Raw genomic sequence first — 72,089 nt, 5'->3', positions numbered from 1 at the left:
ACACGCGGGGCGGCGAGCGAGCTCCCTCCCACATCCCATCGCCGCTCGCTTCGGCAGGCCGGCCGTGCTCCGCGCTGGTGTCTGCAAGCCTTGCGCACCCGGGGGATCTCCCCCCGAGAGCGCAAGGCTTGCGGGCGGCAGCTGGCAGCACGGAGCACGGGGCGCCCTTCGGAGGACGCCCCATGCTCCGCGCTGGTGTTGGCCAGCCTTGCGCACCCGGGGGATCTCCCCCCGAGAGCGCAAGGCTTGCGGGCGGCAGCCGGCAGCACGGAGCACGGGGCGCCCTTCGGAGGACGCCCCATGCTCCGCGCTCGTGTTGGCAAGCCTTGCGCACCCGGTGGGCGCGTGGGGCGCCCTGAAACAGAGGGTTCCCCATGCTGCGGACTGTAGCCTGCCGCCCGATGCGCGGGACGCCCTGAAGCAGAGCGCCCCTCGCGCCAGGCAGACATGGGCCAGCCCCACAAGCTCGGGGGACAGCGGGGAGGCGCAGCACCGCCATCCCACTGTTCCCCGACCTGGTTTTGGGGGGGGAAATAAAGGAAAAAAAATTTCCTTTATTCCCCCCCCCCCAAAAAAAGTAGGTGCGTCCTATGGGACGGAGCGTCCTAAAAATACGGTACTTACTATTTCATAATAAAGTAATTATAAAATACCGGTACTTTCTTTGTGTTTATTTGATGCCTATGAAAGAGAGTTACTTTATATATAGTCAATATAGGCACAGAGTTAATTTTTTAAACATTTTCTAATGGTGGTGTGCCTCGAGATTTTTTTCATGAAACAAGTGTGCCTTTGCCCCAAAAAGGTTGGGAAACACTGCTGTAAACTGTTCCTTTATACTTTGAGAAGATTTCTTTTCCTTTTAAAAGGTTATTTATGTATGTATGAAATATATAAGCTTAAATGTTGAGAGATCTTTCATTGATGATGCATGAGAATGTGAACTTAAGATCCTTGACATCTGTTAAAGATAAAAATTTAAAACCATTAACGATCTGTTTTGGAGGGCAATAGGGCAAGGAGGGCAAGAGGTGAGCTGGTAATTAAGGTTCCTTGTTGAGATAAATGTAAGATAAATGATTACTTATTTGTCATTTATAGATAGAAGAATATATAGCTTTTGTCTCCCATAAAAGGCAAAAGGAAATGGGTGTATCTTTTGTGATTGGTTCTAGCAAACAGCCAATGGGAATTTCAACCAGGCTGATTGGACAGAGGCAGCCAAAGGAGGAGCAAGGAGGCTGGGCTGAGGGAATATAAGTGCTGGCCATAATGGCAGGAGGCCAGGCCAGAGCTTGGTAACCATATACCACTGTGCCTCTCATTTATTTGTCTGACAAATAAATTATTATTTTAATTTCTCTATTGCTGCGTTGAATATTTCATTCCAGCTAAGCGTTAACCACAAGCAGGGTGCTACAGAATGGCTGCAGAACAGCAGTGAGATCCCTCAGGGTCACTGAAGTACCAATGTTGCAACTACGTAGAAAGCCTTTTGGATCTCATTTGTGTCTGTGGCCCTCCAGGCACTGCTGGACTCCAGCTCCCATAATCCCTCACCATTGACCATGCTGCCTGGGCCTGATGGAGCCCAAAAGCACCATGAACAGAAGCTTTGACAAAAATGCAACTGAAGGAAGACTTCACAGGTTGTCAGTGACTCTGTATCCCCCCTGAGCACATCAGTCTATATTGCAATTTGCTATAGAGGGTGGGGAAAGGGCTTCTCTTCTTAAAGGGGAAAATGTTTTCTATCAAGAGACAATCAGCTCAAGGGTGAATTGCTCAGAAGAGTAATGACCATTACTCCAGACACACATAGTCTGGGTTGAATTCCTTTGGGTGCCTTTTATATCTCTGAAATATAAAATGTCTTGCTGATACGAGGACGTATTTTTTAAAATCTGCATTTAAGAATTCTTCTTAACACGCAGCGCGTCAGGGCAGCTAGATCTCCACAGCAATTGCTACACAGTCCCAATATTTTCTGCTGCCGTTGCATGACTAATTTAATACAGCAGAAAACAAATTAAGTCCGCAAGCGACACGTATTAGCTGGATGCTGATAATTTAAAGCCAGCAGTAAGCCATAAATTCAAAAATGAAATAAAAATGCCAACTGCTTCACCAAACTGATAGGCTAGGCTAGCTCCCCATCATCATCACACAAATGTGAGAATTCATTTACAGTTACTTTCAGTTTCTCCTTTTTTTTTACCCCGTTCTTAAGTTCAGTTTTCCACATTTCAGGATCAGGTTGCATTTTTTCTCTCTCTTTAAAATGTCCTCATGAAAATTCATCCGCATTTTAGTTCAGATTCGACTGCAGTTGAGGGAATACCACTTCAAAAAGCTCATCACCATTTTAAAAAAATCACCTCATGGAAGGCAGCTAACAAGCACAGGGGAAAAAAGGGTATAGCCCAGACCTTTGTTTGGCTGTGCTGCTATTCTATTTACACTCTATTTACAATCTATGTAGAAGAGTGTTGAAACATAATTCAGCGTTTGCTTTGTAAGATGTGATTCCTCCCCTCAACATCAAACAAGGCTAGAATAAATAACATATTCTGCACACTTTGCTTTTTCCCGCTCCCTCTTTCTTTTTTAAAAAGCACAATTTATCCTGAGCTTTGAAATTCAGTGTAGCTCATTTGTGAAAATCACAAAATCAATACTATACAAACATCTTCTCTTAAAAGATAGTCTTTGTCCCAAAGGTTGTATTCTCTTTTTTTGCTGACAAGTGGGCCCCTGCTTCTGTTTCCTTATGATATGGTATATAATATTTAGAAGAGCTTTTGCATGGTTTGTTTAACTACTGGCTGACATGATCTGAACTGACTTTAGCTGTTGCTTAGTTGATAGTTTTTGAAATAGCTCCAAAGAGTGACTTGCGATTTTTTCTAGCAGCAGCAAGCAAATTTTATGTACCTGGAGATAAACACACATGCCCTCATAGTTATAAGGCATTACAATAGTATTTTGTTGTGTTGAAAGCTGAAGCAACCTGTGTCAGGTGGTGGGAGACAGGGGTGAAAGCAGAAACTAATGTCTGCATTAAGTTGGGGTTGCCAAAGTGGCACTTGAGGGCTCCAATATGCTTGCCAGTATTCTTAGGGTGCTCCTGAAACATTGCGGTAAAAATCTCCTAAAAACTCTACAAGTCTTGCTTGATTTAACTCACGCTTAGGTATCAAGAGTAAACAACATCGATTTATCAGGCTTCAATCCTAGCCTTATATACCTGGGAATAAGACCCATTGAATTCAATAAGATTTCTTTCTGGGTAGAAATGATTAGGACTGTACTATAAATTTATCAAAATTTAGTTGAACTTCATATCTAAAGTACAGTCTTGCGTAGGTTTTCCTGTATTTGAAAAGTAATGTAGCAATGGAAAGTAAGATTTATAACACCCAGCCAAACTTGATTATCCCAGAGAGAGGTGGCGGTTTCTATGGCAATGAACAGAAATTATGGAAGGCATCGTGTGTGGGTGGTAGGGAAAAACAGTTTTAAGTCCATTTCAAAGTGGCTAGTTTCTTCAGTGATTGATGGAAGGATGGCAAAATAGCATCGCTGAACCACAGGGCATGAATGGAAAGATAAGTGAACTAGAGAACAGGATGTCAAATAAATAATGGATGTATTGGGGTGACTTGAAAAATGACCAAATCCTTTTTCCCTCAGGTAAATAGGAGAGCTATTTAGGGCCTTAGAAAGCACTGCAAATAACAAGGCCAGTGAAAGTGATGGTATTCCAGCTGAACTACTTAAAATTTTAAAAGATGATGCTGTTAACGTGCTACACTCAATATGCCAGCAAGTTTGGAAAACTCAGCAGTGGCCAGAGGATTGGAGAAGATCAGTCTACATCCCAATCCCAAAGAAGGGCAGTGCCAAAGAATGCTCCAGCTACCGCACAATTGCACTTATTTCACACGCTAGCAAGGTTATGCTTAAAATTCTACAAGGAAGGCTCAAGCAGTATGTGGACCGAGAACTCCCAGAAGTGCAAGCTGGATTTAGAAGAGGCAGAGGAACCAGAGACCAAATTGCAAACATGCGCTGGATTATGGAGAAAGCTAGAGAGTTCCAGAAAGACATCTACTTCTGCTTCATTGACTATGCAAAAGCCTTTGACCACAGCAAACTATGGCAAGTTCTTAAAGAAATGGGAGTGCCTGATCACCTCATCTGTCTCCTGAGAAATCTCTATGTGGGACAAGAAGCTACAGAACTGGATATGGAACAACTGATTGGTTCAAAATTGGGAAAGGAGTACGGCAAGGCTGTATATTGTCCCCCTGCTTATTTAACTTATATGCAGAATTCATCATACGAAAGGCTGGGCTGGATGAATCCCAAGCCGGAATTAAGATCGCCGGAAGAAATATCAACAACCTCAGATATGCAGATGACACAACCTTGATGGCAGAAAGTGAGGAGGAATTAAAGAACCTTTTAATGAGGGTGAAAGAGGAGAGCGCAAAATATGGTCTGAAGCTCAACATCAAAAAAACGAAGATCATGGCCACTGGGCCCATCACCTCCTGGCAAATAGAAGGGGAAGAAATGGAGGCAGTGAGAGATTTTACTTTCTTGGGCTCCATGATCACTGCAGATGGTGACAGCAGTCACGAAATTAAAAGACGACTGCTCCTTGGGAGAAAGGCAATGGCAAACCTAGACAGCATCTTAAAAAGCAGAGACATCACCCTGCCAACAAAGGTCCGTATAGTTAAAGCCATGGTTTTCCCAGTAGTGATGTATGGAAGTGAGAGCTGGACCATAAAGAAGGCAGATCGCCGAAGAATTGATGCTTTTGAATTATGGTGCTGGAGGAGACTCTTGAGAGTCCCATGGACTGCAAGAAGATCAAACGCATCCATTCTTAAGGAAATTAGCCCTGAGTGCTCACTGGAAGGACAGATCGTGAAGCTGAGGCTCCAATACTTTGGGCACCTCACGAGAAGAGAAGACTCCCTGGAAAAGACCCTGATGTTGGGAAAGATGGAGGGCACAAGGAGAAGGGGACAACAGAGGACGAGATGGTTGGACAGTGTTCTCGAAGCTACAAACATGAGACTGACCAAACTGCAGGAGACAGTGGAAGACAGAAGTGCCTGGCTTGTTCTGGTCCATGGGGTCTCGAAGAGTCGGACACGACTAAACGACTAAACAACAAAATAGGAGAGCTGAACTACACACATACACACATGTGCATAAATACATAACTTTATTTGTATGCCACCTTTCCTCAGTTCAAATCATGGTCGAGGTGGCTTACAGCTTGGGAAAAATGCATAACTACAACATGAAAGTAGTCATAAGCAGTAAATAAAACATTTTAAAATACACAACCAAACTGAAAAAAAAAATCCACATAAATCACAAGATCTAACACAAAGATACAAGCCCCCCAAATCAACAACACAAAAAACCCCCACCCCACAACAAAACCTCGCAAACAACACCCCAACCTGAGAGTCCATTCAGCAGCCTCAGCTTTTGCATACCCTCCAACATATATCCGGTGAAAATAGGGACGTCCCATTCCATAATGATAATTTTACTATTTATGCCCCACACATCTTACTTGGGTTGCCCCAGCCACTCTGGGCAGCATCCAACCTATATAAAAACATAATAAAACGTTAAATGTTAAAAAAAACCCTTCCCTATACAAGATTGCCTTCAGACGACTCGGGAGTCAGGTTATGCCATACCCATCAACATTTCTCCAATGGAAATAGGGACATCTTAAGGAAAATCGGGACATTCTGGGGTCAAATCATAAACAATGCCCCTGACTCTGAGGCATTATGGGAAATTCAAAAGGAGGCTAGTCACAGCAGCCCAGTGCTGTTTGGAGTGCTGCCTCCGCAGGGCCAAGTGACAGAGGCCCCCATTCGCCCCCTGGAAGGGCTCTTTGCCTGGAGTTACTTGTTTATTCGTTTATTTATTAAATTTGTATACTGCCCTATACCCACAGGTCTCAGGGTAAAATCACAGAAGCATAAAATCACAATATACAAATCGCAAAATACATTATTAAAATAAAAATAAGAACAAGAACAACCAAATGATCCATCCCTGGACAGGCAGCCCTGTTCAGGGAAGTTTTTTATCTGTGATATTTTACTGTATTTTTGGTTTCTATGGAAGCCGCCCAGAGTGGCTGGGGAAACCCAGCCAGATGGGTGGGGTACAAATAATAAATTATTATTATTATTATTATCCCTCTTCAAAGTGGAGCTAGCCCTGTCTCTCTCTCTCTCTCTCTCTCTCTCTCTCTCTCTCTCTCTCTCTCACACACACACACACACACACACACACACACACACACAAACACACACACACACAAACTATACTGTGGTACCTCAGGTTAAGAACTTAATTTGTTCTGGAGGTCTGTTCTTAACCTGAAACTGTTCTTAACCTGAAGCACCACTTTAGCTAATGGGGCCTCCTGCTGCCACCACGTGATTTCTGTTCTCATCCTGAGGTAAAGTTCTTAACCCGAGGTACTATTTCTGGCTTAGTGGAGTCTGTAACCTGAAGTGCATGTAACCTGAAGTGTATGTAACCCGAGGTACCACTGTAAAGGGCCTGACTTAGAGTAGCTGCTATGCTAACTGCTCCTCTGAAACTGTGACTAGTTAAGCTGTGCTTCCCATGACCTGATCTCATCTCTTCTGAAGAGAGCAGGCAAGAGAGGAACCCAGCTAAAAAGTGGGTTCAGATTGCATGGGCCCCAGCTGGCAGACGTCTGAGGAAATATGCACCTGCCCCACCCCCTTTTTTGTGTAGAAGAAGAAGAACAAGAACAACAACAAGAAGAGGAGGAGTTTGGATTTGATATCCGGCTTTATCACTACCCAAAGGAGTCTCAAAGCGGCTAACATTCTCCTTTCCCTTCCTCCCCCACAACAAACACTCTGTGAGGTGAGTGGGGCTGAGAGACTTCAAAGAAGTGTGACTAGCCCAAGGTCACCCAGCAGCTGCATGTGGAGGAGAGGTGACGCGAACCCGGTTCCCCAGATTAGAAGCCATGTTCACAACACGCTCACAAAGTTCCTTGGCGAAGATTGCCATATTCAGAGTTTTAATTTAGGAAGAAAATTCCAATTGTAGAAACATAAAAAGCCGCCTCCCCGTGCAAATTGTGCATGGAATTGCATTACTCTCACTGCCTCTGACCATCTCCATGGCAACAAACCAAATCATTGGTATTGGACTACCTGAACATGACAAACACCTCAATACACGAGGTATTTTTTTTTATGATAACAGCAAACTTTAGAAATCTATTTAGTATTAAATCTAACAATATTCATAAATTGTCAGAAACGCCACAATGATGCTTGGAGTCCTTTTTATGCAGCCTGGAAAGATGTAATTTTAGGCAGTGTTGTAAAAGTAATGTTAACAAAATGGAATCTGTAACCTGAATGCATACCAAGAGTGGCTGCAAGAATAAAAATAAAGCATCTTTTATCCCAGGATAATTTTAAATATTAATTCAAAAAGAAAAACCACCCTGAGAATGTACTATTCACTTTAAATAGTTCAGTGTAGGCTGCTTGTGTGGATGCACTCTAAAAGGAAAAAAGGACTAATACACAGGTAACTCGCAACTTATGCGAGTACGCACAACCTATGTACGTAGAACTGTCCACAAAAGTCCTGCTCCAAGCACAATTCGTAGGCCAGGTGGAAAGTTCAAAGAATGAAGTCAAGCGACAGAGCAGGACTTTAGACAGTGTCTTGTTTCCAGCACAGTTAGAAGAGCAGCAAGGATAAAAGAGAAGGATCTCTGAGATCTTGGAGTGTGGAACAAGGCAAAGTCCCAGGATGGATAGCAGTGTCCTTCCCTAGCAAGCGTAGATAGTGCTCCAACAAAAATTTGGAGCTCATAAAAGTGAGCCATCCTGTTAGTGTGGCAAACTCTCCTCCTGGAAGCCTTCAAAGATATGAAAGAGGCCCTCCCTGATTTCTCAGGCATTGGCTGTTGCATTGCTGAGGAGTTCTATGCTCTCCTGAGGATTTCAGAATAGTGTAGAAGAAGAGCCAAGTAATTGCTTCAGACCATGGAGGCAGTGGAAGGACTGGCTCTTGAGGGTTCTGCGCAAGGGGCTTCTGGTGCTAATGGGACGCCCCTCTCTCACACTATCTGTTACCTCCTTGGAGGCACCTGCCTCATCTAGGGATCTTGAGGGGTCTACCCACAGGGCCATGGCACCACGTTCATGCTAACAACAGATGCATGCATATCGGGGGCGAGGCCAGCATGTGTAGATCTGCTACCACCTCATGGGCCAGGAGTCAGCTTCGCCTGTTGAATGGCAGCCTAAAGGGGGAACAAGCACTGCTGAGAACCAGCTGGCTTCAGCCTTCTCAAGCAGAGCTTCGAGCAGCAGTCAGATGCTGGAAACAACACTTGTAGTTCCTGGCCCCGACCTTGCTGCTTCCTGCTCTTCTTGACCCTTGACCCCATGATCATCGGATTCCCTGACACACAGATTGCGGCTCGCCAGACCCTAGGACTGGACCTGACTTTGGATGCTGACTCTGCCTCCAGCCAAGTACTCCTCAGAGACTCTTCTGGTTGGCTTGGCCTCCCACTCTAAGGAGCTCTGCACGTTGTTGCTCGGCAACAAGACTGTGATGCACACGTTCTGTAAATGCATAAGAAGAGCTGGATCAGAGCAAGGGCCCATCTATTCCAGTGTCCTGTTCTCACAGTGGGTAACCAGATGTCCATGAAAAGCCAATAAACAGAACATAAGCACTAAAGCACCCTCCCCAACACATGGAGTGGTGCTAGCATGTGAAACCCCGTTCTGAGGCATTTGTTTGGGAGCAGATAATGTGATTTAAAAATAATAATAATGGTGGACTGAACACACACCTGCCTTCCAGCTGAGAGAAAGGTGAATGCAAATGTGACAAATAAGTAAATGATTGTAGCAATTCTTTAATCTATTTTCCCACCCATCTTATATAGTCAGCAATCTGTCCCCCCGCCCAACGTATCTCCGCCCATGCTGAAACCCTGCATTGTTGCTAGGTAACTTGTTGCTAGGTTACAAAAGCTCTTTCTGTAATCCTGCCCAGGTTTTTGATGGTTCAGTCATTAGTTTCCACATTTACTGTAAAACATAAGCAAAAGCACCCCAAGCCCTGATACACTTAATTTAATTTTTACATTTCAGGATTTTTGGGCCAATGAGAAAATATATGTTAATATTTCAGTGTTGTGTTTTTGACTGGCTTTGCTGCTTCATGAGGTGAGAAAGTGGCTTTTGTATTAGTATGTATGTCCTTTTTCTTTGTTTGGGCACCGCAGCATCTAAGTGTGAAATCCCTTGTGCATGAGTTCTTCACTAGCAATTTCAGCCCCTCTCTGAGGCCCTTGAGGTTTCTAAGTGAGGAATAGAATATTACCAGCAGATACCATCATATGTCCACATTTACAGGCCAATATTGTGATGCGGGTGATACTGTGGTCTAAACCACAAAGCCTAGGGCTTGCTGATTGGAAGGTCAGCGGTTTGAATCCCCGTGACGGGGTGAACTCCCGTTGCTCGGTTCCTGCTCCTGACAACCTAGTAGTTCGAAAGCACATCAAAGTGCAAGTAGAGAAATAGGTACCGCTCTGGCGGGAAGGTAAACAGCGTTTCCGTGCACTGCTCTGGTTCACCAGAAGCGGCTTAGTCATGCTGGCCACATGACCCGGAAGCTGTACACCGGCTCCCTCGGCCCCACAACCCCACAGTCATCCGCGACTGGACCTAACGGTCATGGGTCCCTTTACCAATTGTGTTGATGAACGCATTAAGCAAATATAATTTGGTGAGACTAATTTCTTAGTACTTGCATAGATAATATACAAATCAGGACTGCATCTGGACAGCCACTCACCACCTCACAACACAATGTATTTTTAAAAATGAAAAGTCTACTTAAATCTAAAAGAAGGGAAAAAAAGAAAGAAAAATCTAAAAGAAGAAAAAAAAGACTTGATAGCTGTTGTGGGGAAAACACCCTCGAGGAAACGTTTTGGGAGACTGGTGCTCCCAGTTGCATTATAAATGAAACCTTACATCAAAATATATATTGTATAGGAGTCATCACTTATTCGTATCCTGTCAAGTCTGAGTCATCACAGTATGAATAAAATTCATTATTGGTTTAATGGACCAGGGGCATGAAAGTATGTTTAAAATTTACCAGGGAAACACTATTTTTCCATCCTCTTAATCAATGTTTAGGACAGTTTCCTGGAGGTCTAAGAGGTTCTTGAGGAATTGTCATGTCAGGAAATGTGGAATGGCTTCACATCTCTCCTCACGGTTGTGCTTCTGCCTATTACATTTTCCCAGCATGCAAAGCACACAGTTGTATACCCAAGACATAGTTCTCCAAGATAAACCTTTGCTGTTGGAGATGGATGTGGTTACCTGCTGTGATTACTGAAAGTGCCTTTGGTATCACAGTGCATGCAACAGACTACCTTGCTCAGGCTGATGTCATTTGTATCAGAGGTATAAATGTCTTTTACAGAGCACAGTCCTCTATGTGAAGGACTGAACCATCCAAATTCAGGGGCCTTGAAATTTCCTACTTGGATGAAGTAGGTACACAGATCACCTGATCACAGTCTTCCCCACTATGGTGAGGTGTATTTCTATTTAAATTATAGCAATTATTTCTAAATTTGCATCTAAATTAGCTGATGCAAATTTTATGCAAATCTGAATACTTTTTTTGTCTAGTCTAGACAAACTCTAGAAGCTAGGAGGATCAAGAGGAGTGAAAGCCTATCATTTATTTGTGAACTTCCTAACAATAGCACAATGTTCTGTAAGCATTAAACAAGTTACAGTAGCTAACTATCACAATATAATTTGGTGAATGTTCGTTCAAAGTACAGTAAATTATAGAGAAGAACAAAATATTGTTGGACTTGGAAGACACCAAACAATTTAGAGACTGGGAACAGATATTTAAGGAAGGGAGGTTGACGTATACCTATTATTATCCCTTGCAAATAATATAAATCACTGGTGAGAACATAGACATGTTTAGGAGTGGGAGAGAGATGGACAGAAAACTGAATGAAGCAGCTGTATGTTCTCACGTTTGCCAAAAAGCTGATTTGACTTCAAAGATAACTATTCCCATGAAGCATTCTCAATACTTAACCGACTCTAATTGTGAGTACTTTGGATTAACATTTAGTGGTTTGTCCTCATAATGTGCTAGGAGCAATGATGATAGACTTTCTGATAATTTACAAAGATACTGAGAGTTCATTCAGCCAAGCAAGGCTTGCGTATTACTCTTTCCTGCGTTTGATGAAATACACACTTTTAAATGTAAAAAGAAGGTTGCATTCAGACAGTACTTTATTCCATATTTCCTTACCTGACAATTTCCATATGATCTTTCTTTAAAAAAAAATTGAATGATTTTATGTTACGAAAAACATTACAACCATACTACCACAAAATATAACTGAGAAATAAAAATTACATACATCAATATTTTGTTTGTTATTTGTTATTTACCATCTTATTTCCTCCCAGATTCCATACAAAACACACAACCGCACAACAACAACAACAACAATAATAATAATAATGAAAATAAATATTTTCCTCCTTTTATCTTACAAAATCTTTTCTTCAATTTTGACTTCCTGTCAGGTCCCTTTGCACATGTTTTATCTTACAGTTGAATGTACACAAAACAGTAAACCTTTCTATATAGATTTTCCAATACATTCAGAAAACATAATAAATCCTTAATTGTTGTCCACCTCCTTTTACTTCCTTTATCACTCAAACGCTAGCACGGAGTCAAAACTATTATTGTATTTTTGAACATATCTTCTATAACCATCCCATTTTCCCGCAAATTTTTGCTTTGAGCTTCCTCTGAGTTTGCTAGTCAATTGAGCCATCTCCACAAATTCCTGTAATTTAATTTGCCAATCTATTATTTTTGGAGCCTCCTGATATCTCCATCCCTTGGCAATGAGTATTCGAGCTGCTGCAGTTGCATACAAGAATATCTCTCTTGAATTTTTTGGGATCTCTTTGTCTAAAATACTTAATAGAAATGCCTCCGGTTTTTAAGTAAAAGTTAACACCATCATGTTTTTTAATTCATCGTATATTTCCCCCCCAAAAGTCTTAATCTTTTCACATGTCCACCACATGTGGAGCATGTCACCGTTATTTCCTCCACATCTCCAACAAGCATTCGCCAAATTTTTATACATTCTTGATAATCTGGAAGGAGTGAGGTACCACCTATGGGCCATTTTCATCATGTTGTCTCTTATGCTATAGCTGGCTGTAAATTTGAAATTTACATTTCATAAGTTTTCCCGATCTTTTAGCATAATTTCCATAGGATCTTTCACCCAACATCAAACTACTTCTTGAAAACTAGCTGAAATTTGGCACTCCTTTCCATGTCATTTGCTCCCAGAAAAAAAGATCCATCTGCAACACTGTTAATTGAGAAAATCATGGGAGTTTTGTAGTTCCACATTATGAATTTTGGGGTGGTATTTCAGCACACAATTCCTTCCAGCCATTTAAAATTTAACACAATATGACTGTACATTGATCGAAATGCCACAGTTTCATAACACAACAGGTAAGGCAGTGTAAAAGGAATGTGAGAATCCAGGATATATGTGTTAGCATTGTTATCAGGAGAACTAACACAATCACCCTCACATCTGAATGCATCCTAAGGAAGATCTTTATTCTGGGTTCTATAACTGAGCAACAGCAGAAAACAAGGGCTATTATTGTCCCGTGGCCAGCTTTTGGGCTTCCCATAGGCACCTAGTTGGCCACAGGCCCTAGGCTAGGTGGGTTTTTGGTCTGATATAGCAGAGCTCTTCCTTTGTTCTTCTGAAACATTCATCCCACCCATCATCCCTAGCTAGCAAGACCAGTGGTCAGGAATGATGGGAGTTGCAGTCCAATAACAGCTGGAGACCCATGTTTGATGTGATGATGTCTGATGTGATGCCCTTAGACACTTTTATCTGAACTTCATGGGATTTGTAAAAGCTAGTTCCCATTTCTGATGAGGAGGGTTTTCCTGTCACTGGTAGGATGTAAAATGTAATTCCATGTAATTTACAGATTAGAGGATGACATATAGGCAGATCAGGTTAAGAGTCTTCATACGATACCATTTAAACTAACTAATTCACAGATAAGAGCAGCAACAGGTACAACTCATTCACAGGTAAGAGCAGCAAAAGGCACAAATAACAGCATGTTCTTCCAATAGAGGTTCTGCTCTAGAAATCACAGCTGTCCTCTTGCTGCTTGAAATACAAGGTCAAAATCAGAAGGTTATCACTTTTGAGCAATATAAACGGAAGCCTGTTTCATCGCAGAAAATGCTTTTCGGTTTATAATGGCATCATCTCCTTGTCTCCTTTAATATCCTTTTGTACATGTTCACACCAGCCTTTTCCTTAACACAACATCATGTTTCACAGATTTGCTTTGTGTATCAGGTTCAAACATCTTTTCTCAGGAGTCATTCATCTGATAATGGCTGGGAAAGAATTGAATGCTATGTTTTGGCAAGTGACATAGAAGATGAGGCATATTTATACTTCAGAATACAAATATGTTCTTCACGTGCGAGGATTCAGACTTGAAATTTAGTTGGCAAATGGCTTTAGTTGGCAAATTTAGTTGGCAAAATCAATATATGCAACATTACAGCAAACTGCCTTGCCTTTTGTGCTGTCAAAATGTCATTATTAATATGTCAGACTATCTTGTCTCTGCAGGTGCCCCAGAGTAGTTGTTCAATTTAATTATTTGTTCAGTGAATGTACTGGATAAATCCTCTACTGACCACTGGTAATGAGCTGCTACAATCTTATTTTTTCTATTGCCAACCATTGGGCTTTACTTGATGTTTTTGATAAAGCAGTTAAGATGTAATCTTGGCATCAATGCGATTGATGAAGACTGAGATATAAATTGAAGGAATGAATGCAAAAATAAATAAATTTCCCTGATCATATCAAGCTTTTTCTACTGACTGAGCTCTAGGATTTAAACCCTTTGAGAAGGCATCACAGGTTTAGTGTTGATAGGTGTAATTAACCACGTAGCCTTTCAGGTTTCCATACCTGTTTGAGTCTGGATGTGTGGGGACTACTATATTCTGTGTTCCTTCACTAATTTCAAGTGCTGCAATCTTCCCTCTCTATTTCCTAGAGTTATTGGATTGGTGGGTTACATTATTTCATGGTAAGCAATGGAATGAAGTCTGCAGTTAATAGAAAACTGGGGGTGGGGTGAGAATGAGAAAGTGATCTACGTGTTTGCAGTTTCAACACACATTTGTTTCCTTTTATGCTAGTCTGCTCTTTCATTTGAATTTATCACAATTTTTAACAATGGGAGGAATTCATTCTCTCAGGAAATCTTTCTCTCAGGGCAAGCATTTCAGCTTGCCAGACTTAAAAAAAACCCAACTCTCTTTTCCCCCCTGGGCTGAGTTCTCCTGATCCCCACAGAGCTAATTTAGGGGCGTCAGGGGGAAAGCCCTATTGCATTAGTAGAAGTCTTTGGGCACACTTCCACTAGCAGCGCTTGTTAGCTGAATCCATCCCAATGAATTCCCTACAATAATATCTGAAAGTGTTTTGCATACAGTTGTTGTTGTTTAGTCGTTTAGTCGTGTCCGACTCTTTATGACCCCATGGACCAGAGCACACCAGGCACTCCTGTCTTCCACTGCCTCCCGCAGTTTGGTCAAGCTCATGCTGGTAGCTTCGAGAACACCAGCCAACCATCTCGTCCTCTGTCGTCCCCTTCTCCTTGTGCCCTCCATCTTTCCCAACATCAGGGTCTTTTCCAGGGAGTCTTCTCTTCTCATGAGGTGGCCAAAGTATTGGAGCCTCAGCTTCAGGATCTGTCCTTCCAGTGAGCACTCAGGGCTGATTTCCTTCAGAATGGATAGGTTTGATCTTCTTGCAGTCCATGGGACTCTCAAGAGTCTCCTCCAGCACCATAATTCAAAAGCATCAATTCTTCGGCGATCAGCCTTCTTTATGGTCCAGCTCTCACTTCCATACATCACTACTGGGAAAACCATAGCTTTTACTATACGGACCTTTGTTGGCAAGGTGATGTGTCTACTTTTTAAGATGCTGTCTAGGTTTGCATACAGTACTATCACTTTAAACGAAAGGTGCACTATGTGGACAGAAAGGCAATTCTGATCCTGAAAGGAGGGTGGGCTTTTCAATTGTCATTGATTACAGATAATTCTGTTCCAGAGGGCTTTCCAACTCTCAAGAGAGCACACTGGGGTGCAATAGGAAGGGGAAAGGAAGAAACAACTCAGAGAGTATTTGTAAGTGTTGGTCATTTTCACACTCAAAATGACATTTGGTCAATTGGCCAGTAACACATCACCATCTATTACCAAAAGCTCCAATTTATTAAAACTGTTAGGAGCAAGAGAGTGGGTATGCAAATGAGTTAGTGCACTGCTGTTATGGAACAATGAAATTTAATACTAAACATTTAATATTCATAACTGACAAGGTTATGGAAATATAAATGTATATGGGCACTCTTCAAGAGAATGACTTCTTATCCTTTCATCAAAGAATCCAAGAGATTAACCTAATAATTATTATTATTTCAAATCAAAATGAAATAGAACAAATAAAACAGGAACAGCAACTATAAAAGCCAAGTCGGTTTTTAAATTAAGCTATAGCTGCAGGCAAGGCGCCAGACAACAAATGCATCTTCCCATCAAGTTATATATAGAATGTCATTAAGATTTTAATTTACAGTAACTTGTGCATCATACTGTAGTAAAATCCATCTCCACTAGGTGGCAAGCCGTCCCTTTTCATAATGAAGACGGAACAAACCAGACTGTTTCCTTCACATTATATAGGTACACGCTATGTTCACTCTTAACACTTTGGCCCTGTTTTACTGCTAGAAATACCAGCGGGGCTTTCACTTTCCATAGTTTGATGTTAATTTGACATACCTCACTAGCAGTGGAACAGAGTAATGTTAATACACTTAAGATGACGATTTCGCCATGGATAATATATTTCTTCATGTATTCCTCAAGTACATTTCCAAAAAGATTAGTGGTATATTTTGGAAGGCTATTCTGAAGATGTTAAATTATTTTTGTATGCCACAACTGCTGCGCGTATTTTGTTAGCTAAAAAGTGGAAAACCCAAGAATTACCAACAATAGAAGAATGGCAGATGAAGATGATGGATTTTTCGGAGCTAGCCGACCTAACCGGAAGAGGCCGCGACCAGAAGGAGGAGGAGTATCAGGAAGAGTGGATTAAATTTAATGATTATTTAGTTAAATATGATAAGTTAAATTAACTGAAAACAGCTTGCAGATACTTAATTGGCTTAGGATTTTATTTATGTTAAATGATGAATTAATATGTTTAATTTCATAAAGTGAAGATTTAAGGATGTTAATGTTTAAGTTAAATTTTATAAGAATTGTGACTTGGGATCCAGCCTTGGAGGGTATGCACTGATTTATTTTTATTCAACATGGGTTTAACTGTTCATTTCATTTTAGGTATTGGTGTAGGTTTGAGTTTCTAAAAATTGGTTGAATGCACTCTGTCTAGCTTGGTCTGTTTGGCAGGTGCGTCTCAGACTATGAGAAATAATTTGTGGGAAGGAGGTTCCAAAGGAGACACAAATCCTGGGTAAGGGCCTGGAACCCCTGGAATCTCACGCCACTCGGAGATTGGGGCATTTTTTAAGATATATGATTATTTTTGTTACACATATATACAATTTGAGGCTACGATGGAGAGGTTCACAGCATTAACACCCCAACAGAGCCTTGCTTCCCCCATAGCTGCAGCCTTGGATTCAAACAGAAATCAAACACCACCACCCCTCTCCAGATTGTTGCTTTGCTTCTAGCTCACATCAGTCAAAACTTTCCACTCTAAACTCTGGCTTTGTCTTCCTAACAATCTGGGAGTTGTGGGAGGGGGCACCACCCATTTGCCTTCTTGCACAGAGCCACTCCCTTTGTTCTCCTTAATGCTCCATCACCTCACCAGCAAGCTAGCTTGGCCATTCCTAGAATTAGAAGAGGGGCCCAGGCAATAGAAGGGTCTTGGCATACAGCCTGCTCCCCAAAAACTGCATGCAACAATATACACGGGTTTCTAGTGAAAACGAAGTACTTGTAACCCTTCTCACAAAGAGGTTGGCACAAGATGATTGCCCATGCTGTTTGAAGACTCTTTGGCAGAAGCTCTGTTTAAAGTTTATTCTGCAAAGGTTGACTGTGTCCTGAAAGCAAATGCCATGACATTTAATAATATAAACTGAAGAGCATCACTTCATTGCAGTTAAGATAAATTGTTTCGTTATAGGGTTAGATGGTATTATTCAGGTAAGTGGGTTTGGGAAGAACAAGAACTCAAGAGGTGGTATTGGTATTATTATTATTATTATTATTATTATTATTTGTGTCTGAAAAACACAGTGCAGTCCACAACATAAAAATACGAATTAGCGGTGGAACGTTGTTCGTTAGAAATGAAGCCTGATGGAATCCACTGGGCATGTGTTTATCTGAGTTGTGCATCAACCTGAGTGTGCTGAGTATAATGATCTTAATTAGAAAAGTGAACTGAAGCGAGAAGACAGCCTGTCTCCAAACTCTAAAATTATCATATTCCTATCAATGTCTCAGTATGCTTGGGTAACTTATAATTAGAGACAAAGGTTAACACATAATTTTATATGTTGAATAACCGGTTATGTAGATGTCATTATTTAAAGGCAGGGTTGCTTTCCACAAGTGTATGTGTGTGTGTGTGTGTGTGTGTGTGTGTGTGAGAGAGAGAGAGAGAGAGAGAGAGAGAGAGAGAGAGAGAGAGAGAGAGAGAGAGAGAGAGAGAGAGAGAAAGAGAAACAGGTCTGGTGAGTGAATAGAAGAGCCCAATAAACAAACAGTTACATTACCCCACCCATTTTTTCATTATTTTTTAAAAAATGCATATATTTTGCATTCCAGATTGAAATGAAAGTTCATCTTCCCTCTTCAGTTTGGAAGGGGGAATTGCTATTTCTCTGTCTCCTTTTAATTCCTAACTCTTAGAACTAAGTTGCTATTGTTTGTTTGGGCTTCTTTTTTTTAAAAGGCAGATCTGAAGGCCAAAAGAGAGCAATTTCAAATCATTTGAGACTGGAGACTTTCACCCCTAATAATCCTAATTGGTTGAGCAGAGGGTGACCTCAGCAGCCTGGCCACTGCCTGGTGGGTGGGTGGGTGGGTGGGTGGGTGGGTGACTGCTAGGGAACCAGGTAGTTGCTGCTTTGGGTTCCATGATGGAAGAAATATGGAATATAAAAATGGAGAAAATTAATGTGTTTCGAAGCTGAGGAGTTTGTAGTGGTGAGACTGGCTTCAAATTATGCCTTGGCAGTCACTCAGGTCTAAGCTGGATGTGACCTGGGAGATTTGTAATCGCATCTCCCACACCTCTCAGAAGTGTGCATGGGACCAACTTTACTTGATTTCGGTGTTGGTTAAAGACACATTAATTTGCCCAAGCTTTTGCAGCAAGTTATGAAATGTAGCCACTATTGTTTGAGTGGGCACTGATTTCCATGACATACCTCCACCAAATTGGCTTAAAACAACAACGATGCTTGCTCTGAAGCTGGTAAAATTTCTTTCTCCTTGCCTCTCCAATATTAATAGGAGAGCAATTAGGAAACACTCATCTGCTGTGAGGTGGGGAACAAACTGTTCCTCTCCTCTGCCTTCTAGCCTGGACTAGCACAAGCCAACAAGGCTTAAGGACTGGTGGTTTCTCCAGCAAGGACCCCCACCACCCCAGTAGGACTGCACTGATAACATTGGAATAATGGTTACCACTTTACATGGTGCTCTTTTGCTACTGAACACCCGGAGTGGTTTACAGCACGACAGTATATAGTGGATTGGGACATGGGAGTTCAGAGTTCAAATCCACACTGAGCCATATGAAGCCGACTGGGTGACCTTGAGCCAAGCATAGTCTCTCAGCCTAACCTATCTTGTGGGATTATTGGTGAGGATGAAATGTCTAAAGGGCGAATCACGAATGCTATGCTGAGCTCCTTGGGGGAAAGCTGGGATATGAGGGTCATCATAATAATATTACACATTGCAATCATCAAATGCAACTATGACAGATCATTTATATACAGTGGTACCTCGGGTTAAGAACTTAATTCATTCTGGAGGTCCGTTATTAACCTGAAACTGTTCTTAACCTGAGGTACCACTTTAGCTAATGGGGCCTCCCGCTGCTGCCGCTGCACCACCACCGCACAATTTCTGTTCTCATCCTGAAGCAAAGTACTTAACCCGAGGTACTATTTCTGGGTTAGCGGAGTCTGTAACCTGAAGCGTCTGTAACCTGAAGCATCTGTAACCTGAGGTACCACTGTATAATACATGAGAACATAAGATGAGCCTGCTGGATCATCCATCCTGTTCTCACAGTGGCCAACCAGATGCCTGTGAGGAGTGCTGAGTTTTCTAGAAAAAGAGGTGCTGGAACTCACCAGGAACACCTCCCTCATTCTCTTAGAATGGCCATCGTGCCCACTTCAGAGGTGCCGGAAATGAGTTCTATAAAGATAGGGAAAAGCCCTGCCTGTGGGGAACCAGGGAGCATAACATGCGCACAAGCACTGTCTCCCCTCCTGTGGTTTCCAGCAACTAGCATTAGGAATCATTGCAGCCTCCAACTATGGAGGCCGAGCATAGCCATCATGGCTGCTAGCCACTGAGCGCCCCTTCCTCCATGAATCTGTCTAATCTGCCTTCTGGGGGAAACAGGTTCCATAGTTTGACCACGTGTTGTGTGAAGAAGTGCTTTCTTTTCTCTGTCCTAAATCTTCCAACCCAGCACGCCCCGTCTTCACCATTTGCATGTTGTTGTCTCTTTTAGTCTTTATTTACTTCATGTTAAAAACGTTTGCCCCACCCATAATTCTAGGACCCCAGGGTGAGCGACAGCGACAAACGCATTAAACAACGGTAATAAAAAGGAGGAAACATAAATCGGTAATACATTACAGTGGTACCTCGGGTTAAGTACTTAATTCGTTCCGGGGGTCCATTCTTAACCTGAAACTGTTCTTAACCTGAAGCACCACTTTAGCTAATGGGGCCTCCTGCTGCCGCCAAGCCGCTGGAGCACGATTTCTGTTCTCATCCTGAAGCAAAGTTCTTAACCTGAAGCACTATTTCTGGGTTAGCAGAATCTGTAACCTGAAGCGTATGTAACCTGAGGTACCACTGTAGATAGAACACACCTAACCATTTTCTGCAGTCCACTCTACAGCAGGAATGGGGAAACGTTTTCTTTACTTTTGTTCTTTTTTTAAAAAAAAAAAATTATTTGGTTTTCAGATTAAAGTTTTACAATCTCATATCCAACATACAACATAAAGGCAAGATTCCAAAGAATCTCCTGGACTTCCCTCTTCCCCTTTGTAGGTCCTATTGTTAATCATTTCCTTCTGCATCTTTTAGTGTTAAGTTGTGGGTGAACATATCAGACGACACAGCGATTCTTCCAAAGCAGCTCTTTATTGTAAGCTGGAACAGAACTAAGTGAGGAGCTCAGTCAGTCTGCTTATATAGAGCTCCAGAACAATGTAACTGTTGCCATTTTCTAAAACTATCCAATCACTGAACGTCACTTTTCGATCCTTCATTTGCATAACTATCTACAGTATCCCCCTGCTGGCCCAGGGTGAGAACTTCAGTACATAACATTTATGATACTCCAAATCTTTTACATCTCCATTATGTCCAAAATTCACCATTAAACTACAAGTGTTATTTCAACCCTACTAACAGTTTTAGCTGTTTACAATGGTTTTTAAGATAAATTATAAATTTCCCCCATTCCTTATTTAAAAAAATTTGCTCTTCCTGATTTCTGATTCTTCCAGTCATTTTTGCCATTTCGGCATAATCCATCAACTTAAATCTGCCATTCTTCTCTGGTAGGGACTTTATCTTCTTGGGAAAACTTTTTCACTGCAAGGGCTACATTAGCTTCTGAGTAACCTCTTCCCAAGGGCTACATGAGTGTGGTGGCTAAGGTAAAAGTGAGCAGACCAACACGTTTAATTTTTTTGTACAGTAGGCTAGTTCCTACACACACACACACACACACACACAGGCATAACCTAGGGTTGCCACACACTTTCTCGTTCTGTTGGCAAAAACCCAGACATTTTGGCCATTTTTCAAAATTCCCCCTGGACGCTAAATAGAGAAGCTTAGATTGTCTCATTGGGCTTCCAGCCAGGCTTGAGGATCCTGCTCTATATTAAAAGGCCTGATGCGAGAGGCAGGTTTTCAGCTGGTGTCTAAAACCAAGCAACCCCAAAGCGGGTACTACTCCAGCAAGCAGCTTCTATGTAGCTCCAAGCACACCAAGTGTCTTTCTAAATGTTACTTGCAGCAAAGTAGTAGCTGTGCTCATTTACTGGCCACACTCTGTGCTTCACTTTGTGTGCAGCCTTCTCGGATGACGGACACTGCCGTGTACAGTGTGTTGCTCAGGAGATACAGAAAGCGATGAGATGCCTCTGGCAGGAATTTTGTACTGTTTTCCTGTTGCATTTTTAGGAAGGGAACCGCTGGGTTTAATTTTTGTTTTTAAAATTGCTGTGGACAGCAAAAAAAAAATGGATAATCCTATGCAGACTTATACTGGAGTAAGCCCAGTTTAAGTCTGAATAGGGTTTTACTTCTGAATAGGGATGGGGGAAGAAATTTTAGTTTACCGTATTTTCCCATCTATAAGACGCCCCCATGTATAAGGCACCCCCAATTTTTGCGGACTCAGATTTAAGAAAATGAGGGGAGATGTATCCGTGTATTAGACGCCCCCTGAGTTTTGACATTATTTTTTAGGGGGGAAATCTAGTTTTATACACCAAAAAATACAGTACATTTAAAGCCGAATCTACCAAAACAAACAAATTTTAAAACACTGAAAAATAACAAACCAAAGCATAGCCATCCTTCAAAATTCCACTGATTTATATTTTGCGTCACAGTCGTCAAAATGTGTATATATTAGGGGAAAGTGTGCTTAAAAATGAATATGTAAGAGAAAATGATGTATCAAAATGCATTATGTTAGGAAAAACGGCTTGCAAAAATGTGTACGTTATTCACAGCTGCATGCAAGAATGTGTTTACTAGGACAAATTTGCTGTAAAATGCTGAAGAATTTTCAAATTCCTTCAGAAATGTGGAGATTAGAAAAAGAGAGAAACTGAGACAGTAAAAACTGCTGGATTCTCCCATCCCTTACCTCTGTGCTTGGAACACACTGCTTGCCACAAATATCAATGTGGAAAAGGGAAGGTGGGCACAAAGGTATAGCCTATATAGATTATAACATGTCACAGACCCACAGACACCTCCCCTCCTCAGCTCATTAGGCCACTGCAATCACTGAGAAGTTGAAGGCACAGCAGAGCCTACCTACAATTAACTAATGCACCTAAGTTCCCATTAAAGGGTGTTCGTGCCTTCATCCCACACCTATTGCAATGAGATGAGATCTTTCTATTTGGTGTAAGTTGCAAGCGCCTAATTATCTTGAGCCTCTTTCTCTTGCATCCCCAGATCAGCTGCCTGTTCCCATGTATTAAAGCAACCACATGTGTTGCAAGAAGCATTAACCGTCATTAAGTAATTATCCTCCTCGGCATTGCTGCTTTTCAAAACTTGGCTTCATGGGCACAGATTTAATAAGGATGTAACGAGCAGTTTTGTGCAGAGTCAGAAGGATGATCAGTAGCGGATTTTGAGGAACGTGGTTGCTCTGGAGCACTGAGGAAAGGCCTTTCCCCTCCCTGCTACACAGAACTGGCAAAAGCACCTGCCGCTTAGATCCAAGCTATCTGAAAGACCTCATTCACTCATAAGAATCTGCCTAGGTTTTGAGATCTCTGGGGAGGCCCTTCCTTCAGTCTTGCCACCCTCACAGGCATGCTTGGTAGGGACACAGGATAGGGCCTTCTCAGTGGCTGCTCCCAGATTTTGGAATTCCCTCCCTAGATAAGCCAAACTGGCTCCCTCCTTGTTGGCCTTCTACTGGCAGGTGAAGACTTTTTTGTTCCAATGCACTATGTTTTATATTTTTTAGTCATTCTTATTTTTGTCTGTAAGCCACCTTGAGTGCCCATCAGGGAAAGGTGGGGTATAAATGAATAAATATATCTTCAGGGCTTTTTTCCAGCTGGAACTCGCCGGAACTCAGTTCCGGCACCTCTCAAGTGGGCGCCATTGCCATTCTAAGAGAATAAGGGAGGTGTTCATGGTGAGTTCCAGCACCTCTTTTTCTAGAAAAAATAGCATAATATACCACCATCTTCATCTGACAAATGAATGTAAGAAGAGTCCTGTTAGATCAGATGAAAGGCATATCTAGATCAGGTTCCTATTTCCTACCATGGTGTCAGGAGTCCAGGTTCCCAGCTTAATAACACTGTAAGCACAGGTAATTAAAAAGGAGGATTTCTTGCAAAAACAGACAGATAGCTCCAGACAGCTCTAACAAAGCTGTTGACATTCTCACTCAAGATGACCCTTCTGAAGACTGCTTCCGGTTCCTACAGAAGATATTGAACCTTCGCCCCTTACGTCTCTTGTTTTGCTTCGTGTTCAGCAGCCCTCCCATTCACCAACTCTTCGGACTTATGGGATCAGCTCCAACCTCTTCCTTTTCCGAAAGACTGTCTCTGTGTCTGTTTGTGCCTTTTTGAGCTTCCTGAGAACTTTGGCTGTGTTCCAGCCCGCTCTCAGCTGTTCCCTTGGCAACCGGCCATCCAAGGTCAGAGGGATTCGACGCTGGCATCTCTGGCCTCTGCTCAGCCTGTGCCAAATGGCTGTAAAGTTCCATTTGGAGCTGGCTCATTCCTGACACATGGTCAACTAGATGGAAAGCTAACCAGGAGTAGTCCTCTCCTGCTGTCCCCCCACCTCTGAGCGACTGATATTCAGAAGCATATTGCCTCTGATGCAGGAGATAGTATACAGACATCTTGACTAGGAGCCATTGATAGTCCTTATCATCCATCCTAAAGGACACCTTTTGATTTAGCATGTTGAGTTTTTCATGTCCAATCAAAGTTCCAAAGTGCTGGGAAATTACAACTCTTAACAGCAACACCCTTAACAAACGTATTATTTAAGGAATACTGAGATGCAATGGTATCTGATTCTGTGGTTAGTTCCGTCTTGACTACTATCTTCCAGCTGGATGGCTGTCAGTGGAAGAGTGGTGGAGACAACTGACCCCACGAAATCCAATTGATTAACACTGGCTACAAAAATGCATAACTCATGAGTGATGTCACATATTAGGTGGTTCCCATGACTTTCCATGGCAACCATTTACTGAAAGATATAGTACAAGCTTTTCATCAATGAGCTCTTGTACTTTGGTCATTTCTGGTTTGGTCTTGCTTGTTAAGAACACCACAAGTGTGTTGCTGGATCAAACCAAACACCCATTGAATCTAATATCTTGTTTGCACAGTGGCCAACCAAATGCCTATGGGAAGGCTATAAGCAGGACCTTAGTCTGGTATTTTGTTTGTGGTTGAGTCTGGGCGTGTTTTGTTCATGGTTTGACATTATTTGTGCTGATTTTATTTTAAAATGTTGATTGCAAATCACCTTGAGTAAGAAGCTGGGTCCATGCCAACTCTACAACTCTATAATTCTATATATGTTCCAAAGCAATTTACAAACATCCTTAATAACAACTAAAATATTTTTTAAACCAGTACAACAGAATCTAGGTTTTGATTTTAAAACAACACAGAATGAAACCTTAGGCAGAGATATTTTCATCTAGCTGAGGATTAATTTATACATTAATGTAAGTAGTTTTTAATTCATGATGAGTTGTAAAAGTGCTTTTACATATCTGTAAGACTCTACTCACACTTCTCAAAGCACATGAAGTAATGGCAGTCTCAGAAGTAAAAACCATTGAACTCAGTGGCCTTAGTTCAGAATGGACTTGTATAGGACTGCACTGTCTATCATTGAAGCTCAGAAACCATCACTAAAAAAAGGCAATAGCCTGTCCAGTTCTTTACCAAGTTTTCTGTGATCTCATCCTTTGGGAATTCTAACTCTACCTTAATTAGCTGACAAATTTCCAAAGGGGTAGTTGTGTTTGTTGCAGCAAAAATAACAAAGTCTTGCGACACCTGAAACACTAACACATTTTATTATGCCAAAAGCTTTCATGGATTAAAGTCCACTTCATCAGAGACATGAAGGGTAATCCTCAGTTGCAGGTATTTATACACATGGTTTTAAGGGGTGCAGGCAGTTGTAAGGAGTGAGATCAGAGAGAATTGAAATGCAAGATGCACAGATAGTAGTAATTCAGTCAGAGCTAGAATGTATGTAAGCAAGCACAGTGACTCTTTACAAAAGCGGTGATATGCAATAAAACAATCAATTAGCAATGCTGAGTTAATTAACATTGGCAGTGGGAAAAGAAACCATTGTCTCTATTCAGGCCCAAATCAATGGTGTTTGACTTCTTGATAAGTTGTAGTTCAGGTGTTTCGGGCTGCAGTTTTCCTCTGAAATTCCTTTAAGAGAAGTGGCAACATGCCCCAGTAGATATGCTATTTCCAAGTTTTTTTAAATACAGTATTGTAAATCTTTTTGAAAACATTTGTTAGGCACACTGTCTTGTATTCTGCAAAGTTAACAGAGTTTTATGGGCAGCTAAAGGGTTTGTTGCCCCCCTTTGGCCTTGAGAAATGACAGCTATTAAAAACAAGGAAGAATTTTGTGGCACCTATAGGTCCTGTAATAGTGTTCCCAAAGAAGATCTGGCACATCTTATCTGGCAACACTATTATAAGATCTAATATTGTCAGCCACAACATCAATGGTTAATTCACCTGCTTATCTTCTAACAATAACCTTCTGCATTCTAGATATAGGACAAACAGGCCAATCCCCACAAAAAAAAGGCAGAAATCTGGCATTTGGGCAATATTAATGAAGCAGAAAGAGAACATTTCATTCTAGCTGTGAGGGATACTGACGATAATCATGACTTCCACATTTTTACTGACAACATATGAAGCAAGCAAGTGAAAAAATAACAGATGTTACCAAAAAAAGAGAGATAGGAAGAGTTTAAAACACAGCTAAGTTGTTCTTTTTCTCAATTTGGATCAAAGCTGGTTTTGGAAACACATCAAAATGCAGTATTTCCAAAGGAACATCCGGACAGATATGGTTTGTGGATGCAGAGTAAATGGGAGCCTACGCAGTGATACTGAGAGTTGGTCCATTGAAATTGATGTATCTAAGCTGATCCTGTCCATTAATTTCAATGAGTCTACGCTGAGTAGACTCTACTCTGCAACACTGGCTACAACCCATTAACAATTATTACTTTTATCTCCCATCAAAAGACTGTTGTGGTCACAGAAGCCGACTAGATCGGCACTTTCAGTGTTGGCAACGGGACAGCATTCTTTGCCATGCCTGAAGACAGCAGGCTGACCTGGAGAGTCCAGGAAGGAAACATACATCTTGCCGCCATTCATTCATCACCCTACCTGGGACCTGTTCGCTGCCTACTCAAACCACTCAAAAGAACAACAGATACATGCATACAATACTTGCTGGAGTGCATAGTTTGGGTTAGCTGTCTCTCGGCCTGTTGGCTTGGTCGATCACATGCCCTCCCCATGACACTGCTTGTAATGTGTTGACAAAATGTGAACTAGGAAAATGCAGTTTTTCAATATTATGAGGAAAAAATTACCTGAAGCATACGGTGCAGGTAACATGCCCTCTAAAGACCACAGTTATTAATTAGAGCGACTTGATTCCATTTATGGAAACATTTCAGAGGCATTTGTTTTATATGTGCAGTTAAAGCAGCACATTCGTCATCTTTGCCTTCCTGTAAGACTGCTGAGCGATTGCTGCACCACTGTCTTTCTTCTCCCCAAACCAACCAGGAGGATGGCAACCACATTAAAAAACAAGAAACAAGAAATGTGCTCCATTTACAGATTAGTATTTACGACCTGCCTCTAAAGCTCTAATCCCTTCTGATTTTTGAACGCTTGGCACTTGTGTGGCTAGCAAGAAGACTCCTTTATCAGAGCACTGTGAATGGGTTTTGTTTAAGGGATCATCAGATGCACTTCAGCCTTTGTCGGTCCTCTGATCGGGTGGCTGAAGCATACAGGCAGACCTGGGAACCACCAGTGGCAACATAACGCCTATCATGCTCAAATTAGTATATGAACTCATTGAGTTCTCAGGAGACAATGGAGGCGTGCGCCATGAACTCAAAATGAGTACATTTTGGTTCGCTTTCAACATGGACTCCCAAGTGCAGCCCAGAATCCATCGCAATGCCACAGGAAAGGAGGGTGTGGGTCACATGCTTAGTTTGTGTGGGACGGTAATCACTTTGCTCCACTTATGGCAGCAAAACAAAACAAAGTACTCTTGAGCTGTCCCTGTTTGTGCTAATGACAGTAATGAGAGTGAGTCTAGCATGGACAGTACATTCTGCATGGCTAAGTATATGGAAGTCTGTCAGAAGAGATGATAAATCTCTTGCAAGAACTCTCTAGTATTCCTGCTGGCTCACATCTGAGTCAAAAACATGAATGTGGGGACTAGAAGAAGAAGAAGAAGAGTTTGGAATTGATATCCCGCCTTTCACTCCCTTTAAGGAGTCTCAAAGCAGCTAACATTCTCCTTTCCCTTCCTCCCCCACAACAAACAGTCTGTGAGGTGAGTGGGGCTGAGAGACTTCAGAGAAGTGTGACTAGCCCAAGGTCACCCAGCAGCTGCATGTGGAGGAACGGAGACACGAACCCAGTTCACCAGATTACGAGACTACCGCTGTTAACCACTACTCCACACTAGCTCTCTACTGATTTGCCCAAACATTCTGCCATAGCTCCCCAAAAATTATGGATTTATTTGGCATCTTCAGGGAAAAATTTAATTCTTTTTCTTCCCCATATGTATAGTGTGAAAAACACTTTTGTTCTTGTAAGGTAGAGCATCCTCTGAAAACTCTTCCATGCAAACTGCTATTGTTTTGTTCAGTCTTAATTCTAGCCTTTTTTTAAAAAAAAAGTTCATACATTTAAATTAATTAACATATGTATTTAAGCAGTAGTTCATTGGATAATGCCACATGTATACTTTGTAATATAATGTCATGTTATTGCAACAATTTTTTTTAAAAAAGAACACTACAAACAGCCAATCTTTTGACCAGTGTTTTGTTTTTCTCTTCATATATTGTAAATGATATTAAAAACCTTGATTATGAAAGAACAATTGTACACATAGTTGCTTTATTATTGTATTGTTCAGTGCTTAAGAATCGTATTTTAAAAAATACAAGCTTTGTAGTATTTTTTAAAAGGTTAACACACCGTGGGTTTACGCCTGCTGATGTTTTTTGAAATAAGAATTAGAAACTTGTGTTTTAAGCCACCATGCCTGACAAAGGCTAGATTAATGCTTTAATACTACTTTGACAGTTTATTATTTTTAGAATTACCCCCGGGATGCAATTAAAGTACCTTCACTATAAACTAACACATTTACTATAAAACGATATTACTTTGTTTAGTATTAGTAAATGAATGGCTTAAAAAATTGTTTCTGTTCACTATTGTGAATGCGAAAAACCCACTCTTCAAACGCTTACAGTGAAATCCAAGACAGAGAAGTTAAGTGGATATGGGATTTACATACAGTCTTATATATAGCAAAGCTTTTGTGTTGTTTGTAGTATACTGTACTTCTCTTCGGAAAAGATTTTAACACCAATCGCCGCCAGTGAATACTTTGGTCCGAGCGGGTCTTCATTCTCCATCTATTTCTCCATCTAAAAGCACAAAGTGGCACCCTTGAGAAAACTTGCCAAGTCTAACGCGGACCAGATGCCGTCGCTTCCCCACCGGGAACTGTTGTCCCTGTGTTAAATTTCCTAACAACCACCCAGAAATATAAGCTAAAGCCTACAAGTTAGAGTCTGCTGTGGAAACCGTGGTCCTTTTTCATAACTAGCTGGTGGTGCAGGGCTTCTTCTCCAGAAAGCCTTTCTGAGTCCTTCTCCGAAAGCAGGCTCAGTCAGCATCGTGCAAACCTGTGTTGTTTACGCACTTAATTTAAAAGAATAAGGTCTGGGTAAGCGAGGCTAGAATCAGGCACGGGCTGCAGAGGAAAGGCAGTCTGCACGCGCTCAGAGGCTGCAGCTCCCTTCACTCATTAGAGCCGCATGGAGGAAGCAGATTCAGGGACTGAGTCCACGCGCAAAGCAAAACACACACACACACACACACACACACAAACACACACACACCCTGTCTGCTTTTCGCTCAGGGATTTCCTTTTAGCAAAAAAGAGAAGGGGTGGTGGGAGGAGGGGAAACAGAAACCCCGTCGCCGTGCACTTCGAGCCTCTTTGCTTTCCCCTTGCTAGAGGGGGAAATGTGCGCTAGCGGCATCCCCGGAACGAAAAGGATGGAGGCTTCGTTTCCCGGCCGGCTGCTGTTTCGGTGAGCTCGGCGGCGGCAGGATGGTTGCTACTACGGCGCAGTGGCGGCGATCGCTCCGCGCGCCATGGAGGAAGAGGACGCGGTGAGGTTGGGGCGCAGAGAGGAAGGGGAAGGGTCCCTGCAGCTGCCCCTGAGAAGGACAGAGGGTTGGGATGTGGGGCAGGCAGGAAGCCCTGGGCTTGAGTATCACGAGGGATGCAGACAGGACACAGCCTGTTCGGGGCGAGCTTAGTAATAAGCCCTTTGGGTCAAGTGGGAGTGGTTTAGGGTTCCCATTTCTTTTCCAGCAGGCTGCACAGTTCAACAGGTTAAGCTGCCATCTCCTCCTGCACCAGACTGGGGAAAGCTTCCTCTGTTGAATGACGCCTTCCGTGCAGCTGTTAAAAAAACCAAAACCAAAAGAGGGTCTGGAGGATGTGGGTTGGGGGCAGTGCTGGATTTACGTTTAAGCTAAACAAGCTATAGCTTAGGGCCCCACTCTCTTGGGGGCCCCGAAAAAAATTAAAAAGAAAAAACCACCTGGATGTACATTTCCAAAATATAAGATAAAAAAATAAAAATAAAACCTACATACAGCAACAGTGTTTTGTGTTGTGTAGGCTCCTATGATGTAAGTAATGGGCTCCGCCTGCTTGCCTGTTCCCTAAAATATCACTGGTTTGCTCAATTCAATATATAGGGTGCCCATATAGCATACATTCAACACAAAAAACAGCGACAGTTTGTTGTTGACAAAGGACAGCTGGACGTATAAAGGGCCCCATTACCTTCAGTAGCTTAGGGCCTCATCAAACCTAAATCCGGCCCTGGTTGGGGGAGATACACAGCCATTTCTTCGAAGGATGAAATACTGTATTTATTCAGGTGTTAAGGTTCCCAGCGTAGTGCTGTTGTTCTTTACACTCTTCTATTGAGCTTCTGCCAACCTAGCAGTTCGAGAGCACACCGGTGCGAGTAGATAAATAGGTACCGTTGCGGCGGGAAAGTAAATGGCATTTCCATGCACTCTGGTTTCCGTCGTGCCATAAGCGGTTTAGTCACACTGGCCACACGACCTGGAAAGCTGTCTGTGGACAAACGCTGGCTCCCATGGCCTGAAAATCGAGATGAGCGCTGCAACCTTATAGTCGCCTTTGACTGGACTTAACCATCCCAGGGTCCTTTACCTTTTTTATATTGAGTAAAGGGGTAGGTCGTGCAACAGAAGTGTTTAGCTCATGAAGTCCTATTTGTTGAAGTTAAATCAGGTGTCTCAACAGCGCAAACCAAGTCACACTTACATGGAAGTAGGGCCCACTGCATTCACTGAGTTTTAAATGTGCATAGGATTGCAACCTGGGTTACTGTGTACCGTCTTCTGCACATTTGCTTAGACTCTAATGAACACAGTGGAGCAAGTAAACATACATAGGGTTGGGCTGTAAATAATATTTAAGAAGATGCAATCTGTTATTGTTCTTCGATGGATAAGATACTGTGGTATATTGAAATAAATGTTATGGCCATGAAAAGACTATGTATCTCTTGGAAAGAACAGACTGCTGCTATTTACATTCAATTTCCCCCTTTTTTTGAAATAGAGAGACTACAATGAAACTTGTGTACAGTGTTCTGACATCAATTGGGGACTTACTGAAGAAGGAAAATTTTACTGCAGATCATGCCACAATGTTATAGAAGTAAGTAAGCAATTCTCAGTCTCACTTTTTTTTTTTACACTCCCAAATTCCCTTCAGTTTTTAAGTGTAAACCTTCATTAAAAATTAAATATATTCACCTAGTGTGGGACCTGTATTAAATATTGTGGCCTTGGTTCATTTTTTATTATCTGCAACTAATCACATAGTGGCTCTGGAAGTTGATACATGCTGTCGTCCAAAAATTTATCCATGTAGTCCAGGAATCCAGAAGAGCATTGTGATAATGTTGTGGATTCTTGTAAGACTACATCTATGGTAGCTTTGCAAATAGAAGCCTGCTCACCCAAAATGATCTCTGTTGTTCCATTGCGATACATGTTTAAAAGGACAAGAAGGCTTCTGGATTTTTTTTGTGGTTTGTTGTTAACCTTATATGTTTTCAAAACTGTCTTGCAGAGGACTAGAGAAGTTATAACTGGTGATGCTACTACAAACGCCAGGGCACAGTCCATCTCTAGAGGCTTAAAAAGGAAGAAAAAACTTGGTATGTTGGCCAAAAAAAGAAAATGTGCTGTAAAAAAACATGAAACATTTATATTCCCCAACCTTTGGCTTAATATCTTCATGAATGTATAAGCATAAAAAATGCTGTCTGGAAGTATTCGAAACTCCCATTGTTCTAGGCGCATTGCACGACAGGGAATTTCATTAGCGGGAGCAATTTCTGAGCTCTGGGCACAGTACTGCACCTGAGATTTCAGATTAAAACTGCAGAGTGGACCTTTTTGTGCTTCCCCACTTCCAGCTACTCTCTGAAGACTGGAGAAGTGACCCTCTTAAGAATATTAGGGCGTGGGCAGGGGAAGGACTAGACCATGTGAAAAATGAACATAATATTTTAGCTGCAGTTCGTTCATTTTCAGCTTTGTATTCTTGTTATAAAAAAGTGCATAGACATTCTATTGTTGTATCCATAACCTAGGTTTAAGATGCCATTTAGCTCCTAGCTTTCATATCTCAGTTTCTTAACACTTTGTTGTTGTTTAGTCGTTTAGTCGTGTCCAACTCTTCGTGACCCCATGGACCAGAGCACGCCAGGCACTAACTTAACACTTAACACTACTGTCTGGCAAAATATGCTAATCAGCTATGACTTCTCCATAGTTTTTGGATATAAATATGTTCCCCCAACATTGCTTCCAGATAGATTACAGCACAAATATCACTTTTAAGTCGACTGTTAACACTTTCTAGTGTACGATATTTGATCAGTAAAATGCTGACACATAGCTGGCACAAAATATTACAGCTAGACTGTAGATGGGGACAGGCTATTAATAGTACAGTGGTACCTCTGGATGCGAATGGGATCTGTTCCGGAGCCCCATTCGCATCCTGAGCAGAACGCAACCCGCGTCTGTGCGTGCGTGTGTCACGATTCATTGCTTCTGCACATGCGCGTGACGTTACTTTGAGCGTCTGCGCATGCGTGAGCTCTGAAACCTTCCAGGTCACCATAGAGCGCAACCCGAAAACACTCAACCTAAAGCAACTTTAACCCGAGGTATGACTGTACATCAAAAGTTCAATGATCAAATCTTACTCCCTCGTAAGTGTGTTTAGGATCATAGCCTAAAATGCCTTATTGGTATAATTTTGACTATTAACAAGCTATTAGTCATGACACTCATTTTTCTTTTAGAAAGCAGCTGGGAATGGTATATTTGTGAAGGCTTTCAATTCATTCTCTCGAAGCAAGCCGACGCACTGCAGGCTTTAGGAGTTTCTTCACAGTTCAAGGTACATTTAGCCTACTTGGTGCAGTGGTCCCATCTCACGAAATGCTAACGAGGAGGAATACAGAACTTTGTTGTGATGTCCAAACCATGACAATCTGGTTAATCTATGGTATGTTGAAACCAAACAACTTCAAATTATGAGTTAAGAAGCATCCTTGTTTCCAACAACCTACAGTTTAGATTAGCCATAGCTGACGGTTAAGGCAGCACCAGCAGCATGCTAAACTGTGGTTAAAGCTAAAGCAGAAATAGAAGTTATCAATCTCCTTATAGCTGTTCCAGAAAGGGACAGGGTGTGTGTGCAGGCCCAAGATTCATTGTGGCTCACCATTGTAAACTGTGACTTAAGTGTGATTGCAGCCATTCCAGGGAATGCCTGGCAGTGAATTATGAAATTCAATGGACAGTTATGCAGCTTAGAACCATTGCAAATAATCTATGTGCTGCTTAATGAAAATGCACTTGTTTCCCAGAAGGAGGAGGCATGGAAGTAGGGGTGGGAGCTGAGAAAAGGAAGGAGGAGGGAGAAAAAAGTGATGAAGGTGCAAATGGGGTTTGCAAAAGGAGCCACGAGAAGGAGGGTTAGGATGAAAGCAGGTGTACAAAGGGGGCAGCAAAATAGAAAGGAGTAGCGTCATCATAATAGTGTGGAGGGTGAAAAGGCTGCTTAGGAGTTGCAATGTGTGGGGGGTGGGAGGAAGGTGCAGGAGGTTACCATAGAGGTGGTCTGTGTGCAACGGGAGGATTGCAAAAAAAGCAGGGGAGGAGTAAGCATGGACATAGGCATGAAAAAGGCTGCAAAATAGGGCTGCAGAATAGAAGAGTGAAATGAGATTGGGAAGCTGAAAAGGGAGCTTATTAGTTGCATGGGGTGGGAAGGTGCAGCTCTAGGGGGTTAATGTGGGGGCTTGGTTAGCAGCAAAGTGAACAGGGACACAGGCCCACATGTTTTGCATGCACATAAACATACACAAATGTGGGTGAATAACTTTTTTTGTTCTTATCAGGATGATGTTTTGTGGAAGTTCTGGAGAATTTACCTTCAGAAGAGCCCGCAGGCTTATTGCGACAAGCCCCGTCGTGAAGTTGCGCGCGATATCTCGACAGTAAGTGCAAAGTTAGGAAGGGGTGATTAGCTGTCTTTTCCATGCCCATGTGGTCCAAGAGCATTTATGGAAACTTAGGCAACCTATCTTATAACTAAAAACCTACATTATGGCAGTGCTCAAAACCCTTTAAGAGGACCTTGTTTTGCTGGGAGCCAGAATTCCTTAACACAGTGGTTTTCAACCAGCGTGCCGTGGCACCCTGGGGTGCCTTGAATGATGGGCAGGGGTGCCGTGGGCAACACTGGCCTATGTCCCTCCTTCCTTTCCTCCTTCCTCTGATGCTCTCTTGTGTCTCTGCCTCCCAAAGGCTTGCACAGCTTTTATTGCAGCAGCCCTGGCTATGAGTGTCACAGGCAAAGGGTGCCTCAGGGAGGCACCTCTCTTTGGGGCGGGGGGGGGCAGCTCAGAGACCAGGCAGTGTGGAGGACTCCCAAGGAGAGGGGAGAGGAGAGGAGAGGCTGAAGGAACACTCCACAAGGGAGGGTGTTTGAAAAAGGGTGAGAAGCTGCCAGCTCTGCAGGCAAGGGGTGACGTAACTGGGCTACTGGGCTCCACAGGGGTGCTGCAGAAAAAATGTAGTTGGTCAAGGGAACCATGGACTCAAAAAGGTTGAAAACCTCTGCCTTAACACACTGCTTTTCTAGATACGTCTTGCTCTTCACTGACACATGGATGAAGACAGATAAAACATACCTTAATCCTCTGGTGAAAAGTTTATTTTATCCTAACAGTGGGATATATTTAGCATTGAAAAATGTTTACTTCAGATTGCCATTGGTTGTAAATATTTTGCTATTGAATGTGAATGTAAAGCTAGTAAGAAGTTCAGTTTTTTTTTAAAAAAAAAGCCTGTCATTGAGAGGGCGATTAAAGCCAGCAGGTGGAACCAAATATGCTATGTTTTCAGAAGACATGCTGAAAATGCGAGCAAAGATACAAAATAAATTATACTTAGTGGCTTTGTTTGGATGGTGTTTTCACGCCCATTGCAGGGAGTGTGAGCGGCCTATGGGATTGTGTGCATGCTGTCTTCCACATGGAAAGTAAGATATGATCCGGCACTGTGCTTGTCTGATCTGAAACCAGATTGTTTTCAACACCCCCTTTTTTGTAAAGCTTTTATATTATTTCATTTTATAATTATATAAAACAGAGATAACAATTCTCAAACCCATCTTTTTACCTAGAATTGACCCAGGTTGACAGATCTTTAAGAGTAAATTTATTATCAGATCCATCTCAGCAACAGTGGAAGAAGGCATATGTGATATTGAGGCCTGTTGCCACCTCCTGTAACTGGGGGGGAAATATTATCTGAATCAGGCCAGTGACTTAAGCATATAATTATATGCATATTGCTTATCCTTGTGAATACCGCACGGGCTTAATGTTTCAAGAAAACTGTGGAGATGGCTTACATTGATTGGTTTTGGATCTATTGGTATGAGCAAGACTTGCTAGGAATGACTTGTGTAACAGATTATTTTCTAGTACGGTCAGCATGCAAGTTGCGCACATTTAACTTGCGCTACTGTAGCTGTATGTGGCAGGCAGCTGCGATTGCACAAATTAAATGCACAGAAGGTAGAGAGCTTAAAAGCTTCTTCTGCACTGGGTTTCCCTGGTGTGGAAAGAGCTTTTAAGTTTTCAGCCTTGCTTACCAGGCTCCGGGAGCCTTTTGGGGGGCCTATCTGAGATATTGTAAGAGCCCCCCTGAGCCCACGAGAAAGCTTCCCAGAGCCTGGTAAGTAAGATGGAAAGCCTGGAGTTCTCCACCTTGCGTGAGGAGGTGAGAAGACCCATTTGGCGTGCCAGCTTCCAGAGAGGATGTTCACACAAGGTCTGTTCCAGGATTGTTCTGACTATACACGATTTTGGCTTTACACACAATCCCCGCAAGTCACGAATTTTAAAAAGAGGAAGGCATTTCTCCCTCCACCCAGTGTAGTTTGTCTGTATGCAATATACATAATTTTAAAAATATTTACACTGTTACATATATTTAAAGATTGCTGTTTTACTTTGCAAGCTAACTTTTAACCACATAATATTTATCTCTTTTATTGAAACCTGGTGATCATTACTGACTGCAGCAGAATATTTTTCTGATAAAACTGTTTTAAGGAAGAGGGAATTCCTTTTGAAAATGTAACCGTGCCATGGTTTAGAGCTGTGCCGTTGGGAGTCTTACACCACTGTTTTATTTTGAAAACAGACGTGCGACTCGGATACTGATGTCGACAGGGAGCAAGAAATTACTAGAATTCTTGGCTTGGCTTCCTCTGCAAGTGATACAGATGTGGTATCCGAATCTAGCATGGGAGGTTTTTCTTCTACTAGCGATTTATCAGGTGAGACTAAACGTACCTTGAACAGTTAGTTTAGAAATGAAAACATTTTATCCTCTGGCTACTCTGGGGTGCTTAAAAGCTGTATCTTAATGACTAACATACAGTGGACTAGCAACTTGCGTGCATTTAATTTCCATGACCACAGCTTTATGCTCTGGGCTGCCAGCTAGCTGCGATGGCACAAATTAGATGCATCCAAGGTGGAGAGCTTAAAAGCTCTTTCCACGCCAGGCTTTTGCAGTGAAGGAAGACCTTTTAATCTCTCAAACTTTCTTACTGGGCTCTGGGAAGATCTCGTGTAGGCTCTGGAGGCCTTCATGAGGTCTTATGGGGTTCTCCAACATCTTACAGGAAGACTTCCAGAGAGTGCCTGATCCATGTGCCATCTTCAGGGTTATTCTGGCTATACACAATTTTGGATTTACACACTATCCCTGGAATCTAATTTCCACTAGTCCTCTGTATGTAGCAGACTTAGAATGTTTTTATTTTAATCATAGTAATTAAGAAATTCCAGCCTTAGCTTCAGTGAAAAGTCTGAAAATGTTGTAGTGCTATGTGTCCTCAACAGCATGTCCAGATTTGTAAAGTTAAATTTTCAAGAGTAAGGGGAATCTTGTTTAAGTGGATTACAGTAAGTGGTTGCAAGGTGTATGGAAAAGCAGTACAAAGGCTGAATATTTTGTACAGTTCAGATGAGGGGGGTTGGTTCTGTAAGAACTGGGGGAAATTTTAGAGTGCCATTTTTGGTTATGGTGACATCTGGGGGCATAATGTACACTTTTTTGTGTGTGGAACGAGTGAAAATATGTGTCCTTTAAAGAAGACTGGTTTGCTGTGCGTTTATCATTATTTAGCTTGGTAATTTATAGCTAATCTGTAGGATTCACAAATGGAAATTGATGAGGTGACAAACCCGTAAAGTGTTCTATCTTGCAAATCCTAGCAACGTCCCAGCATTGTGTGATCTTGCTTGCTTGTAGAGTGTGCTTTTAAAACATTATTTTAAGAGTATCTATGTTGTAAAATAATTTTTTGTAGGTGAGTAGTAATGGGACGGGAATGAAAAAGGATTCCTCAAACTCAGGAATGGCATATTTTCACCATATTGCTTAGCGGCTGACAAATGGGAGCTTAAAATCTGTTTCTGTAACAATTAGGCATTATGTGATGCTTGGGGTTTTTAGATGTTTATATCTACTGACTGCCAGGTCATTGTTCTCCAAGCTGGCTGGTTGAAACCCTCCATTTGGTGCAGTATATAGACTTTGTTTGGGAAGCCTATTAAATTCGTAGGCTGTTATGACATGTCTTAAATTGTATGTTGAGTTAGGTTTAATGCTGACTGCCTAATATGCCCTGCATAATCCAGAACAAATAAAATGCAAAGCTGCTGTGTTAACAGGATGGCTGCGAATAGAACACAAGGATTATTGTAAATCAGACTGAATATGGAATAAGCAGTAGAGTTTCTATCATCAGTGCTCTTGAGACACAGTCTATACATGAAAAAGGCGAAACTGATGACTGAAAGGATTACCTGAGGTTCATGCTTTTTGTACTGTGACTCACATATAGACAATAGACATTCAAAGCAGCTCTTGTGTTTCCTTCTAAGCTTTTAGAAGCCATGCAGTAGAGGGTGTTTTCTTAGTAACTATTTTCATTCGCTTTGTTCAGAGGCAGTAAAGGCAAAATGATACTCAGTGCGGTGGAGCTGCTGTTATTAGTAATTTTAACAAATCACTGTCCATACTGTCTTATAGGAAATGTGAATAGTACATAATCGTTATTTGGGGGGAAACGAGCGTACACAAAAACACTGTTGGGATTGTCACATGCCTGCATGTGGTTTTTCTCTAAAACCTTAATTGCAAGTCATTTATGTGAACAGGCTGCCACTGGTGTGATACTATTATTGTTATGAATGTTGTTGTTATTATTCATATTTGGGGTTGAGTAAGCTCTCCAAAAATAGAAAGTTAGCATGGCTTTCTTATTAAGAGTGTTGGATTAAAATTGTGGATTCCCTTGTCAGCCTTAAAGCTCACTGGATCGCCTTTGGCCTTTTAAAATTTCTTAGCCCAACCTACCTTGTAGGGTTGTTTTGAAAATAAAAGGGGGAGAATAGTATCCCATGTATCTCCTTGTGCTCATATAATAATTTTCAAAAGGGCTTAGAAATAATAGGTCACAAAACTATGAATGCTTTCTTCACCTCTGTTTTTTCCACATTGGTATTTTATTTTGGAGTTACATCTTCCAATTACTTTGCAAATAAGCATATACTTCATGTTCATTTGTCTTAAACTAGAGACTATTTGATTTTTATGTTTTGTTATAAAACACCTTCATGAATTTCTGAACTTTGCAGTCTTTTACTTTTTTCTTATTATGCAGCCTAACTTGCTACATGTTTCTTTGCTGTTTAGATATTCCTTTTTGTTTTCATAAGGAGTTTATACGGCATTATGAGAATGATTCATCGTCCCGAGCTGTATAAAGATACGTGGGTGTATAGAGCTGGGATAGCTCAGTTGGCAGAGCACAAGATTCTTAATTTCAGGGTTGTGGGTTTGAGCCCCACGTTGGGTGAAAGATTCCTGCATTGCAGGGGGTTGGACTTGATGACCCTAATGGCCCCTTCCAACTCTACAATTCTATGATTCTGTGTGTGACCTGCATGTAGAATACTGACCTCCACCTGCCCTATTAGCAGTATAAAATCTGAGTCTCTGGGAATGATAGCTGCTGATTTACATTCTTTTTATGCTTTGTCTCCAAAAGGCAGAAGCAATTCAAGTTTTTTTCTCTGCCCTTTTTTCGTCGTTAAATTGTCATTCAGCAAGCCTGCAATTTACATGCATTTAACTTGTGTGAATTCAGCTTTATGTGTGTAGCAATTTAAAAAAAAAATGGGTGAAAAGGGGACAGCCATTGAACCCAGTGGGTTTTGACTATACACAATTTTGGCTTTTAGGCAGGATCCCTGGAATGTAACCCCTGCATAAGTTGCAGGCTTACAGTATTTCATTGGCTGAATTTTCCTGTATCAATGTTTCACATTGGTGTGAAGTGATCTTTTTTTGAGGTTTTCCTTTTTGTAAGAAAGCTTATGTCAATTTTTTCTAGTTGGTCCACTTTTCTGCTTTATTTTTAGCCAAGAACAAGGTTTACTTGTATAGAACAGTTGTACTTTAAGTGAAGCTGCCTTTGCACGTAATAATTTGTTTTAAAGCTTTAAAGATTACGTCATTTCCCTTGCTATCCTCCTGGCTATGCTGAGAAGGGAAATCTTTTGTAGAGGTGTAATCTGCTGATGTGCTCGCGCACACCTTTTGAGCCAAGCTCTAATTTGTGGTTTCGGCAGCTGTCTTTGTTCTTTCATTCTCCATTTCCCATCTGTTTAGTTAGGAAAATGCATTTATTGATGTGAGATGAGATTTGCTCTTAAGATTTGAAAACAACCTGCCACCCCCCAATCCAGACACACTATTAAGTTTTCACTTGCATAGGATTTAAAGAGAATTTAAACCCTTCGGCTTCATTGCATAGTTTGGATCAGTTGCTTGAGCATTGTATATGTCTGTTCTCTGCTTGCGGCAGAATGTTATTAAGCTAACTGAGCAGCCACTTGGTCTTGGAACGAAGTACAGTGGACAATCGGGTTGCAAACGTGACCCGTGCGGGATGCACATTCGCAACACGCAGTGTTGGCAACCTTCGTCCTCGCACTCGCAGGTTGCGATTTGGCGCTTCTGCGCATGCGCAAAGAGCAATTTAGCGCTTCTGTGCATGCACGACCACAGAAACCCGGAAGTAGCCCGTCCCGGTTCTTCCGGGTTCCGGCGCTCTGTAACGTGAAAAAACACAACCAGAGGTATGACTGTATGTTATGATAGGTTTTCAGTTCCTTTTTATCAATGAGTTGTACTCAACTATCCATGTCAAACTCAGTGTAGACTCATTGAAGTAAATGGATAGGTTAGTAACAACTAAAGTCCGTTGAGTTCAGTGGGTTTATTTTGGGTATGACTTGGTCAGGTACAACCTCCTTTGTATGTTAATCCAGTATAGTCTGTAGTTTGGGCTAGCTTCCTTTTACCATGCTTGAATTATTTCCACAGGAAAATCTTTCTGGTCTGGATCAGTGGATGCTGGCTCATATTTACAGAAAATGAAGAAAGGAGAGATTAGAATGTCAATGCCGATGACTCTGGCTTTCTGCTATTTGGCATTGCTCTGGTTGAGGGAATCAATTACATTATCGCATCTCTTAAGGTAAGAACAGTATCTAATAAAGCATTTTGTTTTTAAAGCCTGCTTTCCATTCTGCCTTTAACTATAGCTTTTTGTATTTAGGTAGAATAAAATATGATTAACTAAATAGTTTTATCACTTTTCTAGGTCAGTTGTGAATAAGAAGATTTGCTTTTTTACAGTGCTACTTTCCTAGAAAAAGAGGAACCGGAACTCACATCCCTTTTTCTCTTAGAATGGCAGTGGCACCCATCTGAGAGGTGCTGGAACTGAGTTCCAGTGAGTTCTGACTAGGAAAAAGCCCTGCTTTAAAAAAATAAACAAACTCACATTTCACCAGACAGTTGTTCTCAACCCTTCAATGATGCAGACAGTACAACAATACAGTATACCGTATTTTTCGCCCCATAGGACGCACCGGCCCAGAGGACGCACCTAGTTTTTTTGGGGGGGAAATAAAGGGAAAAAAATTATTTTCCCCCCTTGTGCGGGGCGGGGGTGGGGGAAGCTTCTGCGTCTCCCACGGCTAGTGGATAGCTTCTTGAAGCCTGGAGAGCGAGAGGGGTTGGTGCGCACCGACCCCCCTCGCTCTCCAGGCTTCAGCGAAAGCCTGCATTCGCCCCATAGGACGCACACACATTTCCCCTTCATTTTTGGAGGGGGAAAAGTGTGTCCTATAGGGCGAAAAATACGGTAATTCGACTAGTACAAAAAATTAAAATGAAACTAGCTGAAACCAACTGAAACAGCAGCATTCACTAGTGCCTAAATAGCCATCAGAATAACAGTGTTCACTGCTTACAAAAGGAATCTGGAGAAGTCTGCATGTGGAGTTTAGAGGGGGAGCATGCCACAAGATGGACATTCTTCAGCCTTTTCAAGCTGGGACTACCATTAGCCTAACTATGGATTTAGGAACCCACATGTATCTGTCTGTCTGTCTGTCTATCTATCTACACACACACACACACATATATATATATACACACATGCGTATACTGGACTTCCCTGATCGTTGGCTATACTGGCTGGGACTGATGGGAGTTGGGAGTACAACAACATCTGGAGGGCCAGAGGTTTCCCATCCCTACACAGTGGGCCCTGACCCACAAGTTGAAGACCAGTGGAATAGATTAACTTGGAGGCTGCGACGACGCAACGGCACTTTCCCCCTGGTGCCATTGGGCCGGCCCTCACTTAAATACAGTGTGACTACCTCACAGTACACCAGTTACACAAATCTCTACAAATTGCCCCAGATTATCTAGTGGGGGGACTTGTGTGAGGGAAAACTTAATGATTTGGAGTCTCAGGCCGGATTTGATCAAATAAACAAGACATATTTTATTAAACATAGGAAGTTTATGACACAAAGTAGGTAAAACAAAGGATACTTCAGATTATGTTTTTTCAGGTAACCGTTCACCTAATAATATTTATACTAAATCTAACTGATGTTATGGACTCCTAATCAAGCACAGCTTCTTTTAAACTTTAGTTGGCTTATGTTCAGTTACTTTGCTTCAGGTAGATTTTACAGGTTTTTAGACTAAAGGGTAAATGCTCAGCTTATTTCACTTCAGTTCTTTCTCAGTTGTTGCACAGCTATTGCCGCTTAATACTTTGGTTCTTAAACAAGGTGGTACTTCCTGTCAGTTACACACACCCTTTGACAAACCTACTCCTGAGGTAACAGACCCAAGGGATCACCACACCCCTCTTAACTGGTTTGGGAGACTTCTCTTTCAGGAACAAGCATGGCCAAACTTGGCCCTCCAGCTCTTTTAGGACTACAACTCCCATCATCCCTAGCTAACAGGACCAGTGGTCGGAGATGATGGGAATTGTAATCCCAAAAGAGCTGGAGGGCCAAGTTTGGCCATGCCTCTTCTAGAAGAATCTCTCCCCTCCTGACCGGATTGAGTCCTAAGTAGACTTTATCTTTCCAGCTTCTACTTCTCCTGGCTCAGCCTCCCAGTTAATTCCTGGCCTATTATTATCACAGGACACCACACACTGTCCTTCACACTAAGCTCAGAGACTTCTTTATCTAGCTTTTGATATACAGTGGTACCTCTGGATACGAACGGGATCCATTCCGGAGCCCCATTCACATCCTGAAGTGAACGCAACCCGCATCTGTGGGTCGCAATTTGCCGCTTCCGTGCATGTGCGTGAGTTCATTTTGACTGTCTGTGCATGCGCGAGCGGTGAAACCTGGAAGTAATGTGTTCCTCAGAGTGGATGTTTCTACCCAGAACCAACTCTCTCCTCTCACTCCCTATCTCCCAACCTAAAACCTGTCTCTCCAAAAACCTCTCCTTTTCAACTCCCTCCCCTGGAACCCCGGCGAATCAGAAGCTGCCGTTCTCTAACCATTTGCTGGCAGGGAAAAAGAAAAAGAAAACACTAGGTTGGCTGGCTACATTCTGTGATTTTCAACTCCTAACTAGCAGTGGCAAATATTTTTTTTTTTTAAGTGTGAGATCAAAAATTATCTACCCCAATTTTGCAGTTTCTTCGGCATTACAAGCTTCGTTGTGGACTTTGGCTTGGCTCGACATTCACCCTTCCTCATGTTTTTACAAGCTAATCAATTTATGAAGATCTAAAAACTGCTTTTTTTAGTTTGGAAAGTGTAGGCTTTTCAAAATTCCTCTTTACTAATTGACTAGAAGAATAGAAGTCTGCAATTGTCAGAGCTAACCAAAGGGCTGTTTCTTCCATGCATCCCCTTCTTTTTGCACTGATTGATATTTCTGCATAGACGTGCCCACTTCCAATAATTGCACACCACTGTTTAACAGTGCAATATGGATGGGTTTCTACTTTTGCTCTCATTAATTAAATATATTTTAAATGTAATATTTTAGCAGGGATTCGTGATTTCACTCAGCTGTTACGTTTTAGCTTTGTATGTATGTCTTGCCATGCGTTTTGAACTAAAATCAGTATGTACATCTTAATTCTACTCCTTTCATTTAGGCTGGTAATGGATGGCCACATCCCTTACTTGAACGCTTATAAAGATTTCCCAGAGGAGATGAAGGTATATGGGGCGGACTGCAAGATCTTCCATGTAAAGGTGACCTTCATTCATCTACCTTCTGTGAAAATGTTTACCCGTTACATACATGTATGGTGGCTCTGATGAATTAAAAGTAGATTTTTCTTACTGATCTTACAATTTCTGGAAATGCTCTTTCACCTCACTGGTTCCTCCCAGGCATTGTCTAATGTCTGTTATTACTATCTGCTATTCCCCCCAGTGCTGTCACCGTTTATTTAATCTGTGGTAGTCAGCTCTTTCTTCTTCTTCTTCTTCTTCTTCTTCTTCTTCTTCTTCTTCTTCTTCTTCTTCTTCTTCTTTTCTCTTTTTTGCATTGCAGCCATGTAAAATGGGGAGCATTTTAAGTTGGAGAGATGGTTTTTCAAAACATTCCTCCTTTGAATGAATACCACCAGCACCGATCAGCTGATTCAGAGGGGCTTTCTCCATTAGTGAGAAGGGTTTTACATTGAAACTTCTGGTTAAAACAGGGTTCTCCCCCTGCCCAGTAGGGAATACCGTATTTTTTGCACCATAACACTCACTTTTTTCCTCCTAGAAAGTAAGGGGAAATGTCTGCGCGTGTTATGGAGGGAATGCCTACGGGTGGCGGGGGGGGGGGATCTACTGCAGTCGTGAGCAGAGGATCCATGGTTCTCCTTCCTTCCCTCCTCCGTGGCTCGCTTTGAAACAGCAAAGCGGGAGAAGAGCCGCTGAGTGGGGAGGAGAGAGGGACAGAGAGCCTGCTTGCTTTAAAGGAGTAAAGCAGGAGAGGAGAGGAGCCGCTTACACAAGTGTAAGCAGCTCCTGTCCAGTTGGTTCCTTTAAAGCAAGCAGGCTCTCTGTCCCTCTCTCCTCCCCACTCAGCTTGCTAAATAGCAGCAAAGTTTTTCAGCTCGCTAAGCCAGGGATGAGCGGGGAGGAGGGAGAAAAGCAGGGCCTGCTTGCTTTAAATGAGCAAAGTGGGAGAGGAGAGGAGCCTTCTCCTCTTATACCCCTCTTCTTCATTATTAGCAGCATCCTTCTCCACTCACCCCACGCATGCTTCTTCCCCCCTTAAACCCCTCTTCTGCATTATTAGCAGCATCCTTCTCCTTGTCCCTTGAGTGCTTTTCCTTCCTTCCCCACTTAAAACGTGGTTACAAAGCACGGATCCACATGGATCCTCAGGATTTTTGCACTGGGTCACCCCAAATTCACCATCAGATCACATGACATGTCCATGGCTACATCTTGCACCAAAGAAATCGCGCACCCACTGTTGCAAAAACGTGGTTACAAGGCATGGATCCACATGGATCCTCAGGATTTTTGCATTGGGCTACTCCAAACTCACTGTCAGATCACATGTCTGTGGCCACAGCATGAACCACAAAAATCATACATCCACTGTTTCGTTTAGAATATTTTTTTCTTGTGTTCTTCCTCTAAAAATTATGTGCGTGTTATGGTCGGGTGCGTGTTATAGAGCGAAAAATACGGTAAATTTCTTTTCTAGCAAGAGGTTTCGCCACTGGTGTTTTACATCCTGCACCATAGCTCTCCTTAGATACATCTACTGTTCTGCCATAGCTACTATGCCACTACTCCTACTTAGTTTGCTTAGTTGTGTTTTGGGGCACTGCCGTTCCCATAGTACTTCAGATTTGTCAGCACCACATAGCATTGTTGTGAATAGTTGTGAACAGCAAGAATGTGTGTCTAAGATGTGCAGAGGTGCCTTTTTCACTCGGAAGATATACAGAGCGGGTGCAAACTTGCAAGAGTGAGTCACCATCGCAGAGAAGACTTGAAGTTGAACCCAAAAAGTTTGCCTGCTAGTTTTGTCAGCTAGCAAAATGGGGGTGCCATGTTGTCCTTAACCTCAGGCAGCAAATTGTCTCTAGCCAATCCCAGCTTCTTTTTCCACCAAGGCTTCTGTGGCTTTACTGGGGCAAAAACATATTTTATGATGGCAGGCAGCGTTGCTCAGCCTGTGGGCAGGAATTGGGACACCCCACCCATTCCACCTGGGGGGAAAGTCCTTTCCTTATTGGGAGATATTCCTTTCTGTTCTCCCAACATAATGTGGCCTAGTAAAAATGATTGCTGTACTTATTTTTGTAATTTACATTTGGATTCTAAATTCTGATGGGTGCTTATCTATAAATTCTGCAGCTCTCTGTATGTTCATCGTTTCAAGCTATCTGCAAGTAAGTTCAAGCTAGCTAAATGTTTAGTTCAGTTTTGTGACAATTGCTTGTAGTTAGTGAGATTTGTATACAGTTCTTTTAATATACTGGAGGCAGCCCATATCCCCTGTGGTGCCCATGAAAGGTCTCAGTAAATATGCCCGCAAAAATCCACAATGTATAAGAGGCTGCTTGCTCTTCCTGGTCAGCTCACATCTGCAGTGACTTGGTCGCTCCTACATTGAGCACACCTCCTTAAACATGTCCACATTTCACTGGATACCAGGACTGGATGTCCATCCATTCCAAGTGGAGGAGAGGTACAGCCAGCTTTTTCTCTGTGCACAAGTGTGGTGGCTGTTAGTATAAGGGCCTTTTCCCTGTTGTTGGGAGAGAACACCTACATCATTTTCTCCTGTTCCTTCTTTGTCTCTTCTGGAAGTGGTGACTATTTCATATTACGCCTTTCCAGCCCCACAGCAGCTGTTTCACGACTGGCACATATAGCACATCCTCAAAATGCTATACTGTATATGCCCACTAGCCCCAAAGGGTTGACCACCCATACCTTACTATATAGATTGTTGGGCATATTCTAATCCATTCTAAATGTTACCATTTTCATAGGATAATAGCTCTTTCCTTGTTTGGTCCACTGCCATAGAATTTCCATGAATATTTTCCTTCTGTATTAGAATCTTGTAAATACTGTGAGCATAAAGTTTTTTTAAAAATATTATTATTATTATTATTGTTATTGTTATTATATCATTTTTCAGATGTTTCCTATACTTCATGTTGCATATCCATCTTAAAGTTCCTGGTGAAACTGTGTCTTGAAAAAGATTCCCTTCATCTGTGTTTACGCCTTGAGGTGCTGGAACTGTAGGCTAGAAACTGTGCAGTGAAAGATTAAAAGCATTTGATACTGCTTCCTTAAATGTTCTCCAGGTGTTGTTTGGGAAATGGAGAAGTTGGGGCAGCATGGTAATTAGTAGTCATCTCCTCAGTGTGCCTCACCCTTTCATTTCTGATTACAAATTCTTCCTTGGTGGCATTCAGCACCGGCCACCTCACTGAATAAAAGCTTCCAATGATGTTATTGGAAGGAGCTGGAAGATCTGAAGACAGCCATTTATTACCAGAGTGAAAAGACTTAGGGTAGAGCCATTCACAAAGCACAAAACTGTGTTTTGCTCTAGTGCTGTGGGTTAGTTAACTGTGTTAGTTCCAAAATTCACTGGGTTCATAAATGTGTGTGTGTGGCTGCACACTCTCCTTTCTGACTACTACAACCAGTTGCCTGAGGCTTCAGAAGGAAGAAAAGACTTCACTATTGCCCATGGACCTCATTTGTCTGCTACTCCTGGTTCTAGAGAGAAGTTCAGGAGATCCTTCCTCTTTGCCTCTCTCTCCTGAACTTATAGGCAGTCCTCAAAACTATATTCCTTTCCTGTAGTACCCTGCTTCCAGTCCACATTGACATAACTAGGTCCTTGTTCACAAGGAAGTAAGGCTTTGTTTCCAAGCAGGTTCTTGTTTCACTCTTGGCCATGGAGAGCATTTTGGACCACAGCACCAGTATCTGGGTTGTCTACTGGAAAGACACTTGCCACCTGTCCTTTCCATGGATTGCCTCTGAGTCCTACCTGCATTGGACTCAATGACACAACCTGATTTCATGCCAGTTATTCCTTGTAATTGGGCAGAGATGCTTTAGTAAGCCAAGTGAGTAAAGGTTATGCACAGGCAAACAGGATGTTCTGTGTCAGGTAGGGGTGTGTGTGTTCAAATCATGGTTTATTTTTCTCAAATATGCTGCACCTGGCTTTCATTTTACCAGAAGGATAATGAAGCTTTGAAGGATGGATATATATATTTTTGATATATGTCCTATTTTACCTGTCGTGCCTATTTGAGACTTACAAGATGAAGCATTTGAGTTCTCAATAAACCCCTCCTTCTTTCGTGCCCAAAATAGCATCTTCCTCGTCTTTCTGGTTAGGATTTGGGGACCTGAAGCTCTTCTATTCAATCTCTCTCTTTCTTTTTGGAGTTAATGAAATTAACAGGTGCCACACATAAGTAGCATTTTATTTTCTCTCTTGAAACAGCTTCAGAAATGACAATAAGCAAGGGTGAGGCTCTTTAAAAAGAGCTGAGGAGGAAGTTCATTTCTGACATTTATTGTAATCAGGTGTATCACGGGAATCTGCTGTTGTGTAACAGAAACTCTGGCTTGTCCTTACCTGCTGAAGTATTGCTTAACAGAGAAGGAAGATAGGCTTACTGAAATGTTGGTCAAATTCAAACTAATTTTGCTTTCTGCCATTATCTTTTAATATTTGTGAGTGAGAGAGAAGCTGAATTAGTGTGTCAACGGGTGTGGCTTTATATGATTCCCCATATATACAGGGTGAGTCCTTTAGAAGAGGCCCTGTGGATACAGAGTACAAATGTTCCACGGGGCCTTCTTTAAAAGACTTTCCCTGTATATGCCAGTTTAATTAATTGTGTTATTCAAGCAGGTCTGCCTCACAGGACTATCCAGCAACCACTCTTTTCTGCCGTGAAGTGTAATCCGTGATGAATAACCCTATGGGATGCGGGTGGCGCTGTGGGTTAAACCACAGAGCCTAGGACTTGCCGATAAGAAGGTCGGCGGTTCGAATCCCCGTGATGGGGTGAGCTCCCGTTCCTCGGTCCCTGCTCCTGCCAACCTAGCAGTTCGAAAGCACGTCAAAGTGCAAGTAGATAAATAGGTACCGCTCTGGCGGGAAGGTAAACGGTGTTTCCGTGCGCTGCTCTGGTTCACCAGAAGCGGCTTAGTCATGCTGGCCACATGACCCAGAAACTGTACGCCTGCTCCCTCGGCCATTAAAGCGAGATGAGCGCCGCAACCCTAGAGTCGGCCACGACTGGACCTAGTGGTCAGGGGTCCCTTTACCTTTACCTTTACCTTATCCTCTAGCAGCAGAAGAGAATTCATATATGATTGTGTGAATGATTTAAACTCGTTTTCTATGTAGATCTCCTTGCTCATGGCCTGAGATGTACGAGTTGATCAGTGGAGAATGTGGTTGGGGTGTGCATGTGTAAGTGTGCACACCATGAGAGAGAAAGATAAGCCATTCTTACAGTGTGTGAATTGGACTGGTGATTCCATATTCATGCAACATGCTGATCAGGTTGCATCAGCTACTTCAAGATACATTGAAGGTGGATAGGGCAAGGGGAGGGCATAGTCTCAGCCCCAGTCAAATCTGGGCTTACCACCTATACGGCTGGTGTTTCTTTTCCCACGAGAGCTTAATTTCATTGGTATTGCCAGACATGGCTGTTTCTGGCTCGGAGGGAATCTGCTGCCAGTATCTTATCTCCATAGCTGGGTGTTGCATCTCCTTCACGAATTGTTTATTCCTTAGAGCAAGCCAGGATATTAGGCAGCTCTCTAAGTTAAGCTGTAGGTGGTTCACCCACATATTAGTTCTTTCCTGCCATTTGTTGGCCCTTTAGTAATCCCAAGGCACACCCTCCGTTCGTTACATCACCAGGAGCATGTGCTTCACAGATGTTAGAAGATATGTGTCCACCCTTTGCATCGCTGCTCTCTCTATTTTCTAAGCATTCCTTACCTCCTCTGTATTCCCCCCACTGTTTTTGAGAAACTTGAAAATTCAGTTAGTGGGAAAACTGTTAAAAATTAAATTCGTGTTTGCAGTAATGCTAAAAAGGAAAGACACTCCAGTGTCAATAAGCATATAATATTATTGTATTCATATTGGTATGCTACTGTTAGCTACTTTACATTTTCTTTTGGGAGGAAAAGGTACAGAAAAGGAAATGAAAATGAGTCCTAAAATCTGTCTGAGCCTGCGCTTATTGTGGTGAATATATTTTTATTCTTATGCTATCATCTTTTTTCTCCATGAACATTTCATTGTTCATAATATTATTTCTATAAATGCATATACTGCCTTTTAGGGATTTACCCTTTCTTATAAGGTAGTGTAGGGTAATATTCAAGCTGTCTTTACATTACAGCAGTCAAACCTTCGAAAGTGCATGGGTAATTCTGATTTTTTTAAAAAAAATCAGTCTAATCACACACCCCTCCAGTTTTTAAAACCAGCAAATAATCCCTGTATACTAAATTCAGTTGGAAATACATGATCATTTCGCACACCCCACTCGAGTTTAAGGTTGTATGGTACAGCTATTGTTGCTCTGGGAGCGCATTCTCATTTCTCTTGACCTACTGCAATTGTTGGTCAATCAGGTGTCTGAAGCACTACGAAAATCTGCCAGACCTGTTTGACTAGAGTCAATAGCAGGACATGGAAAAATGTATACATACCATTGAACGTATTACAGTTCTTTTCAGAGATATGAAGGTGCTGTGATAAAACCATTATTGCCCACACTTTTTCTTGTCCTGCTTCTTTGGGGGACAAAACACACCAACGAGGAATGGAATTATCAGATATAAAGCTACCCTTCTTTGTCTGAAAGATAGAAAATCCAAACTTCTGCCCTGTGTTAAATACACTTGCTTCCATTACTCTGCACCAAAAGCTGTGTCTTCATGATAGACAGATTGACCATTGTTATTTATTTAGCTGTAGCAGCAGTAGTTTCTTCTAGTCTTCTTTTCTTTCTTTTTTTCATTTTAAGTTTATTGTGTTGCTACAGCTGTATGTGGTCTGGACACCATTTTCTTTCCCACAATGCTCTGGATGCAGCACTAGTTCCAAACCATTGTTGCAAAGGGTGGAAATGGCAGACACCACAAAAATACAATAGCCTCCATTGGTAGCTGCTATACTCTTCCTCCGTCTGTACCCAGTTCCCCAGTAGGAGCTAGGCCAATGAGAAACAAGCTGTGGTGGTGGTGGTGATACTGCTTGTGGAAACAGCACAATAAATGTTGTTGTTGTTGTTGTTGTTGTTTAAAGCCCTAAAAAAAGCTACTACCAATGGTGAAAATAAATTACCTCCACCCTGAGCCTAATGATTGCAAATTTGACCTCTTTCCCTTGCTTCTCAAATTAACTAAATGGTCCCCACTTTCTTAATCTAAACGGGGTTGTGAAGTTGGGGGGCCACTTGGGTTTACTTCTGATGTAGCAATTTTAATCCTTACAATCCTATCTGTTAAAGAAAATTTCCAACAGGTGTATGAATTAGGCGAAGGATGTAACCAATAGCAGGCTGAAGGAAAATACAAAACAATTAAGGGGGAATAATGAAGAAGGAATCTTAATCTGATTTGTATTTTAGAAATGTCAGTGTAGAAAACAGTGAGTCACTAGGTCATTGTTATTTCACCTACCAGTTTGGCTGTAAGTTTTGCATTTGGCAGTCAATGGCAATATTGTCATTACCCTTACATAATTGGCAACTGGTTGCACTGCTGTTGTTGCATCATAAATTTCTGTATCTACAAAATTCCAGTATTGTGTGATACTCTTAATTGCATATGCAACATGTTTACTTTTACAAGTGATTTTTGCGGGTGTTTTGTGAAAGAAAGTTGACTGGGTATTGAAATTGACCAGGTAACTCCCACCGAGCTAGAGCTCTGAAATTTGGCACACATGTATCCTAAAAATTGCTTTAAAATTTCTGGAAGTATTATATTCCTTAAAAAAGGCTCTCTGGGTGATTTAGCTCCATAATACTGATTTTGATGCAGATGTAGCTCAAAGTTATTAGAAAAGCCTGAAAATTTATCACTTTTTTTTTTTACTGCTAATCTTAAAAAAATAATAATTGAGGCCTGAAATTTAACTCATAAGAGAGGCTGCTGGCATTCCACTAACAGGGACTCCCGCTGCTTTTTTACATACTTGAATTAAGCTTTATTTATTGTGTGTGTGTGTGTGTGTGTGTGTGTGTGTGTGTGTGTGTGTAATACTTGCAGGAGCACATCCTTTTTCCTATCTTGAGGTACTTGTTGTGGGGAGAATTGTGGGAGCAACACACTTTCCAAGCAGTACAGTGCAGGGAGGTTAAACAACAACAGCCCTCCTCACCTTGTGCTGGGCTGTCAATGCAAATGGGAGTTGGAGGACATCAACACCTGGAGGACATCATACTGCCTACCCCTGTGCTATATTGGTGTTCACTAATAGATGTACAGTGAAAATCTCAATAGTATAGTTTTGCCAGAGGAGGCATTGGAGTGGCTTTGGGTGGAGTAAGTTTGCTACTCCCCTGTTTCGGAACGTTCCAGTTCTGTTCTAAATTATAGGCTAAATACATACTTAGGTTGCCTTTTGTATGGGAAAAAATAATTCCTTTATAAGGGAAACAGTACAGTAGTACTTGTATTTGCGGGAGTATTTCTCCTCCCCTCCCCCATGACACTGTCCAAATAGTAGAATTGTAATCCAACACTTAGAATTGTTTCTCATCACCAGATAATTAAAATTAAGCCCTGGGCTGTGACACATTTAACATAACGATCTGTTTCGTTTTAAATAAACATTTTTGAAATCAAGACTAATAGCTCTTTCTTCAAAGTAGTTTAAATGTTTATATGGATGTTTGAGGAAATAATTTGGATAGAAGCATCATTCCCAGTGCTGTAATTCCCTCATGTTCATCTAGATTAAAGGTAAAAGGACCCCTGACCATTAGGTCCAGTCGTGGCCGACTCTCATCTCGCTTTATTGGCCAAGGGAGCCAGCGTACAGCTTCCGGGTCATGTGGCCAGCATGACTAAGCTGCTTCTGGCAAACCAGAGCAGCGCATGGAAACGCTGTTTACCTTCCCGCCAGAGTGGTACCTATTTATCTACTTGCACTTTGATGTGCTTTCGAACTGCTAGGTTAGCAGGAGCAGGGACCGAACAACGGGAGCTCACCCCGTCGCAGGGATTCGAACCGCTGACCTTCTGATCGGCAAGTCCTAGGCTCTGTGGCTTAACCCACAGGGTTCTGCTTTGCTGGTGGACCCCCAAATATTGGGTTACTTGTGCAGCTGGATTGCTCCTGGAGGTAGAAGAGAGGCTGGCAAAATGCAGAGTTAGACTATTAGTTCTGATGACACATTTCTTGGTCCTAATAATGCAGTGCTCTTTCAGCTTATGTCCTTAGAGGGGGCGGGGGGAATGGGACGACTTTGACAGCTTATTCGATTGAGAGAGCTAGTTTAGGGTTGCCATAAACCAGGACACCCTGGATTTTATTTAGGAAAACCCCAAAGTTGTTGAGCTATTTATTTATTTATTTGCAGTGGTACCTCGGGTTACTAATACTTTGGGTTACAGACTCTGCTAACCTGGAAGTAGTACCTCGGGTTAAGAACTTTACCTCAGGATGAGAACAGAAATCGTGCGGCGGCGACAGCGGCAGCAGGAGGCCCCATTAGCTAAAGTGGTACCTCAGGTTAAGAACCGTTTCAGGTTAAGAATGGACCTCCAGAACAAATTAAGTTCGTAACCAGAGGTACCACTGTATTTACAAAAACATAACTTTTCAAATTGACTTGCCTCAGATCCAAGACAAAGCACCGCCCTTTGAAAATTTCCCCCAGATGTCAATTCAGCCTTTGAAATCCCGGTAATGTCCGGTAAAATCCTAAAATAATTTGCATCCTGAACAGGGCATATCTTTGACAGTTAATTTTTCTTTATTAAATATTTATAACATTATTCCTATACTTCTTATGTGTTGGACATCAAGGAAAGCATATTCCTTTAAACTCGTAGCTCTCATTATTAAAATGCTGCTTTGACTACCTATCCCGAAATGTCTGAAGACCGACGTAAACCCTGATGTGCAACAGTCCTGTAAAGCATGTATTTCTTGTTTTTCAGGAAAAGTGCTTCAGGCAAAAAGGTTGCTTTTTAAAAAAACAAACAAACTTGCTGCTCTGAAAGATTGCAAGCATAATACAGCTTGTAGACATTTTACATGCATGAGTAAACTTTTTGCTGGAGTTGTGTATGCCTTGTGCTATTTGTGGACTCCAGGGGAACCTAAGAATGTTTTTATTGTTTGTTTGTTTGTTTAATTGGCATTATCAAAAATGAAACTTTTGAATGGATGTCTTGTTTTCAGAATGCTAAATGCATGGAGAGAAAGGAGAATATTTTTGCTACGCCATTAATAAGCACTTTTCTCTGTAAAACCCATGACATCTCTCCCCTCCTTCTTGTGCTTTCTTCTGTAATACACATATTCACAGAATTTCCATCATGACAGAGCTGTGTTAAGATTATCCCATCGAGACTGAAACATGTATGTGCTACTTATAGGCACCTGTTTGTAAGTGCAAACTTGATGGTTTATGTGATCTTTTTGGACACAGGCAGACTTCCACAAAAGTTCTCATCAGAGGCAAGCATCCTTGACTCTGTCGAGAAGAACATAGGTAAAGGTAAAGGGACCCCTGACCATTAGGTCCAGTCGCGGACAACTCTGGAGTTGTGGTGCTCATCTCGCTTTATTGGCTGTGGGAGCCGGCGTACAGCTTCCGGGTCATGTGACCAGCATGACTAATCTGCTTCTGGCAAACCAGAGCAGCGCACGGAAACGCCGTTTACCTTCCTGCCAGAGTGGTACCTATTTATCTACTTGCACTTTGACGTGCTTTTCGAACTGCTAGGTGGGCAGGAGCAGGGACCGAGCAACAGGAGCTCACCCCGTCGCAAGGATTTGAACCACCGAAGAACATAGCAGCACACAAAAGACCCCCTTCTCCCTCAAGGCCACAGCAGATTGAAGGGACAAAAGACTACCTCTTCCTCCAAACCTTCCGGCATGTGTCAGAGAAAATTGGGGAGAAGAGGAGGTTGGTGGTAACAAATAATAACTGGCTAGCAATCCAAGCCAATATTTGTGGGCACCCAGGCAATACATTCCCCCCCCCCCAAGCAAGGAGAGCCTAAATGTTTGGGAGCAGAACTCTGCTTGTGGTTGTTAGGATCAAACTCAAAATTTCTGAAGTGTTTGTTTGTTTTAGATTCCAATAGTATTTTTCATGTTTTAAGTTCAGCAAACTGTTCTACACTTGCAGATTCTCTTTCCCTTTTTGTGGTTTGCTGTGGGGTGAAACCCCTTTTCTCTCTCTTATTGAACTGAGGCCAAAATCAAACAAACCAGGTTTACATTTCTATCTTAACGATGCTACCTATAACAGTGTTTCCCAACCTTTTTTGGGCAAAGGCACACTTGTTTCATGAAAAAAATCTCGAGGCACACCACCATGCCAGATGGGGAAAGGTCACTTTTTACTTATGTAAAAAAAAATAAAAAAATAGTAACAGCATAGAAGGTAATGTTTATCTCTTTGATGTCTGATGGGAGGGCATTCCACAGGGCGGGCACCACTACTGAGAAGGCCCTCTGCCTGGTTCCCTGTAACCTCACTTTTCACAGTGAGGGAATTGCCAGAAGGCCCTTGGCACTGGATCTCAGTGTCTGGGCTGAACGATGGTGGCGGAGACGCTACTTCAGGTATACTGGACCGAAACCGCTCAGGGCTTTAAAGGTCAGCACCAACACTTTGAATTGTGCTCGGAAAGGTACTGGGAGCCAATGTAGGTCTTTCAAGACTGTCATTACGTGGTCTCGGCGGCAGGTAGCAGCGCTCACAGCTTACGGACTGCACCGTGTAACAGGTGTCTGGCCCAGCAGCCTAAGGCGGACAAGCCACTGAAACAGGCATTCAGAATCCATTCATTTCATAAAACCTGCAGGGCTCAATCTCTGTGTTTGTGTATGTGTGTGTTTCTGTTTTGCCCAAGGGTCTGGGGGTGGGAGAGAGCTCTTTAGCATGATGCTTTTAAAACAATTAAATTATCAACAAACAAACCTGATGATACGAATAGCAACGTCAGGTGCTACTGGGGGGGGGGCCTACTCGGAAGTAAATACTGCGTCCAGGCGCAATTAGCGCTGATTTAAGGTGCACCAAGACTGCCTAAAAACCTCACCAAAGATATGCAACAAAGCGCTTCGTTGCAGAGGGGAGAGTTTGTGCACCGTGGAGGCTGGAGGGCTTCTATTCTACATGCGGGGGTTGGGGGGGCAAGGAAAATGTGCTCCGTGGGGGGGTGGGGAAAGCAAGAAAAGGAGCTGAGCTCTAACTATAGGCTCCCACGCTTGAGCACGCCCGACTCGGTGGGGCGGACCACCCTCTCTCCTGGAGGAGGAGGAGGAAGAGGAGGAGGAGATTCCCATCCACGGCGTGGCCTCCCGCGCTCCTGAACGGGAAATCTCTGCAGCCCAAGACTCTCCGCGAGGCAGCTCCTCCCTTCCTGCCTTGAGCCGCCGCCAGCCGCGCCCCCCTCCCCAGTTATCTGCTGCCTGCCAAGCCCCACCCCTCTTCATTGTCCTCCCCTTCTGTTTATTCCCCTTCCTCCATCCCTCGCTTTTTTCCCTCTCTTTCCTTTTTTAAAAAAAATATTTTCTCTTCCCCTTCTTTTTTCCCACCCTTTCTTTTTTCTCTTTCTCCCCCCCCCCCGCCCTCCTGGGTTAAAGGATTTGAGCAATGGGTCTGGAGGTGGAGCTCGTCGGAGGATTAGCCCGACTCGCCCGCCTCCCTCCCACGGCACACTAGGCAACGTCCGGCGGCACACTAGTGTGCCGCGGAACACCGGTTGGGAAACACTGACCTATAACATACCCTGAAGCTATCAGAAAATAAGTTTGATAGAAATTAAATATTACTCATCCATTTATATTAGAAAAATGGTTATTGCCTTCTCTATTCATAAAGTAATATGAATCAGTGCATTAAAAACCTAAAGGCACACTTTGAAATAAGTTTTCTAAAGCTTTCTAGAAGTTTTAGGATCGTGTAGGTTTGCTTTAACTTGCTTTTCAGCTAACTGTGGTATGGATGCCTTATCCTTTGGCTTATGTTGTAAATAGGACCTTGTGCCCAAAATATTCTTCAAAGCAGTTAAAAGCAGCAATGCTGTGTATTTACAGGGCTAAAGAGGTTCTGGCTTAACTGATAATAGATCTCTTTTTGGTTTTTCCTGTTGTTGTATTTATGTTTTCATTAGGTGTTTCTCAAAAGAGCGAAGAAAGTTCCAGGCTAAAAGAACAACTCAGCACAACGCTTGGTGCTTTGTGGAGTCACCCAAGAAGCAGCTCAGATTTCTATAGAGGGCAGATGTGCTTTCGGCCAAATGATGACACTTATTTTCGATTTTGTTTTCCAGTCTTGGCCTGCGTATGAAGATGTTCACGAAAAGACACAGGCCCTTGCTGTATACCTGAAGCTACCTTGTTTTCCAGATATAGCAGAGGGCAGCTTCCTTCATCCAAATATTCTGTGCATGAAGTATTTGATGGAAGCCAACTTACCTGGTAAGGGCATGTGGGTGAGGGATGTGTTTTGTAACACCCAATTTAATGTTCACCCTATTTTTCCCAACGAACAAAAATTATACATTATCAAGTCCTTTTAAATAGCCTTTACTGTGCTAATGTCGAAAGCGCATTCCAATTTTAATAATAATAATAATAATAATAATAATAATAATAATAATAATAATAATAATAATAATAATTTATTTATACCCCGCCCATCTGTCTGGGTTTCTCTCCATATGGCAAATTCGGAGTTTTTCATGGACTTCAAGTTGGTAGTGGCATGGGGACTCCTAGGGCTTTATATTTGAAACTCATGGCTGATGCTCTAAGATCTGTCAAACCAAAACAATGGCTCAAAATTTATGAGTGAGCCAGTGTGGGACAGCAGCTTGAGCACTGAACTCGCAACTGAGAAATACAGGTTCAGATCCCTGCTCAGTGAAGAAGCAGAGAACAGGGTTTCCCAAACTTGGGTCTCCAGCTGCTTTTGGTTTACAACTCCCATCATCCCTAGCTAGCAGAACCAGTGGTCAGGGATGATCAGAATTGTAGTCCAAAAAAACAACTGGGGACCCTGGCATAATAGATAACTTGGGAAAGTGACTATCTATTTGCCGAGCCTACCTCACCTGGTTGTTGTGAGCTCAGTAGACAGAATGTATGCCTCGTGGGTGTTGAGTTAAGCTTTCAATTAACCTCTTCCCCGGTACTGTACTAAAATAATTAAAACAGTCACACTCTAAACCTTTTTGGTATATGAAATCCTGTTTCTGAATCCACTGGATATGAAAATAAAACTTGACTAAATATAAGGACAGATCACGTCTGCAAACATGTTACTTTCTTCACTGTCTCTTCTATGTACCTTCATATAGACACACATTCATCTTCTCTTTATTACAAGAAGGAGTTCAAATACTTAATCACTAGGGCAGCAGCAGAATTAAAGGAAAGTACTAAATGTTTTCCAGACACATCTGCTCAAGTTTTAATAACACAGTTGTGATCCTCTTTACTGCTGAGTCATGTTAACAGAACAATTAAAGTCACTTATAGCTGACCATTTGATTCTACCCAATCACTCCTTGGAGAAAATGAGATTCATGGAAGCAAAATAAGGTGTTCCTCAGTATTGCTGGGTTCCTAATAGTACACACCTATGTAGGTTCGCTAAGAAATGAGTCTCATTATATTCAACATGACTTTCTCTCAGATAAAATTGTGTATAGGATTCTACATTTCATGTCTTCCCTTTAGATTTCATTACTTTCCCTTTTACTATGTATTTTTAATGAAACAGGATTTTTTAGGTGCTTAAGTGAACAGGACTATTGTTCTTAAATCACTTTGAGATATATCGTAAAGTTTCCACTACAATATATGTAATGTTTCCTGTTGAAACATTTTATTTTGGTCATAATTTTTGGAAGCTGTGGTTTGAATCAGAGTTGGATTATTCTCAACTTTTAGTATCTGTACCAGACTTTCTCAACTTTGAGTCTGTAGATGTTGTTAGTCTACAATTCCAATCATTCCTAGCTAGCATGGCCAGTGGTCAGAGATTTTAGTTCAAGAACATCTGGGAAAGACTGGTTTGGATACCAAAGGTTGACAGTGCTCTTAGAATTCCAGATGTATTATTCAGTATTAATTTATTCTTAGACTCTGCATGCTGCTGCAGTAATCATATTCATACTTGCATAACCAGCTGCTTACAGGTGAGAAAACAGCCTAGAAATATATAAATAAACTAGAATAGGAAGCAGGCTGTGGCATGACCCTTCTCCTCTCCAGTGGAAATTCCTCGCTCATTTCAGCATTAATTAGGGCACAGTGCTGTTTGTCCCATTGCCGGTATTAATCATGGTTAGCTTTTAGCCAAGGATTGAACTGTTTTGTTAGTATTAGCTTTGGTTATACTGTGGTTGATGCTGATGAAGGAGGGAGGGAAATGACACAGCAGGGAGGGGGTGGCAGCCCTGAGCTTACTCAGTCTTAAAACCATGTTTAAGAGAATTGGGACTGCTCTGTTATAATGCCAGTCCTGCATGTACCTTTTGAAAATTGCAAAGCACAAATGGATCTGATGGAGGAAGGTTATCCAATCAAAGTTAAACCCTGTCAAGTTCCATTGTCCTTAATGCAGCACAGATTAAAGCAGAAACTTAATGCCCCAACTGAAATTAATAACACTTTGCGTCCTAAATTTGGGTTGGATCACGTCTTCATGCACAGCAAGAATAAGGTTTAAGTAGTACTGCTACCACAGATCGATAGGTTGCCTTGTATTTTAACATTTCTTCTTTTAAGAAAAGGTGCATTTGTACGTACTTCTTTTTACGCCACTTTAACTGTAGCTACAATCTTTACATTGCTGTACAGGTGTCTTCGAAGACACAAGGAACACAATTTCTTACTTTTCCAGTTGAGCAAGGATGTCATGAATCAGCTACCTCATCAGATTCCAGAGGGGTTGTCAGTATACTCTGAAATACCGCCAGCATTCACCTGCCTAAAATGTTGATTCCCTTCCATAAGCAGAAACAGTTCGTATACCTCACTGGTGACCCCGTTTGAAAGTAAAGCTTTCCCCCGCAAACACAATTCTGCACATGTACACTTAAATGACTAAAACATGCTCAACTAATCTACTAGGAATAGAGCAACACTCACATGTCTATTATGAACAAACAAATATAAATAAGAAAATGTACGATAATAAAAGTTAGGAAATATGATTATGACTTTATGAAATAATGATATTGGAAACTGCTATATATAATTACTAAGAAGTTCAGATGGAAGAGATTTTAGGAAGTCAAATAATATGTTTATGAAGATGGATCTTAACTAATTAATTAAGTGTTAGTGTAGTGATGATTTGTTGTATTTTATGTTCTATATATATATATATATATATATTCTTTTTTCTGTTTCATTCTTTTTCCTTTATTATTGTCAACTTTTTCTTTTGTTATGTCTATGTATGGAAAATAATAAATATTAGTTTGGATATTATGAACATTTTTTTTGTACCTTTAAATACTTTCCAGCCATGGCAAGACATGGGGAGGCCTGGCTAGCCTTATTAGGTCTGGTTCCCCACCATTGGACTGGATAAACCTCCAAGGTTCGTTCCAACTCTAGTTCTTTGTGTTGGACTTCCATAGCATTTGAAGTTTATCCTCTTCTTAATTCAGATGATATGCACAAGTGGACGTGCAGAGTGGTAAAAAAAACTGGCGTTGGTGAAATGGACTTCCTGACACTCCATCCTGAGAATAAATCAGCTCAGAATGTGAAATACGATATTCTTGCCGTAGCTGTGGTGGTGGTGGTGCTGAAAATGCTGTTCTTGCTGGATGACCATTATGAATGGTAAGTGTGCGCTGCCGTTATAACAAACGCAAACTTACTGACTTATTGCAGTCCAGGGCCACAAAAATCCTAGACTGCTGTTATTACCACTAAGGACTAGGTCAGTGGTTCTCAAAGGGTGTGGTGCGGCAGGAGAGGATGGCAAGCATGGCCGGAAGATTCGAGGACAAAGAAATGCTTAAACATTTCAGTGCAGTATAGTATCAAAACATGTTTTTTTTTTTCAAATTTGCAGAATATGGCTTGATATCTTTTCAAAATGAGAGTATCAAGTGGTACTGAGGACAGTCCTAGGTTGTGATCCAGAATCACTGTTTGAACAGAGTGCTGGAGAATAGCATTGGCTGTCCTTCTGCCGTTCTCCAACTCTGACCAATATGAAAGATCAGAAAAGAGAAAGGCTTCTTTGCGTTGATGAGGAGATGAGAGTTCGTTTGTCTCAAATTAGACCTAATATAAATGACATTACCTGGGAAAAGCAAGCTCACACCTCTCATTGAGTTTGTATACATAAGGTGCATACGTAAGAGGCTTGTTTATAATTATCTTTTGAGAATGATTCATGTTCTTACGTAGCTGCATTGTTTTATACTTTCTGGCTGTCCTGTGATCTTATTATAAAGTAGTTGTGTTCTGTGGTGTGAATTAAGCACTGTTAGGAGTTGTTTCTTTTTGTTTTCCAATGTATTTCTTGTCAATGAAGAAAATGGTGTGAGATGAGTAAACTTTAATTATGGAAGTGTGGCCCAGAGAAAAAAAAGTTTGAGAATCATTGGAATAAACAAATGGAACACTGAATAAGAGAAATATAACATATTGCTTCCTTAATATTCAATTTGTGTATATTCACATAGCATCTAGAATCGGTTTTGCCATTTCCCTCTTGGTCAGGCAGAATAACTCTGCAGCACAGCTCTGAAAGGATCTGGTCTTATTTGACATAGTGGTGGTTCAAATGTTACTTATCCCAGTCCAATTTGCTTTAAGCTGTTTTTGATGTCGTATTTTAAATTTTTGGAACCCTATGGCTAAGGAAGGGTAATAAATCATCCTCATCCTTGTAATGTGGAGGCAGAAAAGGGTGTGTTTCAAGCAGCGAGGGTTGTAACACTTGTGTTGATCACATGAGTGTCCATGTCAGTGTTGAAACCCAGTCGATTCTTGTATGAAGATGTTCCATGTAAGTAAAGCCCAATGCAAATGGGTGGTGTCATGACCCTGGGGTCCGACTTCCCCTCTGGGCCAAGGATTTGGAGAAATAATTGGAGGCTAAGGGTCTGTATCCTGCAGAGCTAGCCACTATGGTCCCCAGTTATCCAAGAACTCCAACATAGGAGGAGGCCATTCACATGGGATGAGCAAGGTTTGACCCAGCCCTTACAATTTCAAATTTTTTAATCTAAGAGATAAGGCCTTTGGATTCATTAGAGTGGCTCAGATTTTAAATACGCTTTGAGTAGCTTGAAAAAATGAGGACCATGTTTTCAATTAAAAAAAACCCTCTGAATCTGTTGGATATATTTTCAGGTTACTAGCAGACTATGCCGAAGAGAGAAACAAAAGGAAAGAAGAAGGTACCAAATACTTTAGAAGAAGCTTAGTATAAGTTTTGCATTGCATATTTTAAGATGCTAGCGTACATGCAAGACAGTTGTGGAAGCTCGTTCAGTAGAGTATGTGAATTGAAAAGAAAGTGTAAGTCATATGAATGTATGAAAGAGCTACATGTGAAAAAGGAGCATTTTACATTTGCATGTGGCTTCCAAGCAATATCTGAATGACTGTAGTCTCTTAAATTTTAGATGCAGACATTGCATAGCAAACGCTGGAAACCGACAAAGGCTCAGTTTCCAGAGACTCCAGTGCAGATGTAAGATAGCTCATTCTTCAGTTGCTCTAAAGGGATCAGGGACCGGCTGCAGGATCACATTCTTCCTCCCCTCTGTTCCTCTCTGTCCTCATGTCCGTTGCCCTCATGTTTCCCAGCTGGCATTAGCCTTCTTTAAACCTAGCTAGTTTTCTGTTAACTTGTGTAGATCATTGCTGTATTCCCAACTATGTAGTGACAATGTGGTCAGCAGTAGATCTAGTCCCTCGAATAAGTCTCGCAAGATGGTGCAGGGCAGATCATCTGCTTTGAATCCCTCCTCCCTTAGAGAACATCCAAAGATGAATTGGGCTCACAGATATCTGTTCATACAAATATGCCCTTAAAGCTGGATATCCTAGAATGCTGAAAAACGAATGCAGTACTTTTAATCGCAGCTTAACAAGAGTCAGTATAGTGTGGTGTCAGTGTTAGAAACAGAGATATGAAAGCTAAGAGCTAAATGGCACCTTGAACCTAGGCTATGGGTGCAGCCCTACTGTCCAGGCACACTTTTTTATAACAAGAATACAAAGTGAATCAACTGTGTTCACTTTTCACACAGTCTAGTCCTTCCCCTGCCCACCCCCCTGATATTCTTACGAGGGTCTCTTCTTCAGTCTTCGGAGAGTAACTGGAAGTGGGGAGGCAGAAAAAGGTCCTCCTTTCCTTCCACTCTGCAGTTTTAATCTGAAATCTTAGGCGCAGTACTGCACCCAGAGCTCAGGAACCACTTGCGCTAATGAAATTCCCTGCCTCAAAATGCGCCTAGAACAACGGAAGTTTCAAACCCTGCGTGGTGTATGTGGAGCTTTCTTGGTCTGCTCTTATCCTGCACAGAAATAACGAGGCCATGCTGATATTAAATTCATTGAAAGAAGGATGGAATAAAAGTTAAAACTTAATTCATTCATTTTCACTATAGGCTGTCCAGTGTTTGATATTTGGAAATGGTACCTAGTTGTAAAGAATGCTCTGGATGTGGAGCAGAAGAAATTTAACGAAGGAAGAATCAGGTGTGGTGTTCATAGACTGGCAGTCTCTGATTTGGGTTGGAGAAATTAAAGGGGTATGATAGCAATGGGCAGTAGCTGAAGATATGAATTAAAATGGGTAGACCCATCTGTAATGTCTTAGGAAATCTCTCTTTGTAAATGTTTTTGGTGGGTTTTTCTTTTTACTTCTGATACCATTCCATTGCTGACATTTATTTATTTATTTTACGTAAAAGGAATGGGAGGAATATTTTGAGGAATGTATGGGGAAGGTTTCTGTAGAAAGTAGCCTTGGTGGAGGGATGATTAAGCTCTGGTGGAAGGGGTTTTAGCACTACACTGCTATTTCCCCTAAGTAGCCGCAGTGGTATTAATGGAAGATATTTCACTTTTGGCATTTTTGGGATGAATGGTGAAACCAAGCAGGTGATTGTATTCAACTGTTCCACAACAGGTTTAGGTCATAGTTAAGGATATGGTTGTTGTGACGATAATCCACTGTGTGTTGTCTTCTCTTTCCTCCACCCCCAAATATTTCTTTTTCTTTTCTTTCTTTTTTTGCATCTTCAGACATTTATGGAGATGTGAGAAGCCACTATTGTTTTTTGTCCACGAAACATATGCTTTCCTCAAGAAAAGACGTAAGTGATTTGCTCTTCCTTTCCTAAAACATGACTCTTCCCCCCCCCCCCAAGGTTGAATTTAGTTCTTAAGAACCTGGACACATTTGAGGCATAAGGAGAAAGGGGATTGGGATTCCCAGTCTGACAAGGAAGTAGGAACAGAACTACCGTCTGCCGTAAGCCTTACATGGCTCAAATATGTAACATTGAACCATTCTCCCAGAAAGCATTTTGGAATATTCTTGAGGCCTTCCTGACTCTGCTTCCTGCACTGTAAATAGATTGACAGGTACACTCTGGGAAAAGAGAAGAACCTGACAAAGACAATGCTAGAGTTAGAGTAGTCCTGAAAGAAAGAAAGAAAGAGAGAGAGAGAGAGAGAGAGAGAGAGAGAGAGAGAGAGAGAAAGGCCACACTCCTCTTTTTCCATATGTCAGTTCTTCCCGTGTGATGTGTACAGCTGTTGGAGATTATTTAAATTTTCCATTAAAGTGCCTGTCACGAGACACCCAAATTCTTCAAGAAGATGCTAAGTTCTGATATATATTTTTTACTATCACCAGAATTACTAAGATTTTTGGAGAATAACTTATATTCAGCATTTGGGTGTGCCTTGTGAAGTTTGCTTCCTTTATAGAAGTCTTCCAGCCTTTATTTCTTTCTGAAACAACCTTTAAAATGTTTTGTGGCTCATTGTTACATTTCGCTTTGTACAGAAATGGTAGTGGACCTTCAAAGGCAGTTCCGAACACTGTCTGGTTCTGTGGAACCTACTGAGAAGCGGAGCCCCTCAAGTTTCCAGCTAAATTGGACTGAGGAAATAGATTGTTTCCACGGGCACAGCCTGGTTGGGATTTTGCAACCAAAAGGCGACACATTAACAACTCTGAACAGAAAGTATTGGTTGTGTACGACTGCACTGTGCAAACGGAAGTAAGTGTTTGACATCCCTGTAGAAAATGTATGCTAAATGTGTTAGCGTTTGTAGAAGAAGAATTGTAGAATGTGTTGACTTGAATATAATAATACTAATACTAATAATTTATTATTTATACCCCGCCCATCTGTTACATTTTACTGCGTTTCAGGTATCCTACATTTTTGCCTTTTTAAAAAAATTATTCATCACCAGTTTGGAAGAAAGATACAGTATTATGAACAAGAACATGTGGTAGAGGACATTAAAGTTTGCTTAAGTATATTAATCACAACATCCTTTAATGATAGATTTCTTGTTGAACAATATATGTTATTCTGCTAGCAGACAGTGTGAGGTGGAAGACATGAGAGAGAGAGAGACCTAAAAGATTTGCATACATACTACTTTCTTGCTGGAAGGAGAACAGGATTCATGCATTCAAGTAATGATTCTAGCTGCTGAAAAATTTAATGTGCTGCTTTTTGCCAGTTCTTAGTGTTAGCGCTTTGAGGCTGTCCTGTGTCAAACCTTTATTTTAAATGAGATTAAAATGGGATCCTGAGTAGCCTTTCCTATGGTCAGTACTAGTATCAATCTTGATTGTGGCTACGTCAGATAGAGATTGGTTCAGGGTACAATATAGAGTAAGCACTTACAAAAAACCATTACTGGGTAGTAGACCTAACCACATGAAAAGGCAGTCAGTAGCCTGTGTCTATGTGATAAACCCAGATTACCTAGATCCTTTCTTTCTTCCATTTCTAAGTGTCCCAGGTGTTGGTCCCCTCTGTAGTACTCATTTAAAACTACCAACCAGTAAAGCTTTTAACCATCTTCCATGGTTAAGAGATCAGAAGTAGATTTTAGAATTGTGAACCTCATTTTTGGAAGAAGAACCAAGACGTCTTTTTTGCTTAAAAAGGTCAATTATATATACTTCTCATATCCTCTTGTAATTTTCCACATAAGTTAGAACCAAGAGAGACACATTAGGACTCTGGAAACGTTTGTCAAGAGAAACTTCCTTCTCCTAATTGACAGAAGCACGTTTTCCTTACTTAGTTCTTAGCACTGGTTTTAGTCTGGTACTGCTCTTAAACTGATGCCCAGTATATTCCAGGGGCTAGAAAGCTGGAGATAGGTGTTTGTTTCATCTTTTGTATCCTGCCATTCTATCAGCAAGAATCAAAGTTACTTCCAGTGGAATAAGACAGCGTAAAATATCATCTAGGAAAGACTTGTGCAACTGAGCTTCCTTTCTCCTCTCTTCTTCCCTGTAGCCCATCATGCACCCTCAAAGTCTGCCCCCAGATGCTTGGGTGGCCCTATGAAGCAGATTTTGGGGTCATGTGGGGAGAGGAGAGGAAGGAGAAGTCCTGCTGTGCAATCAGATCGCTGCTGCGCTGGATACAGACAGCCCCATACTTCTAATTTAGGCACACAAACAGTAGCACTGTGGCTTCTTAAAACCCAAACAGCTTGGAGTCTGCTGTGCACACACACAGCTGTTTACGTGAAGCAATTTACTACATAAATCTGGGTGCTCGCGATGGTTGGAAGAGCGAAACCAGCAAATTTGCACAGGAGTTATTGAGTGCAGCTTGCCATATGTAGCAAACTCCTTGCCGTTTATATTTTGAGCAGCTCCCACACCACACATTCCACTGCTTTGTGTGAACAGGGCTTTAGGATGGGCTTCTTGAAAAAGTAAGAATCGGGTTCAAGGTCTTCCGCATTCGTGAATTCTTTGCATGACCGTGCCTAAGTTTCTGTCTCTTTGAGAGTGAGTCGCCTATCTTTAAAGCAGGGATCATGCGGCTCAACAGGGTTGTTCACAAAGCAAGCAGAGCAAACACTTACAAAACACTTTGCAGATTACAAGTGCTGTCTATAAATGCTTAGCTGTAGTGGTACAAGAGGAGCTTGAATAATATTGATAGGATGTGTACCTGTTTTTCTGGATGTTGTAATTTGGAATAAATTTGTGGGCTGTTTTCTATTTTTTCCCCTTTTCTAGGGCGTGTGGTCATTTGGCATACTTTAAAGAGTCAAATTTTCCTCATTCCTACCAGTTTGTTTTAAATCTGTTCTCCTTCATCCTGCGGGTGAAGCCCTCTCTCATCCATGAAGAAGTCTGCGCAATTGAACATAAACTCTTCTATACAGAACTTCGTAAAAAATCCATACTCTCCAAAGTTTGAAAAGGTGGAAAGCTTTAAAAACCAAAGACTTATCTCAAGAGAGTGAAGACCTTAAGTAAGTGCAATAACCTATGTGGAAAATTCATACTCATTAATTGAAATTTACTGATATCATCACATTAAGACAGATGCAGCTGCTCTGCAATTTGTTCGTACTTCAGATGTCACGTTCCTAGTCCAGCTACCACAGTTTGTTGGAGCAGAAACAAATGCCGCGTTGGGCTGCTTCATACAAAAATACTTTAAATCAGTTTCTCGTTTGCATCCAGACTGGGGAGCTTTTATTGCAAACCACATTTATTAGATTGAGAATGCGATGTCTGAATTGGACCTTAGAGTTTGTTGCAGGGTGGGTGATAGTTTAGTCCACTAAACTAAACACTGTGTCCCCCCCCCCCCAGTGATACTGTAAAATTTTTATACATTTTGAACTTCTTGTTCACTATTGTAATAACAAAAACATATTGACATATTTTGAAATAAACCTCTCTTTTTTTCAAATGAAGTTGCCATTTAGCTACTTCCTAATGCTGTGATCCTACAATCTGATGGTACCTTACTGGTCTATCAGTGGAGTTGGGTGCTCCATGAGGCAGAGAGGTATCTGCTTCAGGTGGTAATTTCTGTGTTGCTTAACACTCTATTCCCTCCACACCCCAGTTTAGAATAGGAGGGGAATCCACTTTGATTTTTTTTTTTGTTAACCTCAGGTGCTAAAATGTATTGATTGGGCTTGCCCCTTTGTGGAATTCCTTTAGTTCTTTGGAGATTTGTAATGGCATAGGAATGTAGCCTAATAGTAGTGAATAAAACAAATTATTGCGTAAATCTCCATTCCTGTTACAGTGAGAATCTTACCTTTAATCCAGCCGAATCTTAAAGCCAGCTAAAGTATAGTTACAGCTTTGAAAGCCAATATTCTTTGCCTGTCTGCATCAGCAGTGTTTTGTCTCTAATGCTTCAAAGAAGTAAGGTTCAGCGCACTATTCCTGTTAACATTTTGTCTTCATTGGATGGTTAAAACAGAACACTTTGGGTTTTGTTTCGTTTTTGTCTTTTTCACAATAAAAAAAAATGTGATAGACTTGAATGAATGAATAATACAAGTAAATGAGTTTTTGTGTAGCAATACTACCTCTGCATTGATTAGGAACCTACTACTAATCTAAGCTGCAATTCACCCCTTGGATCTTTCCCCCTTGCTGTTGCATAATACGTGTTAAGATTGACAGTTGGCAATCAGGTTCCACCTTCCAGAATGTTTTAAGTTGCGCAGAGAGAAGAAACGCTGTAGCGCACTGCAGCAGCTAAACTGGACACCTTCATTTGCCCCACCTGCAGTAAAACATGTCTCTCCCATATCGGTCTCTACAGCCACAGCAGGCATTGTAAGTCTCCAATAGTTTGACTTTACCCCGGAAGACACACTTTTCCAGTGTCTCCCGAGAAAGACGAATGCCAACACTCCTCTAAATGCCTAGCACATTTAGGTGCTATATCTATTAAAGGTGCTATACCTTTAAAACAGCATTACGCCTAGATGGATTAGTCGGCACTTAGTCACTGTAATCATAACTAACAGGCTTGTGAAGCATGGCAGCACCTGATCTTTACTGAAATGAAGTTGTGCTGAGCCTGGGACACAAATGCTTTGAGTCCACTCACCATTATGCCGAGGTGCAATTGCATTTCTCAAGCAGACAAATGGGGTTGGATAGCCCAAGGGTAGGGTGTGTGTCTCTAAAACAACAGCTTTAACTACCTCCTCTGCTTGTATTTAAGTTGCAGCTCCTCTTCTCTTCAGCAAAAATAAATAAATCAGCATTTTATCTGTAGTCCTTTTTTAAAAAAGAAGGGATTTTTTTTCTTTTATTATGCTCCTTAGCCTAAGGACTTCTCAGCTCTACAAAAAATACTAGATCTTCTTTTGAAAGGGATGATTTTCTCCTTTATTATGCTCCCAAGCCCAAGGATTTCTAAGCTCTACAGAAAATACTGGATCACCTTTTGTTGCATCTGAGTATCACACAGAGCTAAATAACCAGTGATATGTGATCGCATTAGTAGGAATAGACAAAGAGAGAACAATTTTGGTTGCCTTAATATTTAGTTTTGGGGTATTTCTGATTCTGTTTTATTCTTGATTTGCACTCCTGTGGTACATATCTAAAGCAACAGCCATCAATGATAATACTAATCACTACTGCTTTCTACCAAATGTAACATTGATGCTCAACAAAGTATTAATCTTAAACATTACACAACCACCTTTCCATTGCAGTTACAATGCTGTGAGTGGCGTGCTATCACTTAAAAGAATCCACCAAAAAGTGTTAAGCATTCATACAGCGCCACAAAAAGAAATGCTGCCATAAAACCTTAAAGGACAAAAACAAGAGCATGGATAAAAACCTAAAAAGCAGGAAGTCAGTCTACTAAAACAACCCAATAGGGCAACCTGCAGCAATAAATGCACCTTGAAAAACAGCATGCAGTATCCATCTAGCTTGTTGCATTGATGCAAGGATTTCTGCTTGTGCAACAGAACTCTCTCCATCCCCATCTTCTGCAGCTGGCACTCTAAATCTGTTCTGGGAGTTCCCCCAACCCCCTGAAGAAAATTCTGGGAGGGCTTGAAAAGAAGAGGCAGGAGTTCTGTTGCAGAAACAGGAATCCTTGCGCTGATGGCACAAGTTAGCCCAGTGCAAATAATCATTCAAATGATTGGCTAATCAGTTTAAACAGCTGTAAAAAGCCTGTCTGCATAAAAGGGTTTTTCAAGAGGCGTCAGAAAGTCAAAAGCGAGGGTGCTTGATGAATCTCTGCTGGAAGAGTGTTCCACGACACGGGACCGATAAACCAAAATTCATGACTTCTAGTAGAGACCAGTCAGGTCTTTGTTAACATGGGTGGCAACAAACAGCACGCAACATGAATAGGAGCTGCAGGGAAAGGGAGGTCACGTACATCTATGATGTGTGCAACACCATGCAAATGTGGCTTAAAGCACGGGGGTTGTGGGGAGGGGGGAGAACCACCTTGCTGCGTATTAAGCCACATATTAAGCCATAGTCCAGCAATATCTGAAAAGCCACACATTCCCCACTTTTATCTTAGAAATAGAGGTGCGGCAGGCGAAGGGGGCCTATGCAAAGAGGAATAAAATAATCAGTGGGCTGAGAAAACAGCAATTTGAAGAAAAGGAGGGGGTGGGATAGGAAAGAATGACTGTGGTATGTTGGTCCAGAGGAGTGAGTGGAAACTTTGAAAAAGGAGAAGGCTAGAGGGAGGAAGCTGAATTAAGAAAAGAAAACAGTAGAAGAATGTACTTCAGCTGTATTGGTAAAAGGTTGCGTTCAGTGTGCCCGAGATCAAAGGATTTGAAACTGTCATCCAGTTTGATTAGCTGGAATAAAGTCATAAATTAACTACCCAATCTTTTAAGAAAAAGAAACCTCGATTGCTGCTTCTCTAAACTTTGCATGAACCATTGCCCATTTCAAATGATTTGAACCAGCCAGCCAAATCTGTCACTGCAGGTCCCACTCCAGACATTTATATGTCTAAAACAGGCATGTAGGTCTTCAATTCCAGAAGTATGATGGTGTGAACTGATTTTCTCAAGTGCAGTACAGCCAGAGCAGTTTCGAACTGGCTCCTTAGTTGCTGGTGTCCCAATCACACTCTAGATGCTTCCCTGGAAGCAACTGTGTGAACTCTGTCATTGATGAATCATAGAATCATAGAGTTGGAAGAGACCACAAGGGCCATCGAGTCCAACCCCCTGCCAAGCAGGAAACACCATCAGAGCACTCCTGACATATGGTTGTCAAGCCTCTGCTTAAAGACCTCCAAAGAAGGAGACTTCTGGTCTGGTCTAAATGCTAGTAATAGGAGCGGCAACTTACTTGGGTTTTTTTTTTAAAAAAAATAATTAATTAAGAATAATACTTATGAAATTATAGGGTTTTAATTTTTGAAGTCAAGTCTAAAATTTGCCTTGTTCTTGCTTGTTTCATTCAATCACATTTCCTTTCTCCCCAGAAATAGGTTCTCTCCAACTCCTCCCACAGCCTTTAAGTTACCTGGAAAATACCTCTGCGTAGATAAGTTCCTGTCGATTTCGTTTCTGCATCCCTTTTAATGGAGAGGCATGGAAATAGGCCAGTGAATAGTTATCAAAGTTGGTAATTAGCTGAAATGGGAAGCAGATATGGATATAGATAATAGTATCAAAGGAGAGCTTCAGGGAGATTTCTTTAGCAACCTCCTGTAATGACCTGAGCTCACTTCTTTAGAAAAGGGCTAGCTAAACCTTTGAGTGCCCCATTGACCCATGACTAACCTCTCAGGGGGTCACGTGTAAAAAGTGACCATAGGCAAAGTATAAAAGTGAGTGTGAATATTTTCTAAATGGACAAGACATGGGTCACAAAAAATGCTTTGGGCATCTATTTGACCTTCTAAATTTAACCCCTTGAATTTAATAATGAATCATAAATTATAATGGGCTGTACAAAATCCTAGCCCTACTCATAATAGAACGATTGCCATTAATGAACCCAAGTTAGTCATCTCTGTAAATTTCAACGGTTGAAATTCAACTTGGAGTCAGACTAGCACTGGATACAACCCAATGATTTTAAAATTGCATAGAATAGCTGATGGGAAAGTCCTAAGG

At 41.6% G+C, this 72,089-nt stretch overlaps 1 protein-coding gene across 2 annotated transcripts; it reads left to right on the top strand.

The window, feature by feature from the left end:
* The first annotated feature begins 29,661 nt into the window (after positions 1-29,661).
* Positions 29,662-68,498, top strand: TAF1B (TATA-box binding protein associated factor, RNA polymerase I subunit B). 2 transcript variants are annotated; one of them, XM_081906288.1, is made up of 15 exons: positions 29,662-29,795; positions 31,294-31,392; positions 31,810-31,897; positions 33,056-33,153; positions 34,160-34,258; positions 36,477-36,612; positions 40,740-40,893; positions 43,858-43,957; positions 57,272-57,419; positions 60,626-60,803; positions 62,331-62,377; positions 63,596-63,686; positions 64,236-64,306; positions 65,005-65,221; positions 65,377-67,214. In XM_081906288.1, exons 1-15 carry the CDS (start codon positions 29,778-29,780, stop codon positions 65,399-65,401), a joined length of 1,569 nt encoding a protein of 522 aa, XP_081762414.1. In that variant the 5' UTR covers positions 29,662-29,777; the 3' UTR covers positions 65,402-67,214. The 2 variants fall into 2 exon arrangements, with proteins under 2 accessions (XP_081762414.1, XP_081762413.1); XM_081906287.1 differs by lacking the exon at positions 65,377-67,214 and adding an exon at positions 67,225-68,498 and having other exon boundaries at positions 29,664-29,795.
* The last annotated feature ends 3,591 nt before the right edge of the window (positions 68,499-72,089 follow it).

This window comes from Podarcis melisellensis (assembly GCF_964234715.1).
Source record: "Podarcis melisellensis genome assembly, chromosome: 3".
Lineage (NCBI taxonomy): Eukaryota > Metazoa > Chordata > Lepidosauria > Squamata > Lacertidae > Podarcis > Podarcis melisellensis.
Note: the sequence above shows the minus strand (reverse complement) of the source record. Positions and strands in the feature narration are given on the sequence as shown.

What these genes read in the sequence shown, in the direction of transcription:
- TAF1B (XM_081906287.1), top strand. An exon ending in ACATTATCGCATCTCTTAAG is followed by an intron (nt 40,894 to 43,857) that starts GTAAGAACAGTA and finishes CCTTTCATTTAG; the next exon opens with GCTGGTAATGGATGGCCACA. An exon ending in TGCTTTCCTCAAGAAAAGAC is followed by an intron (nt 64,307 to 65,004) that starts GTAAGTGATTTG and finishes CGCTTTGTACAG; the next exon opens with AAATGGTAGTGGACCTTCAA.